The 72,089-nt window shown below is 35.7% G+C and overlaps 1 long non-coding RNA gene across 1 annotated transcript; it reads right to left on the reverse strand.

Annotated features, from left to right (window-relative positions):
* Positions 1-24,784: 24,784 nt before the first annotated feature.
* LOC306659339 lies at positions 24,785-47,476 on the reverse strand. Its single transcript, XR_013763275.1, has 3 exons — positions 47,327-47,476; positions 34,908-35,051; positions 24,785-24,921 (listed from the first exon to the last, which is right to left on the reverse strand). It is a non-coding gene; the product is annotated as an uncharacterized lncRNA (long non-coding RNA).
* Between the last annotated feature and the right edge of the window lie 24,613 nt (positions 47,477-72,089).

Below are 72,089 nucleotides of genomic sequence, written 5' to 3' on the forward strand. Positions count from 1 at the left end.
AAAGCTGTTTGAATAAGTAAATAGTAAAATTCAAAGTTAACACACAAAAATCTGTATTGTTTATAACAATGAACAATTTGAGAAGGAAATTAAATAATTCCATTTGTAATACTATCAAGAAAAAGAATAAAATGCTTAGGAATAAACTTAATCAAGTAGATAAAAGAATTTTATAATAAAATGTTCAAAACATTTCTGAAAGAAACCAAACAAGACCACCAATAAATGAAAAGAAATTCTATGTTCATGGATTGGAAGACTGGTATTAAAATGTTAATGATACCCAAATTGATTGGCAGATTTAATGCAATCCATATCAAAATCTCAATGACATTTTTTTGAAAAATAGAAAAAAAAATCATAAAATTCATACAGAATCTTAAGGGACCTCAAAAACCCAAGCAGTCATCATACGAAGTAACAGTAATAAAACAGTATTGCTCCTGGCATAAAGACAGATAAATAGACTGAAGAAATAGAATAGAGAGTGCAGGAATAAACCACTCCATATATAATCAAATGATTCTCAACAAGAGTGCCGAAATCATCCAAGGAAAGGCAGTCTTTTTAACAAACGGTTCTGGAAAAATGAGATACCCAAAAGAAAGACACTGTATCCTGACCTATCACTGTATACAAAAATTGGCTAAAAATGGATTCATGGCATAAACATAATATGTAGAACTAAAAATGTCTTAGAAGAAAACATGTCTTAGAATCTGGCATTCATGACAATGGATTTGGCATTGATTTCTTGGACATGACACCAAAGGCATGAGTGACAACAACAACAGACAGACAAGTCAGACTTCCTGAAAATTTTAAGAACAAGCATAAAAATATGCTATACTATCAATGAGTAAAGGGGCAATGCATCGAGTGAGAGAAAATATTAACAAATATACACAGAACTGCCAAAACTCAACAACCAAAAAATTTCAAAACTGGATGAAGGGCAGGGTGTGGTGGTATGTTCCTGGAATCCCAGCTGCTGGAAAATTGAGATAGGAGTATTGCAAGCTTGAGGCCAACCTGGGCAACTTGGTAGGAACCTGTTTCAAAATTTTAAAAAAGTTGTAAAGGCTGGAGATGTAGCTCGATGGTAGAATGTCTCTGGATTCAATTCCCAGTACCACAAAAAAGGGGATGGGACCAAAAGAGAAATTCAATGAACATTTTCCAAAGAAAATGTATGAATAATCAACCAATAAATACATGAAAAGATGCTCAACATTACTAATCATTACAGAATTGCAAATCAAAACTATCTCTTGGGCTGGGGTTGTAGCTCAATGGTAGAGCACTTGCCTAGCATGTGCAGGGCACTGGGTTGGATCCTCAGCAACACATAAAAAATAAATAAATAAATAGAAAGGTATTGTGTCCATCTCCAACTTAAAAAAAATAAAAAAAACTATTCCATTAGAATTTCCACTACCAAAATACAGAAACAAACTAACGAGTACTGGTGAGGATGTAGAGAACTTAGAATGCTTGTGTGCTGTTGGTGGGATGTAAAATGGAGCAGCACATTCTGTGGAAAATGATATGGTGAATCCTCAAAAAATTAAAATTAGAATTATTATAGGATTTAGCAATTTCATTTTAGATATTTTAGGGGAATAAAAGTAATATCTTTTCCTTGCCCATTGTAAAATTCATGGCTGAGATGCCTATGATAAGTCAGATTAACAAAAGAAAAGCATACAAACTCATTACTCTTATTACTTATATGACATAGGAACTTTCAAAAATAAAGACCACAACAACAACACCAAAAAAAAACAAACTGTATTTTATACTTTGGTTTAATGATGAGTGGACAGTCATGCAGTGGTTCATTTTGACAAAGGGAATATGATCTAATGGTAATGATGTTGGGGGGCTTTGCAAGGCCTGTTTTTTCAGTTGTTTTTTTTTTGTGTGTGTCTTCATTCCCTCCCTCCAGAAGCAGTAGGAGCCCTTTGGAATGAACCTTAGTGCCTGTTTTAGAGGAAGAGCAGAGAATTTTTTAATGTTCTGCTTCAAGTGATAACTGTAGGAGAAGTCAATGAGACCATTCTGCTTTTGTTTTTTCAAATGCTGAGGTGCTGAATCTCAGGGTAACATGACCTAAATTCCATTATTGTATATTCAAAAGAATTAAAAACAAGGTCTTCAAAAAATGCTTGTTTATCCATGTTAATAGAAGCATTATTCACAACAATGCAAATGTAGAAGCGACCCAAGTGTCCATCAACAGAATGGATAAGTAAGATGGAGTATATAACCACAACAAAATATTGCTTAGTCTTAAAAAGAAAGAAAAGTTTGACATATCTTATTTGGATGAACCTGGAGGATTACACTAAAGTGAAATAAGGCATTCACAAAAAGACTAATTCTGTGTGATTTCACTTGAGTTCCTAGAGTAAACAATAGCCCACAGAGAATAGAAGGGCGGTTGCCGGGGGTTGCGAGGGAGGGGAGCCAGGGAGTTGTTATTTAATGGGTACGTATAGTTTCACTGTTGCAAGATGAAGAGAATTCTGGAGGTAGATGATGACTACCATTGCACAACAAAGTGAATATACTTAAGGTCACTGAACCGTGCACTTAAAAATGGTTAAGATAGTAAATTTAATGGCATGTATAATTTTTTTATAATAATAAAAATGGAGAACTTATTTCAAGACCTTCTAGTGTTAGTTTCTAATATTTGTTCAAATATTTAGTATGAAGACCCAGAAGCAGAATGTTAGAAATAAAGGGAATGAGAGAATTTTGTGTGGGAAGGAGGGGGGATGAATTAGTAATGTCTTTCCACATGGTAGATTTCTGTGCCTTAAGAAAGTGGAATACCAAAGAAAAAATGAGGGAGTAGGTATGGTATACAGAACACATTAAGTTCAATTATCAGAGACAGAACGAAATCCCCTTAGATCATCAAGAAAATAATCAAATGAAGCAAAAGAAAATACTTTTCACCCAAATATGTACTCATCCAGGAAAGCTCATTTTGCCACTGAGTACAGCCTTGTAAATATACCTACTTGATTTCTTTTGCAAATAGTAAATATCAAATGCCACAAAGGCCAAGTGCAGATATTTTGTTTCTTGGATATTCCTTGACTTGGCTAATAAAGAAGTTAAGACAGATAATGAACCTCAATTTTCTGTCTCTTCTTGCGAATGTGATAACATTTGGGCCACTGGAAGTATTGAACAGAATTTGGTGCTTATTATTCCCAAAGCATGCGAAGGTAAAATTCCATTTTAAATATTGATTTTTGCAGCCTGGTTCTGATTGCTGCCTCTGAATTATCACTGCTTCCATAGTCAGAAAAGCAAGTTACCTGAATCAGAACTGTGCAAAGAAGGAAAATCTTCATCTTACAAGGACACAGGCAGTTCTGCTGCCAATGCAGGTCAATCAAGTTATAATGGGCTCTAATTAGCACTCTGCAAGCTGTTAAATTCTTTATCTGCAGCTGAACGGCAGTTAAAAAGGTGTGAAATTTTTCCTTTCCTTTGAAAACATCACAGAGTTAAATTTTTTTCCTAATCTCTTTCTTATATCTTAAAGTCCATAGGAAGAGCCAAGTTATAAAAATAAAAGATGGTTGAGATTCAAAAGGTTGTTATTATTTTTTTTTTAATCTTTTGGGATCCTAGAATATCTACTTGGCTAACATCCCTCAGTTTTCAGGTCTGTCAAATGGGAGGGAAATAAAAATACCTACCTTGCAGAAGCATTGCAGGGAATAATTATTTAATGTTCATTATGCCCTTTGAAGTTGAAGAAAATGATTCATGTGCTAAGTGTTATAATCATCAACCTAAGCCCAGACAGAAATATCAGAAAAATTAAAGTTGGTTTAAGTGAAGAGAACATTTATTCTTGATGCATGTAGTTTTATATTTCTGATACTAATGCAAATTCCACAAAACTGAGATTTAAAGCAACAAGAAAACTTCTCATGCTATTCCATCACTTCTCTTTTGATCAGACAACAAGAAACTATCTGGTCTGAAATGAAAAAGTATTTCTCAGTTGGCATTCACTATTCCTTATTCATCATCATGGAAAAATGAATTTAGTACATGCAGGTGTGAGTGTAATTGTGCATGAAAAATTATTTACAAAAGAAAGAAAAATGATCCACTAATCATATTTGTGTTTGGTGTCTCTTTTCACTTTCTTTTTATGGTATATAATTATAATTATGATCTTAGAAAATTTGAGTCATATTGTTTCTCTTTGGTGTCTGTTTCAATGTGGAAATGCTGTGACATTAAAATTGTCATCAATAAATGTGTGGATGCCCACTGAATACTTTGTACTTTAATGGATCTCTTTTGGAGGTAATATGAAAAGGAGTGCTCCAACTTCTATGAACCTCAAATTTAATTAAGAGACAGTATACATAAATGCAAGAAAAGATGTCTGAACTTGCTATATTGAAGATAATAGAAGATGGTGGACTAGAAGGTGGCTGCATTTCATGTTGCTCCAGGACTCAGGATTCAAGAAGAGGAGATATTGAGAGACTTGGGACCAACTCAAAGATGCCGGGTGAGTCTCTCCCGTTGGGGAGGCTTCCCAGATGGGGCTGTAGTCCTGGAACACAGGGAACTGTGTGAAGTAGAGCTGCCCAGCGAGACACCCCTACCCCCGCTGGAACAGTGAACTTGGACAACTGGGAGCATCGTAGAGGAGGCTGCTCAGCAGAGCGCTTGGACTCAGAGCAACCCACTGGGGCTCCGGGCAGCTGCCCAGAGGAGGAGGCACAAGGCTAGTTGTTTGGACTCAGAGCGACCATACAGGAACACCAGGGGGCTGCCCGGAGGAGGAGGAGGTGTGAGGAGGGTCGATTGGACTCGTAGCGACTGCACTGGGGCTCTGGGTGGCTGCCGGGAGGAGGAGGTACGCAGTGAGTTACTTAGACTCGGAGGGACAGCAGGGAACACTGGGCAGCTGCCTGGAGGAAGATGCACGTGGCAGGTCGCTTGGACTCAGAGCAGCCACACTAGAGCTCGGTAGGCTGCCTGGAGGAGGAGACATGCAGCAGGTTACTTCCACGCGATTAGGTACAGAGCAGGGTCCCAGGACCTAGGCAGCTTCTTGGTGGAAGAGCCACACAGACACACGCTCAGGGGCGGAGCAAAGGTTCCAGGACTGCGAACAGCTTCTCTGAGGAGGGGCAGCCTAAGGAGATTCGTCTGTGAAGGGTGAGGCTCCCAGGCCCAGGAGGTAGGGCCGGGACCCTGGGAATTTTGCAGAGGAAGGCAGCCCAGCCCAGGTGGTAGCAGTAAATTGAGGGGAACCTCTAGGAGGGGAACTGACCAGTGAGACCTCTCCCCACCAGGTGAGTCTTCCCTGCCGGGTGAGGTTTCCCCACAAGGACGGTAAAACCAGAGACACAGGCCCAAACAGGCCTTGTCTCAGCCTGCAGCCTAGTTCTCCTTTGGATGACCATTGGTCAACAAGTAGAGGCACCTCTGCCCACTAGCAGGGAATGTACCCCACCTGAAGGCTACCACTCCTAGAGAGGCACCTTCCTTGTGGAGCACTGCATTATCAACTTCCTCCAAGACTTCAGGCTACTGAAGGCTAAGGGGATATACTAGAAATCTTCAGGGACATTATAAGTCAATAGAGGAAATCTGCAATATCTCAGCGGTCCACTGATACCTGAACAATATGAGAAGGGAAGAAAATGCCCCAAACAAATCTAGATGTTACATCAATAAAATCCAATGACAGCATGGCAGAAGAAATGACAGACAGGGAGTTCAGAATGTACATAATTAAAATAATCAGGGAAGCAAACAATGAGATGAAAGAACAAATGTAGGCATTGAATGATGACATGAAAGAGCAAATGCAGGCATTAAGTGATCGCATCAATCGACAGTTAAAAGAGCAAATACATACAGAAAGCAAAAGATCATTTCAATAAAGAGTTAGAGATCTTGAAAAAAAACAAACAGAAATCCTTGAAATGAAGGAAACAATAAACCAAATTAAGAACTCCATAGAAAGCAAAACCAATAGGATAGAACACCTGGAAGACAGAACCTCAGATACTGAAGACAAATATTTAATATTTTTTCTCTGTTTGTTTGTTTTCTTGGTTTTTTTTTTCTGTGAAATCTATTTATTTATTTATTTATTATTGTAAACAAATGGGATACACGTTTCTCTGTACGTGGAGTAAAGGCGTACCATTTGTGTAATCATAAATTTACATAGGGTAATGGTGTTTGATTCATTCTGTTATTTTTTCCCTTCCCCCCACCCATCCTACCCCTCTTTAAAATATTTAATCTTGAAAACAAAGTTGACCAAACAAAGAAGATGGTAAGAAATCATAAACAGAATCTACAAGAACTATGGGATATCACGAAAAGGCCAAATTTAAGAATTATTGGGATTGAGGAAGGCTTAGAGAAACAAACCAAAGGAATGAACAATCTATTCAATGAAATAATATCAGAAAATTTCCCAAATCTGAAGAATGAAATGGAAAATCAAGTACAAGAGGCTTATAGGACTCCAAATACACAAAATTACAACAGACCCACACCAAGGCACATTATGATGAAAATACCTAACATACAAAATAAAGACAGAATTTTAAAGGCTGTGAGAGAAAAGAACCAAATTACATACAGGGGGAAACCAATATGGATATCAGCAGATTTTTCAATCCAGACCCTAAAAGCTAGAAGAGCATGGAACAACATTTTTCAAGCCCTGAAAGAAAATGGATGCCCACCAAGAATCTTATACCCAGCAATACTTACCTTCAAATTTGACAATGAAATAAAATCCTTCCATGATAAACAAAAGCTAAAAGAATTTACAAAAAGAAAACCAGCATTACAGAACATTCTCAGTAAAATATTCCATGAGGAAGAGATGAAAAACAATGCTGCAAATCAGCAAAGGGAGGAACTATTCTAAAGGAACTGTCAAATAAAGGAGAAACCAAGTCGTGTCAAAAAAAAAAAAAAAAATGAGCCAAATGACCGGGAATACAAATCATATCTCAATAATAACACTGAATATTAATGGACTGAACTCATCAATCAAAAGACATAGACTGGCAGATTGGATTAAAAAGAAAGATCTAACAATATGTTGCCTGCAAGAGACTCATCTCATATAAAAAGATACCTATAGACTAAAGGTGAAAGGATGGGGAAAAACATACCATGCACATGGACTCAGCAAAAAAACTGGGGTATCCATCCTCATTTCAGGTAATGTGGACTTCAAGACAAAGTTAGTCAGAAGGGATAGAGAAGGACATGTCATACTGCTTAAGGGAAGCATAAATCAGCCAGACATAACAATCATAAATATCTATTCCCCAAACAGTGGCTTATACATGTATGTCAAACAAATCCTTCTCAATTTCAGAAACCAAATAGACCATAACACAATAATACTAGGTGATTTTAACATGCCTCTCTCACCACTGGACAGATCTTCCAAACAAAAATTGAACAAAGAAACCATAGATCTCAATAACACAATCAATAATTTAGACTTAACAGACATTTATAGAATATACCATCCAACAAAGAGTAAATACACTTTCTTCTCAGCAGCACATGGATCCTTCTCTAAAATAGACCATATATTATGCCACAAAGCTAACGTTAGCAAATACAAGAAGATAGAGATACCACCTTGCATTCTATCAGATCATAATGGATTGAAATTAGAAATAAATGAAAGAGTAAAAAACAGAAACTATTCCAACACCTGGAGATTAAACAATATGCTATTATATGATGAATGGATAACAGAAGGTATCAGGAAGGAAATTAAGAAGTTCTTAGAGGTAAATGAGAACAAAGAAACATCATATCAAAATCTCTGGGACACTATGAAAGCAGTATTTAGAGGAAAATTTAGTTCATGGAGCGCATTCAATAAAAGAAGAAAACATCAACAAATAAACGACCTAACACTACAGCTCAAAGCCCTAGAAAAAGAAGAACAGACCAGCACCAAAAGTAGTAGAAGACAGGAAATAGTTAAACTCAGAGCTGAAATCAATGAAATTGAAACAAAGGAACAATTCAAAAAATTGACAAAATAAACAGTTGGTTCTTTGAAAAAATAAACAAAAGTGATAAACCCTTAGCCACAGTAACGAAGAGAGGAAGAGAGAAAACCCAAATTACTAAAATTCGGAATGAACAAGGAAATATCACAACAGACACGATTGAAATACAAAACATAATTAGAAGCTATTTTGAAAATCTATACTCCAACAAAATAGAAAATTTCGAAGATATCAACAGGTTTCTAGAGACATATGAACTGCCTAAACTGAACAAGGAGGACACACACAATTTAAATAGACCAATTTCAAGTCATGAAATAGAAGTCATCAAAAGCCTACCAACAAAGAAAAGTCCAGGACTAGATGGGTTCTCAGCCGAGTTCTACAAAACCTTTAAAGAAGAGCTCATTCCATTACTTCTCAAAGTATTTCATGAAATAGAAGAGGAGGGAACCCTCCCAAACTCATTCTATGAAGCCAATATCACCCTGATAACTAAACCAGACAGAGACACATCGAGGAAAGAAAATTTCAGACCAATATTCTTAATGAACATCGAAGCAAAAGTTCTCAACAAAATCTTAGCAAATCTCATACAAAAATATATTAAAAAGATAGTGCACCACGATCAAGTGGGTTTCATCCCAGGGATGCAAGTTTGGTTCAACATCAGGAAATCAATAAATGTAATTCACCATATCAACAGACTTAAAGTCAAGAATCACATGATTACTTCAATAGATGCAGAAAAAGCATTTGATAAAATACAGCATCCCTTCATGCTCAAAACACTAGAAAACATAGGGATAGTGGGAACATTCCTTAACATTGTAAAGGCTATCTACGCTAAGCCCATGGCCAATATCATTCTAAATGGTGTAAAACAGAAAGCTTTCCCCCTATAAACTGGAGCAAGGCAGGGATGCCGCCTTTCACCACTTCTATTCAACATTGTCCTTGAAACTCTAGCCAGAGCAATTAGACAGACCAAAGAAATTAAAGGGATACGAATTGGAAAAGAAGAACTCAAACTATCCCTATTTGCTGATGATATGATTATATACTTAGAGGAACCAAGAAATTCCACCAGAAAACTTTTAGAACTCATAAGTGAATTCAGTAAAGTAGCAGGATATAAGATCAATGCTCATAAATCTAATGCATACATAAGTGATGAATCTTTGGAAAGAAAAATCAGGAAAACTACCCCATTCACAGTAACTTCAAAAAAAATAAAATACTTGGGAATCAATCTAACCAAAGAGGTGAAAGACCTCTACAATGAGAACTACAGAACACTAAAGAAAGAAATTAAAGAAAACCTTAGAAGATGGAAAGATCTCCCATGTTCTTGGATAGGCAGAATTAATATTATCAAAATGGCCATACTACCAAAAGTGCTATACAGATTCAATGCAATTCCAATTAAAATCCCAATGACGTACCTCACAGAAATAGAGCAAGCAATCATGAAATTCATCTGGAAGAATAAGAAACCCAGAATAGCTACAGCAATCCTTCACAGGAAAAATGAAGCTGGGGGTATCGCAATACCAGAACTTCAACTGTACTACAAAGCAATAGTAACAAAATGGCATGGTATTGGTACCAAAATAGACAGGCAGATCAATGGTACAGAATAGAGGACATGGACACAAACCCAAATAAATACAATTTTCCAATACTAGACAAAGGTGCCAAAAATATTCAATGGAGAAAAGATAGACTCTTCAACAAATGGTGCTGGTAAAATTGGAAATCCATATGCAACAGAATGAAACTAAACCCATATCTCTCACCATGCACGAAACTCAACTCAGAATGGATTAAGGACCTCGAAATCAGACCAGAGACCCTGCAGATTATAGAAGAAAAAGTAGGTCCAGATCTTTAACATGTCGGCTTAGGACCAGACTTCCTCAACAGGACTCCCATAGCACAAGAAATAAAAGCAAGAATCAATAACTGGGATAGATTCAAACTAAAAAGCTTTCTCTCAGCAAAGGAAACTATCAGCAATGCCAAGAAAGAGCCTAAAGAGTGGGAGAAAATCTTTGCCAATCATACTTCAGATAGAGCACTAATCTCCAGAATCTATAAAGAACTCAAAAAACTCTACACCAAGAATGCAAATAACCCAATCGACAAATGGGTTAAGGAAATGAACAGACACTTCACAGAAGAAGATCTACAAGCAATCAACAAACATATGAAAAAATGTTCCACATCTCTTGTAATAAGAGAAATGCAAATCAGAAGCACCCTAAGATTCCATCTCACCCCAATTAGAATGGCGATTATCAAGAATACAAGCAACAACAGGTGTTGGCGAGGATGTGGAGAAAAAGGTACACTCATACATTGTTGGTGGGGCTGCAAATTAGTGCAGCCACTCTGAAAAGCAGTATGGAGATTCCTTAGAAAACTTGGAATAGACCCACCATTTGACCCAGCTATCCCACGCCTTGGCCTATACCCAAAGGACTTAAAATCAGCATACTACAGAGATACAGCCACATCAATGTTCATAGCTGCTCAATTCACAATAGTCAGATTGTGGAACCAACTTAGATGCCCTTCAATTGATGAATGGATAAAGAAACTGTAGTATATACATATATGTACATGTATGTAATATATATGTAATATGTATGTAATACATGTATGTAATATATGTATATATGTAATATGTAATATATATATACAATGGAATATTACTCAGCCATAAAGAATGATAAAATTATGGCATTTACAGGCAAATGGATGCAATTGGAGAATATCATGCTAAGTGAGATAAGCCAATCTCAAAAAAACAAAGGTCGAATGATCTCTCTAATAAGCGGATGATGATACATAATGGGGGGTGGGAGGGTTAGTGTTAGGGTTAGGGTTAAGGTTAGGGAGGGGGGCAAGAATGGAAAAAGGAAGGACTATATAGAGGGAAAAGAGGGGTGGGAGGGGTGGGGGGGAAGGGAAAAAATAACAGAATGGATCAAACAACATTACCGTATGTAAATTTATGATTACACAAATGGTATGCCTTTACTCCATATACAAACAGAGAAACAACAAGTATCACATTTGTTTACAATAATAAACAAAAGAAAGAAAATAATAAACATATTAAAGGAAAATTTATATTATCCAGAAGAGGGGGAAAGAAGAGAAGTTATTACAATCGGTGTTTGTATTACTTATCCTTTCTTTATTCTTTTCTTTATTTGAAGTGAGAAGAGGTTATTAAAAAAAAGAAGCATTCATGAAGCAGAGTGAAGACAATAAAGGATTGAAAGCCCAATAGATAGGAGAGAAAGAACCAGGGACTCCTGAAAGTAACAGGTCCTGCAGCAGGTTTTCTCTGCTGTGATTGTGAGGTTAGAGCCTCATTTCAGGCATCATCTTTTATACGTGAATAACCCTCACATGTATATTCTTTTGTCCACACCTGAAGTTCAGACCTATCTTCAAATGCTTCTTGGTCACCTTCCTTTAGAAGTCCTGCCTGCAACTCAAACTCATTAGTCTGAAACTGAATGCATGAAATTCCCTTTCTCCTGCTCTGACCTCAGTTAACGGTTCTGCTTTCACCTAGTGTGTGAGTTAGAAATTTGATCTTCACCCCAACTAGTTCCCTCACTAGCCACATCTAATGCATCACCCAGTCACATCACCATTACTTCCTAAGTACTCAAAGCCACCCACTTTAGTCCCCTACTCTATTTTATGTCACTGTCATCTTTGACTGAATGAGGATGTTTCACTTGACATCAAGAGAAGTAGCTTTAATTTTCTTAAGCAAAGACTATAAAGTCTAAGATCCAAAATAGCTCTCAGTATTAGATGGAAGTTTCAACAATTTGGCTTAAACTAACAAGAACAGGAACTGAGGCTACAGGAATGAATGGTGCCTTTGTGGATTTGAGTGACTCACAATGTTTTGCAGTTTCTTGTCATTTCTCTCAGGGTGAAATTCTATGAGAGGATGTAATTTGCCTCTGTTGAGCCATGGACCCAACTCTTGGCAAGTTTGGGTGCAGGACTTTGAGGGGTGATTGTCTGCTCCCCAGGGAACCACCCTAAGGCATGATACTTTTAAATTCTCAAATTCTCATAGCTTCCAATCTTAGGTCACCTCTCTCCCACTTTGTGCATAGCCAGAGTGAACTTCCTGAAGCATAAATGTAAACAGACATCCACTTAAAACCCTGCAGTTGCTGCCCATTTATCGAAGGGAAAATGTCTTCATGGCTTCGTGAACAGACCCCTCCTTGCCCCTTCTCATCTGTCCAGCTTCACTTTTTGCCATTCTAGTTTTTCCCCGACTTACGCTCTCCTGGGTCCCACTACACTGAAGTTCTCAGGAGGCACACCACATTCTGTGCTTTTGGTCTTTCCAAATATTCTCTGCCTGAAATACTCTTCCTCCTCCTCTTTCTCCTTTTTATGTGTCTCATATCACCTTCCTTAGCATGACTCTTTATCAAGACTGCTGGGTGGCTGGCACGGTGGTACATATCTGTAATCCCAGCAGCTCAGAAAAGCTGAGACAGGAGGATCACCAGTTCAAAGTCAGCCTCAAAAACTTAGCAAGACCCTAAGCAACTTAGTGAGACCCTGTCTCAAAATAAAAAATAAAAAAAAAAATTAAAAGGGCTAGGGATGTTACTCCTCTGCATTCAGTTCCCTGTCAGACTGCTGGTGTCCTCTATTTCTACCTTGATGCAGTGGACTGAATAGCGAACCCCCCCACACTGATCTCCACTCAGAAATTCAGAATCTTACCTCATTTGAAAATAAGGTTCTTGTAGATGTAATCAGTTAAAAATCTAGAAGTAAACTCATCCTAGATTTAGAATGTGTCCTACAGTATGACTGGTATCGTTATAAAAAGAAGTGAGAATATAGAGGTAAAGGAAAGAAGGTCTTGTGAAGACAGAGGTAGAGGTTGGATTTCTGCTACAACAAACCCAGAACATCTGGAGCTAACAGACAGTGGAAGAGAGGAAGAATACTCCCCTAGAAGCTTCAGAGGGAAAATGTCCTGCTGACTCATTGATTTTAGTTTTCTGGCCTACTGAACATAAAATAAATTAAAAAGTTTCAGTTACTTTAAGCCACCGAGCTTAGGGTAATATATTATGGCTGCCTCAGAAAACCAACACATCCAACATATTGCCAGGCATGGTGGGGCACACCTGTAATCCCAGTGGTTGGGGAGGCTGAGGCAGGAGAATTGTAAGTTCAAGGCCAGTCTCAGCAACTTAGTAATGTGCTAAGTAATTCAGTGAGACCCTGTCTCTAAATAAAATATTAAAAAGGGCTGGTGATGTGGTTCTGTGGTTACGTGCCCCTGGGTTCAATTCCTGGTACCAAAAAAAAATAAAAAAGAAAGAAAAGAAAAAGAATACCAACACATCTTGATAAACAAGCTTTCCTTTGTAAAGACATTTTCATACCCCAAAAGCTTAGCGTAACGCTTGCCATATAATAGGCTTTCAATAATTATTTGCAAAGACAGTGAATTAAGGTGGGTCAGCAAAGTCTTCACCTCAGGTTTCCTTAGTGGGAACTCTGTTGGTACTCACCTCACCTCCACACTGGGTGTGTACTCTCCACGCCTGAGGATTCCTCAGACAGCAGATTAATGCCTTTAGAACCTAGAGTTAAGATAGCACCTGAGGCTTACCTCAGGAAGAAAATATACCTCTTAGAAGGGATTTCCCCTTAAGCTAAAAAATAATTTCAGATGACAGTAGAAAATACAGGTAATATTCTCTTAGGCAAAGGAGATAACCTTGGATATCTGAAAGCAAGTTGCCTTTTGCAAATTCTATAGATTGCATAACCCTGTCTGACGCTAATCTTTTGCATGTGGATCTCTTAGTTAATAATTTTAAGATTTTGCCAAGCAGATATGAATATTTCAAATTCCAGAATATCATCCTCTCGGTAACCGAATAGTAATTTGATTAAGTGAAAACTCAGAACAGAAAGCAGTGCCAATTTAGTCTTGTGCGCAAAGGTAAATAACTGATGATAGAGTCTGTTCTGGAACCAAACAGATCTTTTATTTCAAATGCCACTTTGCAGGAATTAGCAATATTAGTTGAGTCAATCTGTCTTCACTATTCATATATTAAATAGATGCTGGCTCGGTTTGAAGCAGCAATCTCATGAGCAGACCAAAATAACAAAGGCAGATGGGTGCAGATTTCCTTACCCTCCGCAGACCACGCTTGCTCTGGCACACATACACACTAAGTGCTAAATGCTATAATAAGGTATTTCACTCGATGCACATCAGTTAAAATTAAGAAAGGAGCTGAACTTCAAGGGTTATTAAAAGCTCCTTTCTCACCAGCTCCATCAGTCATTGTCCAATCTCACAAATGGAATAACAAGACCTGTGATGGCATTAGCACTCACCCTGAAGAGCTATATACTATCCGTCTTAATATTCCAATTTTGAAGATTCCTTAGATGACATATTTTAAGGTTGCCTTCCACGTAGAGTTTGTGTTGAAGCCCTCCAAGCATTCCTAACAAGAACTGTGTTACTTAGCACTTATTATACAGAAGAAAAGACAGAAAACTGCAGGAGTAGCCATTTAAAATGCAGCCTATCATATGCAATGAACTCTTGCTACCAGGGTCAAGGTGCTTTATAAATTCTATAAATTAATACATGTGTGTATAAAAATTATAGGATTTAATTTCCTTTCCTTTGCAAAAAACAAGTTTTCTGGAACCAAAACTATAGTAGGATTAAAAAATAAAATATAATTTTGTATATAAAAAATCAAGTTTTTGAAAAATAAGAAGTATAAGTTAAACCCCAGTCATTGTAAAGAGATGCTTATTTTGAGAGACTCAAAATGATTGCTGATGACTGAAGGAAAAACAGATTGACCTAAAAAGTTGATTGACTGCTTGAGACTAACAAAGGAATAATATTTCATATGTAACCAGCTAATGGAATGAGAAAGTTTTAATGCACAGGACATTGCTATTTGGGGTACACCCCAGAAAATATATACACAGACTTCCCAAGGAAAGTTTGGAATATTAAGATTTTGAAGATAGAGCATTCATACATCCTTGCTCTTAATTATTGTCTAAAAAATGAAAGCTGCTTCCCCTTAAATACCCTCCCCCCAACATATTTGTTATGTGTGCACAATGTCTCTTTGCTCATGAGGAACATGAGCTTATAAAAAAAAAAAATTCATTGAAAGCATTGAAATCATTGCCTAGAATGAAATCAGTAAAATAAAAGAGAATACTTATTTTATTTTACCATTTCCATAATAAACTCATTACCCCATCACTACCAAATCTATTCTTCCCTTTGACACTTCCATCTCAGGCAACTCACTGCTGTTGACCTAGATTTTCCTCACCAGGAACCTGGGAATTGTAATGAATTCTTTCCTCTGTGCCATCCCACATATCTTTCCAATATTTTGAATTTTTACATTCCTAGCTCTAGCATCATCGATGCTGTCCTAAAGACACAAAGGGTAGTAAATGTTTCTGAGAGGCAAACATGAGTGGCAGCACCAATGCCACCAATAGCCACTGGGCAACTGAACATCAGCCTCGCCTGTGGAGAGCGGGAGGTGGGAGTGTTGATAAGCAATGGGCTGTTTTTAAAATAAAGTCCTGACTTTTGTCTCTGAGTTTCATTTTCTTTTATCATTTTCATTGTAGTATCATAAACATCGTAACACTTCATCCCTACAATTACACTGCCTCCCTTTCATGTTGAACCACGTGTGGTGAGAGAAGAAAAGAAACCTCCCTGGGTTCCCTTTTGCACTGCTCAGATGCTCTGCCATTTCATTAGGAATTTACTATATGATAAATAGGAACAAGAGGAAAATGATTAGAGGAAATGCAAACACCATTATCACAATTACTTTTCCAAATTATAGGGTTTTGATCCCACAATTATTAAATTTAGGACCCAAAATACCGGTATAGCTTGCTCTCTCTTCCCAGTGGCAGCCTGTCTCCTCTTCAGAAATGAAATCTTGTCTTTCATCTGCCTAGAATCAGCCGCTCAGAAAAATTGTGACCTTTTTGCTTTCTGGTTTGCTTTTTTTCCTATTTAAGACAAAAATTCAAATTCTAGGGAGACAATTTTGGATCTTTCCATGCCCTTTCAATTCCTGATTTGTAGTGCCTGAATCTTCCAGAGGTAAGTAGCAGGAAGATTCCTCTGACTGATCTCAAAATGATACTGCTCTTCCCAGCCCAAGAGGAATTGAGTTCCCTGTATCCAACTTCTTGTGTAAAGCCTCATCAGTGCACCTATTTCGAAATCAGAATATAAAATAGCCTTCATGTTGCAATATTCTTGGAACTTCATTAAACAACAACAAAACAACAAAAATCACACTGATACTGTTATCTCCACAAACAGCCCAAGAACAGCAGCTGAATCATTTCCATGAAGTCATTCTGCAGTAATGTGTATGTTGCAGTCGAAGGCAAATTTAAAAAAAAACCAGTTGGTCCAATACGCTTAGCCTAAAAAACGAGCTCTCAAATCCAAGAACCTGAGCGAGCTTACTCCACCCCTGGATTTCCTACCCTTTCTAACCTGTGCTTGTGCCATGATTTAAGCATCCAACAGGGAGAGCTGTGAGCAGCACAGATCTGTTATCATATTACATCCCAGACTCTACTAATTTCCTTTCATCTTCTCCATTTGTATAGCTCTACGTCTAAACACTTTCTTACATCTAACTCTGCCTTTTATTCCTGGGCACTCATTTATTTCTTTTCTCTATTTATTTCTCATTTATTTAGGTGTGTGTTTTGCCCTGGCACTGGACACTCTGCCCCAACAGTGCCCTGGTTCAAGTCCAATCCTGTACCATCCTGCATTGTCATTCGAGCTAAGTGTTCCTATGATGCATTCTTTTCTATAATCCCTTACCTCTCTCACATAATCTCAGAATGGGTTCACTAAATTGATTATATTTATTTTTGTTTGTGCAAACTTGAAGGTAAAGGAATACCTTCAGATACACAGAATACAATTTCATGTCTAAGGTTGGAATATGTCATTAATCCCTCACTTAAAGAGAATCATTATTACAGAGAAATTAAGAACATAGCATTTATACCCACAGGGTCAAAGCCAGGGTTTAGGTTCCACCAATTATCATTTTTTGTAGTTTTGGACAAAATTACCTAATCTCAACTATGCCACTTGCACTTAATAGGGATGACAAAAATAGTATCTAGCTCAGGATTGTGAGAATGGCAGAGGAAAATTATATAAAATATTACCTAAGATTACTTATTTTTGATCTTTTTTTTTCTTTTTTTTTTTTTTTGCATGATAGTCAGGATTGAACGCAGGGTCTTATGCACACCAGACAAACACTCAGTTGTGAACTACATCCCCAACCCTATATTTTGAATAATTGAATATTATTGCATATTCAAGAAATATGAATTATAAAGTCATTGTGTATTTACTTAAAAAAAAACTTATTGGACTTGGTTGCTTCTTACATCCTGGAACTTTTATCTGTGATCTTTTTTCCTAAATAAGATTTTTTATAATTTTGTTTAGCACAGACTCAATTGATACATTCATCCTTGTTTTTTACTGCTTGCATGAAAACATCTTTACTTTTGTCTTTATGTTTCAAAGATTTTCATTTGGAATAGATTTTCATTTTGACATTTATTTTCTTTTATCATATTGAAATAATTATTTCAGTCTTCTAATGATACTGTTGAAAAGTTTCTGCTTTGAAAATCCATATTTATTATTATTATTTTCTTTTAAGACGTCTGCTTTTGGTGTTATGCAGTATCATTGGGTTATATTTGGGTGCATATATCTTTTTACCCACTAGGATTTGAATCTTCAAGTGTTATGGAAAGGTCTCATTTCTTATCTCCTCATTGCCTCTTTTCTGTTCTCTCTCCCTCATCCTGCTGGAAATCTGATTCAATAAATGGTAAATTCTTCCATTTGATCATTCATGCCTTTTAACCTATCTTTCATACTTTCTGCTCCTTTTTTCCTCTGTACTACATTCTGAAAAATTTCTTTTGACTTGTTTTTCATTCCACCAAATTTTCTGTCTTCTGTGTTTAATAATTATTACAATTAACCACTGAGTTTTTTTTCAATTATTGTATTTTTAATTTGAGCTCTTTTAATTCTTTTGCAAATTTGCTAATTTGGACTTTTTTTTTTTTTTTTTTTTTTTTTGGTTGTTTACTAATCCCTGTAGATATCTGAACATTTTATTTTTCAAGTATAATAAGCATAAGTATTCTGATATATAGTCTTCTTTTCTCCCTTTGGGTTCTTAATTCCAGTACCATGCTTTCTGACTTAGGTTATCTTTTACAGGGAGCTCCTTTTCTTGGAAAACCAAAGTAAAGATTCTTTGAAATCTTGGATTAAGATTTATTTCTCCATAAATGATGAGTTTTTTGTTTGTCTTACTTGAGGCCCTTTCAGACATTACTAATCAGATTCATTTAAGCAAAATCCATACTTGGAGAGTTTTGCCCACCAGGAAGGGTGATAGCTATAGGCTTTGATACAAACCAGCTCCCACCCTCTCCACCAGCCTTTCTCCGCTCAACTGCATAGTAACGTTCTCCTAGATGTGATTTGGGAGAAGAGGGTGTTAGTTTTCATTTAACTTACCCCCTAACAATAAGTTCAAGTCAGCTCACAGAGTACCACCTTGGGAGGGTTTTGGGTTTGATTTTTAACCCACATTCAAGAGACTCACATTACATGGTTCTGATGAGACAGAAGCCCTAGGAAATGGGAAATGAATTATGATGATGATGATTGATGATGGAGGGAGGTGGAAGTGGTGGTGGTGGTGGTGGTGAGTGAGGGACAAGCCAGGAGAGAGGCTCAACAAATCTAGGTTCTTGCCCTCACAGATTTTTGGCTTGATAATGCCTTGTAGTTTTGTCATCTCTTCAGTGATTAAAAGTAGTTTTAAAAATATATGCTACCCAAGTATTTTATTCTCATTTCATTTTGTCCCAGAAAGGAGAGTTGTTATCAACCAAAAAGGAGAATACTAAATACTACTAACATAGTAGTCCTATCAAGAACTATGTACAAAAGGCAAACGTATTCCAGGTTTCAGATTCTACTTGGAATTTTTCATTTTAAATTTTGCAAGCCATAAGTCATTGTAAACTTTTAATAAATATGTGTTGACTAAAATATATATATATATATATACTCAGTGTAAGTTAAGTTATATATATATATATATATATATATATACACACACACACACACATACTCAGTGTTAGTTAAGTTATGTAGCTTTCTCAGAAGGGCCATACCTTTAGAAATGCACTCAGAGAAGTCACTAAACAGGATGAGATTAAGACATTCAGATACCTACACTGTGGAAAACATAGGTGCCTTCTTCTAGTGGGATTCCAAATAAAAATAATTGTAAACCATCAAAATAACACTGAAGACTATCCCAATGCATTTAAAGAAAATGCCAAAATACATGTGAAACTCTTTTCTAATGATATGTTCTTAAATTTTTTCCCCTAGTGGGCATATGTTTAATTTGTCCACTAGGTCTGAGATTTCCAGAAGAGGCCCTTCTTTTAAGAACCATGTTCCAAAATAATTTATTCAAACAGACACTTACCCCTGTGCTCTCTTCCCTCATCCCTCTCCAGATTGTTCTGGTTTTACTATGGTTGTAGTTGGACTCTTCTGTTTCTCACACGTAGCTGATGTTTCTTATTCTGCTTTCTAGTATGTGTCGACCCTGGTCATGTCCTGGATTTCCAAGTACTAGGTCTTGTCTCTCATATTAAATTGATTTTGTGTTTTCTATTTCCATCACAGAACTAAGATCTTATAGCCAAAATATTCTGTTTGGTTAAATTTGAAACTCTATGACAAATCAAAGAAATGACTTTGTAAAGGTAATATATTGCAGCTGCATACTGATTAAGATGTCTCAAGGCATGAACTTGTCAACATGAAGATTGCTTTCTGGATATTTAAGAAGTTATTGACTTCTGAGCTTCTGTTACCACATTAAGATGGAAATAGAACTTGGCATCTGTTGCTCTTGCTTGCTCAGCTTTCTTCAAATCCTGTGGTAGCTGTGGAACTGTTCAATTCAGTCTTGTCTTCTCCCAATCTCAGGTAAGAGATGAGTCAATCAAACTCTCTCTTTCCCAGGAATCTGAATCTCTAATGAAGTTACAAATGATGAAATTTATTCCATTATCAGTTTGTAAAAGACACTATCCTTGAGTTCCTGCATAGAATTCCCTAAGCAGCTTTTCAAATTTCAGAACTCAGTTTCATATGTTCAGCATTTCTTTTGAGTCTACAAACTACCCAGTATTTTTTCAAGGATTTTTTTTTTTCTTTCTGTTGCATGCAACCCAAGAATTTTACCTAAACAAGACGGTTTTCATTAATTTTTACATTCAACAGATCTCCTTCAAGTGTCGGAGCTTTGCTTAATCTCTAAATGCCAATGAGCATTGAGACTTGTGTCACATTCAGAACAGGTCAATGCGTATATTGACAAGGGAGACTTTGTAGTTATCTCAGGAGTCAAGAAGTTTCAAGATCACTTCTATTCATTGTCTATGTAATTTATACATAGGCACTGATCACAAGTCTCTTTGGGAATCCTTCTCTATAGATAATGTTGCATCCCTAATTATATAATCTGCATGTAATGATGGATTTATCAATATATGGTAGAGTACAATATTTGTTTTATACTTAGGAAATTCTTGCACTATGTATGATATGCTACATTATATTCTTTATAAGAACAGACACAATAGAATTAATAGTGGAAAAATTACAGGTAATTACTTTAAAATTTTAAAATTCTCAATATCAAAAGAAATGTTCAAAACTTTCAATCTAGCAATTCCTCTCTTGGAAACCTAGTGTCAGTTCATAATTCCACATATGAAAGTTTCTTAAATTTTAGGAAGAGCTTGAAAGTCACCTAAATATTCAAAAACAAGGAGGGTGGTGTGGTCATTCAATAGAACACTGCACAGGTTCTCATTGGGTCATATTTCAGCACAGAAGTTTGGATGACAGCTAGAGTTTTCCTCCTAACCCCATCAGCTCTAGAAAAGACCTTAGGGAAGTCACTTGGCCAATTTTTGTGTTGTACCTTAACAGTTGATATTTTCCCACTATGGTTCTTTATTTAACAAAATTAGTAAGATATTTTCTAATGAAAAATAATTCTTCAAAAATAAAACTTTCCTGGGCCATTTCTTATATAAATCAAATTTTATATATGCATGTATATGTATGTGTGCATTTGTATATGTGGGTGTATATATATACATATCCTTAGTGGGTTACAAAAGCATCCATCATTTAGAAAAACTTAGAATTCAAGCCATTCCTAAACTTTTCTTTCCAGAAGAATTCTTCATGAAAAAAAAATTATGCTATTATTTTCAAAGTAAGTCTGTTCTTTTGTCCACATTATACTCAGTTCATAATCAGGCATTGGTTAAAATCAAGATTTTTTTTAACTTTAATTTTAATACAGAAACACTCTGAAGGAGTGTGGCATATGCCAGATTACCTGCAAAATCAAATAAGCATGACATTTTCTTGGGGAGAAACAGATCATCCTTGGTCAAGATGTTAATTTTTAGAAAGGCTTTTAGGAGAAAGATTTTCTGATTTAGAAAACACTTCAAAAGAACTAAAAGTGCTCCCAGGTCTATTCAAAACCTCATTTGCAATGATCAGACTCATATACCAGCTATCCTATGATTTCTGATAGTGGGTTCTTCATTAATTTCTGTTGTTTCAGGAATTTATGGAGATAAAGCTCATCTAAGCTTGTCAGTCTTATCACTCTGAGATGGTAAGAGGGTTAGATGCAGACTAATTGAGATGGCTTAAAATGGGCTGTAGGAGGAGAAAGTCCTACTCAACTTACCCAGTAACAACTGCCATCACTTACTGAGTACTGAGTATTTATCTGGTACCTTACTTAGTATGTTTGGATTTTAGTTGCTCCCACCCTTAATGAAACTTCACTAATTTAATTTGTTTAGTCAGTTTTGTTTTTCCCCCTTATAGAGCAAGAAGAAAGGGAAAGGGTTGCTATTTGTTTGTTTTTGAAAGGTTGTTTGCTCCTTTCTCTCTTCACAAAGAAACATCAATAAAAAGATAGAGATCAGGGGCAGAGACCTTCTGTTGTAATCTTTGGCTCAAGGGCAAAGAGTCCCACAGATTTAACTGGCTGTGAGGGAACTGCCTGGTTGACTGACAGTACCAACCATCAGGCCCCCATGATATTTTCCCAGAAGACACAACAATACAGTGCTCCACTCTGAGAATGCTCACTGAAACCCAGGATCCTTGCTTTTTGTTCCCTTCCCTTTCTCCAGGTGCATCATATCTTCTGTCTAGTAGTCCAGTCCCTTCCAGGGGGTGAGGAATGGCAAGGAAGGCTAAGATTCTAAGGTTTACCATGTTTTTTTTTTTTTTTTGTGTGTGGTGCTGGGGATTGAACCCAGGGTCTTGCGCCTGTGAGGCAAGCACTCTACCAACTGAGCTATATTCCCAGCCCTACCATGTTCTTAAGAGTATGGTATGATTTTTCTTTCTGGTCTTATCCCATCTCTATCCTACAAGAACCCTTCTTTACCATAGAATCTGTTATGGTTTAGATGTGAGGTGCCCTCCAAAAGTTCATGTGTGAGACAATGAAAGAAAGTTCAGAGGTGAAATGATTGGGTTATGAGAGCCTTAAACTAATCAATCCATTAATTCCCACTGATATGGATTAACTGGGCAGTAACGATAGGCAGGTAGGGTATGGCTGTAGGAGTTAGGTCACTGGGGGCTTGTCTTTGGGGTACATTTTAGTCCTTGATGGGCGTAGCTCTATCTGCTTCCAGGTGACATGTTTGAGCTGCTTTCTTCCTCTCCATTCTTCTTCCATGATGTTCTCCCTCATCTCAGGCCCAGAGCAAAGGGACTTGCGATCTATGAAGTGAGACCTTGGAAACTGTGAGCATCAGATAAATTTTCCTCTTCTAAAATTATTCGTGTTTGATCTCTTGGTCACAGCAGTGAAAAAGCTGACTAAAACAGAATCCCATTCCCATTATGTTGATTGACATCGCTAAAATAAAAACCAAACTTCTAAATATTGGCTGCTTTTCAGGTCCCCATAGACTCATTGTCTCACCCACCCCCTTTCTGTATTACCTTCCATCGTTTCAGGTGTTTGTGTGAATTGTGCCTGAACGATGCTATTTTCTTTGAATGTCCAGCTTTACTACCCAATCTTCAGTGTTCAGCCCCTGAGTTTAGGTCATTCATCCCTTGTGCCTTTCTGTCTTAGCAAACTGACTTACAGGAGCATTCTAGAGCTTCCTCAGCCCCTTACAATCAGCTAAACTTCAAATCCTGAAGCTTGAATTTTATACAATGACACACGTAAAACGAAATTTTGCAATAAATTTAAAGAAATGGAACTTAATGTATCTTAATAGCTTCCCTTGAATCTATACCTTCAATTGTTAATAAGCCACATCACTGAGGAAATTATTTCAATGATTGATTATGTATCTTCTAACTCAATTTTAATTTGTTAAGATCCATAAATAAGAATCCTTTAAAAAATATATGCCTAACAGCTTCTGAAGTAGTCATGTATTTCTTTTAAATCAGAAGCAAAGAATTATTATTGAAATTTGTTCATGTAATTTAGATCACATAGATCTTAGCAAATTAAATATATTCATTATAGGAAATACTGAGTTATTTTATATCCTTCAGTAGAAATTTTGTTAATTGATCTCCACTTAACTAATTCCCAAGCAACAGAATTAATGCTGGCTAATTTAAAGGGAAAAGCAATTTATTGGAAGACTATCAAACAGAAACTTGAATAACCAGGCTCTGCAAATATGCTGAGAAAAGGAATCTTGGAAGTCAATCAACCAAATCAAAATAGTATTTCAGGCACTTGGAACTCTGGACATGCTACTCCTGGACATTCATAGAGATATTGACAGTCAACACTACAAGCATCTTCTATGTCCAGACTCCGTACAATGTATTTTCAGTATCAAAATTCTTTAGTTATTCTCAATCATATTATCATTCTCCTAAAAACCAAAGACCTGAGAAAGAAAGAGTAATTATCAGAGACAGGGTCACTTTTGCTGTAGCTCACAGTAACTAAAGAGAGACTGGAGATTCCATTTTGGGTCTCAGAGAAAGCGGTAAAGGTGGAACCTTGCCTTTCATCAGGATTCACATAAAGAGATTTCCCAGCTAAGACAAGCACTTGGATATTAGGCTACAGAAGAAGACAGACCCATCCAAGAAATTACACATATGCAGTCCATTCCTTTTCCCTTCAAAGTCAACTTTTGCACATTGGTCCCAAAGGATTAAATTTTTTAAAAATCACGATTATATTTTCATATTTGCATGTGTTCTATAGAGAAGAAAAAGTGTATCGGAGCATATCAGAAAGGAAATCTAAGGTAGAAAATTACTTTGCAAATCTATTCCAAGGACAATTTAAAGAAGAGAATGGCCAGACTTTTTTCTTCTTTTATTGGCTATTAAGTCACCCAGAATAAAAGGTTTTTTTAAAATTTATTAAAAGCATCAGATAAGTTTTAAAATATTGAAATAAAAAAACAGATGAGAAGAAATGAGGGAGGTGACAGTAGCATTTATGGTCACATTTACTCACAGGGTGTTTGTTAAATCAGAGGGGGCCGATTTGAGGCTTCAGCTGAGCAATAGTTTTGAAGGTTGGTGTAGCTGAGAAGCAGGCATGGATTCCAGAACCTGTCAAGAACAACCCAGATAAACATCCATCATATTGAGTTGAGAATCCTTAAAGATGCCTCTCTAGTCCCCCCAACATAGAATATAGTTCAGCCTCAAATTATTTCCATCCAGGAACTTGGCTTAAAGTGATCCAGACAACTATTTGTCACATGTCGTTTACTGAGTCAAACACAAATGCTCTCTAGGGAACTCTCCCAGACCTCAGAGTATTTCTGTGTAATTTTTGCAAATGAAACATTTGTCACAGAACAAAACACACAGGCAAGATGGTATGACTTAAAACTAGCAGAAACAAGAAGTAAGACAAATAACCCTATATGGTCTCCTAATATTGAAATAATCAGACCTAAAGTTTTTAATCATCATTCTTGTCATTGAGAATATTGAGAGAAGCTGGAAACCAAAAATAGAAAGTATAGGACTAAATATAAAAACTGAAATAGGAATTTGACAGATAGCATTTAAGAGCATATTAATCAAAAATGAAGAGAAAATTAGCAAATTGGAAGATAAGTCAAAGGAAAATAGACAAGAGATAGAAAGGAAAGACAATATGATGGAAAAATATAAAAGACAGAGTAAAAGACAAAAAGGAAAGAGTGAGGAGGTCCATCAGACATGCTTATAAAGCACCAAGACAGAAGGAGAGAGAGGAAAAAAGCAAACTTTTATGAGTTAATTGATAAAAACTTTTCAAATATAAAGGACTGCAAACTGCATATTCAAGTTCTACTGGCACAAATTAGCAAGCAACAAAAGATCTCAAAATTTATTACACATCACACTAAGTCTTACAAAATACATTGCCAAAACAATAACAACAGAAAAAAAGATAATTTGGGCTGGGGATGTGGCTCAATGGTAGAGTGCTTGTCTAGCATCCATCGCCTTAAAACGTTTATCATTTGTTTGTATTGGGAACATTAAATATCCTTTCTACAAGCTATACGACAATTATAGTTGAAATATACAATTAACTGTTGTCAAAATGGTTATCCGACTGGACTAAAGAACATTAGGCTGTATTTTCCCTAACCCACTGCAGCCCCGTAACCACCAACCATTCTGTTTCCCTCTTTCCCATTCATTCCCAAGCTAGTCACCCTTTTCTGCTCTCACACACTATGAGACAAAGTCTTTAGCTTCCACATGTAAGTGAAAATATGTGATATTTATCTTTATTGCTTGACATATTTTATTTATATAATGTCCTCTAGTTCTATCCATGTTACAGCATTTAAAGGGGATATAAGTATATACATTCTATATTTTAAAGAGGATACACTTAAATTATACACATTTTACAGAGAATAAAAGTATAAATACTTTGGTAGATATGTTTTGATAATAAAAATGTTTATAGGTTTTAAAACATATAAAAATATAGTGTATAATGATAACAGTATATAAGTTAGGAGATGGATGAATGTGGTTTGAAGTTCTTGAATCATATAAGAACAGAAGAAAATTACAAATTATTTTAGGACTTACAATCCACAATTTGCATTCTTTAATTAATTTCTAAGGAAGTATAAAAGAATATATAACTTCCAAGCAAATGGATAGAGTAGATGGTTAGTGGAATAATAAGATAAAATTATTCCAAAAGAAGAGAAACACCTTTAGATGGAAAATACAAATTGCTGAGTATGATTATTTAAACTGAATTATATCAGTAATTGCAGTAAATATACAATATCTGAATCTTCCAGTTAAAGTTTAGAGAAACCAAAATGAAACCAATCTATGTGCTACACACAGAAACAAATATGACATAAAAGAACAAAAAGCATTTGGAAAAAGTAGGTGATGCAGAATTCAAATTGAGTAGCTCCATTCATATCAGACAAAGCAGATTTTCAAAAAATTGATGAGAGCAAGGAACTTCATTAATGGCAAAATGTTCATCACTAGGAAGACATATATTTCTGTGTTTTGTGTGTGTGTGAATCTAGTAACATAGATCCAAATTTAAAAAAATTGTTTGCTCATTACAACCATACATAATATTGAGGTTCATTTTGACTTAATCATACAAGCATGGAATATAATTTGTTCTACTACGGTCCCCAGGACTTCCCCTTTTCCTGTTTTCCTCCATCCTCCTGGTCCCCTTCCTCTACTATACTGGTCTTCCTTCTATTTATCTATAATCTTAAATTAGTACTTTATAGATACACATAAAAGTGAAGTTCATTACATCATATTCACATATGCACCCAGCGGATTCCAGAGTTAATTTCATTCTTCTCTTCCTCTCTTCACCAGTTCTCTCCTCACTTCCCCTCAATTCTTCCCTTCTCCACTGATATATTTTCATGGGCTTTCCCCTGCCCATTTTTTCCCCTTATTTTGGTCTAGCTTTCACACATGAGAGAAAACATCTAGCCCTTGACTTTTTGAGTCTGGCTTATTTCACTTAACATGATGTTCTTCAGCTCTGCTCATTTACCAGAAAATGCCACAAAATTTTCTCTTATTGTGTGTATATACCATTTTTTTTTTCTTTTTTTTTTTTTTTTTTTTTTTTTTTTTTTTTTTTTTTTTTTTTTTTTGCGGTGCTGGGAATCGAATTCAGGGCCTTGTGCATGCAAGGCAAGCACTCTACCGACTGAGCTATCTCCCCAGCCCTACCATATTTCTTTATTGAATTCATCTGTTGATGGGTATTTGGGATGGTTCCCTACCTTGGCTATTGTGAATTATACTGCTATAGACATTGATGTGACTGTATCACTCCAATATGCTACTTTTAGTTATTTTGGATAAATACTGAGAAGTGGGATAACTGGGTCATGTGGTAGTTCCATTCCAAGTTTTGTGAGAAATCTCCATACTTCTTTCCAGAGTAGTAGTACCAACCTTCAGTCACACCACAATATACAGAGTGTGCCTTTTCCCACCATGTCTTCATCAGCATTTATAATTTATATTCTCGATGATTGTCATTGACTAGAATGAAAAGAAAGCTCAATGAGTTTTGATTTGCATTGCCTTGTTGCTAGAGATGGTGAATTTTTTTCCATGTATTTGTTGTCCATTTTTATTTTCTCTTTTGATAAGTATCTATTTAGTTCTTTTGACTATTAATTGGGTTATTTGTTTTTTACTGTTAGATTTTTTTGAGTTCTGTATATATTTTGGATATTAATCCCCTATCAGAGGAGCAGCTGGCAAAAATCTTCTTCCATTCTTCAGACCCTTTTTTTGTGTTCTTATTTCCTTTGCTGTGCAGAAGATTTTAAATTTGAGTCCTATTCACATAGTGCTTCTTGGTTTTATTTACTGTATTTTAGGAGTCTTGTTAAGGATATCATGCCTGTGTCAATATATTGGAGCATTGAGCCTAAGTTTCTAGCCTAATTCCTTGTTTTGTTTTTTTTTTTTTAATAAACTTTGAGTTGAAATTGTGCATGGTTAAAGATGGAAATTTGGGGCAACTTTGTCAAGATCAAATGAACCAAATTTAGTCAAATTCAATGAAAAATTAACAAATCAAAAATTATGAGAGATTCTTAAATAAAATTATCTCATTGACTGATTTAATAAGAAGGCACATATCAATAAAAATATAGACAGTTTGACCCAGGAAATTAGCATATCTGACCTAATGGAATATCTGTACAATACATTCTTTAAAGGCACGTGGAACTTTTTCAAAAAGTGACCTTAATGACACAATAAAGCATATTTCAGTAAATATACAATTTGTTCTCTAACAAAATAGATTTGATCTTTATGTATGAAATCATTTTAACAAATAGTAACTAAAATATCTCATATTTATGTAACAAATTCTGTTAACTCAGTAAAGAAGTAACACTACAAATTATAATCATACTACAAATTAGAGAATGAAAACAACAGATCTCATCTTGATGTAGCTAAAGTTTAGAGGAACAGTTTAAATATGTATATTGGGAATACATAAAAGACTATAAAGGTAACAGAAATATAGTAAAATAAAATGAACAACTTTGTATCAAGAAAATTGAAAATTTTGTCAAATATGTACATTCTTAGAAAAAAATTTACTTAGGGTATAGCTCAATGGTAGAGCATATGCCCAGTATACATGAATCTCCAGGTTCAATCTCTAGCACCAAAAACATTAAAAACACAACATAACCAATTCTGCAAAAATGTATCAAAGCTATGATATATGAAATCTGCATATAAACACCTTTCCTCAAGAAAATTCTGGGTACAGATAGGGTATGTTAAATACTAGAGGATATTTGTTTAATAAATGGTGTTAATCATATTAATATTTTCTATAGGTTAGAAAAGAAGATTGTAGAGCAGGTATTCCTCAGCTTTAAGTGAGAATAGTATAATCTTGATCACAAACCTGAAACAGTAGCAATAAGGGAAAATCTCAATAGCATACAAATAAACAATAAAAAAATTCAGAAATATACAGAAAGGACAACATATCATGATCAACTTGTGTTTATTCCTGGAATGAAATTTAACATTTGAAAATAGATCAATTAATTTTATTACATTGACAAAGTAGAGGAGGTAATTATTACAGCATCTCCATAAATGAAGAAATACATTAGAAAAAATTAAACAATTAATTCATGTTAAAAATTTCTAAGAGAGTAAGTGTTAAAGAAAATTTCCTTAATCTGATAGAAGTTACCATTATGGCTTGTATATGAGGTGTCCCCCAGAGCTCATGTGTGAGATAATGTAGGAATGTTCAGAGATGAAACGGTTAGATTATGAAAGTTATCACCTAATTAGTGGATTAATCCTTTTGATAAATTAATAATTGGAATGGATTAATGGGTGGTTCCTGGGGGAAGCAGGTCACTGGGAGCATGCCCTTGGCGATTATATTATATTTTGAGTTCCTTGCATTTAAACACTCTCTGTTCCCTGGTAGTTGTGAAGTGAGTAGCTTTTCTCCACCTCACATTTCCATCATGATGTTCCACCTCACCTCAGACCCAGACCTATGAAGTCAGCTAACCACGGAATGAACGAACTTCTGGAACCATGAGTCAAAATAAACTTTTCCTTTAAGTTGTTCTTTTCAGGTCTTTGGTGCCAGCAATAAAAACCTAACACTTACCTATAAAAATCCTAGAACAGGGCTGAAATTGTAGCCCACAGCCAAACCTAGTGATGACTTTGTAATGTGTCAAGTTGGCTAAGTTAGACCGCTTCCCAGGACTCCTTTTCCTGAGAATTTCAGGTGAAGGTTACCCTCACTACACGTTTTGGTTAATAAATGAATGATAGAAATGAAGCAGCAGCCATATCATTTCTTATGCTTAGAAGGTCAAGGCAGGATCACCAGGCACCTTTGTGGTTTGACTCATGTTGATGTGGGACATTACCCAGGAATGCAATTGTTACAACTTCCTCTGGATCTTCTTCAGTCTCTTCAGTGAGAGCATTTATCTGATAAGCATGAGATCTTGGGTTCGATCCCCAGCAGCATAAATCAAACAAACCAAAACAAACAAATAAACCCTAGAGCTACCACATTTAATAATCAAATATAGTAGGATTTCCACTCAAAATTGTTATATTGGAGAAAATGTCTGCTCTCACTGTCCCTATTCAACATCATCCTAGAGATTTTTTATTAGAGAAGTCAAGTTAGAAAAAGAAATAAAATGTAGATGATATAGAAAGAGCTAAAATTGTCATTATTTTTATATGATGATTGTATTGTAGGAAATCCAAAAGAATATAGAGATAAATTATTGGAATTAATAATTGAGTTTAGGAAGAAAAAGTCATATTAAAATCAATTGAATTGCTATAAATCAACAACAAATGGAATATAAAATTTAAAATACAGACATAATTTATAAACTTGCAAATACCTAAGAACCAAAAATGTTTAAGACCTTTATACAGGAAACTATAAATACTAGAGAAATTAAATGGAGAGACAGTCCCTGGCTAGATCCTTGCTACCCAAAGCATGGTCTATGCACAGCAGCCTCAACATAACTGGACCTATTACAAATTCTGAATCTTGGGATTTTTCCCACGTACTGAAACAAAAACTGTGTTTTAATAAGATCTCCTTGTGAATTGTATGCAGATCTTATTGTTTGAGAAACAATCATCTAGAAAACTCAATATAGAAAGATCTCAATTCTCTCTACATTGATACATAGATTTGTGTAATCTTAATCAAAATTCTAACAGATGTGTGTGCAAGAGTGAGTGTGTATATGTGTGAAAATTGATATTCTGCTTATAAAATTTTGAAGGACCAAGAAGACCTGAAACATTTTTAAAGTACAAGTTGGAGAACAAGTTTTACTGAATAAATACTATGTAAGAATTTAGTCAAAGAATCAGAAGCATAAGTTATTAAAATATATGGAATATGTGTGTGTGTGAGTGTTTGGTCACACACTTCACCTTATGTGATTGTGGGACTTCATTTAGGAGCAATCAGGGCAAGTCCATTGTGTTTGCATCTGATGCTGGAGCCTGAGATCTGCAAGTGTCAGACCTCTTCTGGACAGTTGGAGGAAGAGAAGAGGGATGTAAAGTGAGGTAGAGGTAGGCAAAGCTGAAACCACAAGCACAACCTGGAAACCCCAAACCAGCAGAATCCTGTGTCCATTCACACTACTTCAAGCTAAAAAAAAAAAAAAAAAAAAAAAAAAAAAAAAAAAAAAAAGAAGCAAGTCCTGCAGAAGAAGCTTGTATCTTTTTTTATGGTCTAAATTCACCCATGACCTAGAAAAGGCTGAAATGGATACAGGGGAAGTTGGATCAATCGCATCCCTGGTTGCTGCCCCACACCAAGGTGAACCAGAACTACCAGGGTACTTTGTGATACTGTCCCCAACCTTCCAAGCCTAAGAAATAATATGGCTGGTTCTTTGGTTCCCTCATTAATTCCTAACCCAAAATGTCTAATGAGGCCCAAAGAAGAAGTCCTTGGAAACAATTTAGTTTAACCACATTGACACGCTACAAAGCCATGAATAGGTGTAGCATTGTGGCCAGGACATGAAAAAATAAACCAAATGGAACAGAATTGGAAGCCTGGAAAGAGACCCCCGCATGTGTGTTACTATTTGGTTCACAATAAAGGTGACCAAATAAAAATTACTAATTTAGAGTTGCCTAGGTTCAGTTTCTCTTTATCTTGACTTCTATCTGAATTTGCTTACTTTTGAAAAGAAAGGCCTATTCTTGGGGCTTGATGCTTGTGTTAGCTTTCCATGGCTATCGTAAAATACATCAATTACACAACTTAAAAGGGGAAAAGATTTATTTTGACTCAGTTTCAGATCATGGTCAATGAACTCCATTGCTTTTGGGCCTGTGGCAAGGAAACATAACGTGGCAACAAGCACTGGACAAAGGACTTTGTTCACCTCATGGTGGCTAGGAAGCAAAGAGAGAGAGTAAGGAGTCAGAGTCCCTATATCCCTTTGAAGGGCATGTCCACAGTCACCTAACTTCCATTCAATAGGCCCCACCTCTTAAACCTTCTACCACCTACCTATAGCGCTGCAGTCTAGTGATCAAGCCTTTAAAATGTAGCTGTTGGAGACATTTAAAATTCAAACAATGACAGCACTATTAAAAGTGGAGAAATGTAAATGCTTAAATAAAAGTAAGCTTGCCCTAAGTGTCAGCTCAAGACTGGGCAATAGCAGCAGAGTATGTAATACCTTGCAGGGCAATTGCTGGATGAAACTAGAGAGGGAAATGGTACAGAAGATTTTAAACACCATTTGCTTGCTGAGCAAGTTTATCTTTTGAGAAAGGAAACAGCTTCAATTCAGTACAATGAATCACACTTATATTAAGTTTCAGAACTGTATTCTAAGATATGCATGTCACCTGACTGCAAAATTAAGAGTTTAAAAAAACTAATAAAAGAGTACATGTTAGTATTTTGATGAACATTCTTTACTTGGCATTATGAAAATCTCAGGAAACTGTTTTAAGCCTCAAATAAAACCTTTCAAATCAGTTTGAAGATTTATTTTCTAATGCATTTTATCAGAAAGATTAGAATATCGAAATCATCTTTGAACAAAATACAGCTATTTCATATGTACCAAGTTCTTAAGTCATTTTTAAATCAGCATTTCTAATTGAGTAATATTCTCTGATTTATATGGAAATTTGATTGACTTTCTCCAGAACATTTATGAGCATAACCCCTTCTATTGTGATTTTAATATAGTTTATTGAAAGCACTCCATGAAGTGCAATGTGAAGGTCCTACGTCAGAACTTCTCAAACCTGTGTGCACACTGCACAGTTTCACACAGTACGTGCCCCAGAGATTTCACTGATCTGGGTATCGGAATTTTTTAGAGATCTTCAGGTGATTCTAATGCACAAACAGGTTTGGGAACCATTGCCCTACAATTTTTAACACAGGTAGTCTAAATTTCTTGGTTCCATTGATATTTAGAAAGTAAGTATCTTAAAATGAACACTTACACTAAGGATTTATATTTAATACTTAATATATTCTTCTCAATTTACCAAAACAGTTCTTCCTAAGGTAACTGTGATATGGTACCCAAATATATAGTCACACACCATTCTAGATATATTTGTGAAATTTTTTATATAAGATTAACATTTAAATCAGCAGACTTAGAATAAAGCAAATTACATTCCATCATTCAATCAAAGTCCTTAAGAGAAAAAGGACTAACCTCCACCAGGAAAAAGGAATTCTCCCTCTAGAGTGTATTCATTGGGTCCTCATGGGGTCTTCAGCCTACCTGCCTACCCTGAAGATTTTTGACTTGTCTGTCTCCACAATCATGTGAGCCTTAAAGAAAGCTTCTATCTATCTATCTATCTATCTATCTATCTATCTATCTATCTATCTATCTATCTATCTATCTATCTAATCTATCTCTGTCCTTTTCTGTCCAGATGTTTAGAGACAAGACTCAGAATCATTCATACATAACTTCGGGAGACTTAACTATGACCTAGGTTCATCTACCTCCCCTGATTGATGGGGAATCTGCATGACTTCCTTTTCTTTCGAGGTCACATCTTTCCCTGGAGTTTGAAAAAAATCTCTATTTTCAGTTTTCATTACTAAAACTTATTCTCAAACTAAAGATCATTTTTAACCTCTCAAATATGCAGTGAAACTCTGTTCTCTTTGTTGAAGAAGGGAAATATTGGGAAGAGATCTTGTTGTTCTTTAACTGTTTTTGTTAGGCTCTGAGAAGGAAAAGTAAAATCCCTTTGTCTTCTCTTGGATGCAAGATGGCTACCACTTCCACCCCCAATGGAACTCAGCTCAGCCATATATCCTGAAGACCTGCTTTCAATTTTCCTAATGCAGAAGGAGGTCAGAGCTCAAAATCTTTATTCTTAACTAAACAGGGTCAAAAAGGCAATAGATATTACTTTTATATCATTGTCTTTGAAAAGAGGATGATATAATGAATTATAATGCTGCTCTTTAATACGTGAATTTACGTGTGTTGAAGGTCAAATGATATGTTCTGAAGCTAATAAAAGCCTGGAAAGACCGACTGCTAATACTTCAGTTACTTCAGTCCTCTAAGCACGAATTATTCTGGGTGTTTTTGCTTTATCTGTGTGGGGTGCAGTTTGCATTATTGTCATCCTTGGGTTCTTACTGCTGTATTTTAATCAATTCAATTTGCAAAATGCAGTAAAGTAAAAAACTTAGTGCTCAAACTAATACTTTTTCTGAACCCACACACTAGCCAGATGTAGTCTGTCACACCATGCTAGTATATGCTGTTTGATGTTGTGCATCATAGTATTTTTTAAATTATTCACATATTGAATTTAAATTTATGCAATAAAATGAAGTAGAGAATATGCACTTTTAGTTTGCTTTCTTTGGCAGCTATTTATCCATATCACTTTTTTATTTAAATGGCAAATCTCCAATTTTGAAGTTTTATGCTAGTGCCTGAAATCCAAGGAGGGCGAGTGTTGTTATTTTCATTGTTTGGGAAACAAAAATGTACCTCTGATAATTTTTGTCTTTGATTACTGCTTCTTCAAAGGATTTAAACCAGAATGAAAGCCTTTGAAATCTTCAGAGATGAGGAGACATGAGAGTTATTCTGTATGCACTGGATAAACAGATGTCTTAGCTTTTCAAACCAAACCTGAAAAATATAATCACAAGCTTTATCAGAAACAGAGAACAATTTTTGCAGGTGTATAATGTTTTATATTTTACTAATGTGAAATGGAAGAAATAATGTCATTTTATTCCTTTTTCTTGTCTAAGAATTTAGTCCCAATTAACATTTCAGAAAACTTTTTTTTTTTTAATATCTCAGGAAGCAAGATACTTTACATAGGAGGAGAAAAAAAAATCTCTTCTTGTCATTTTGGGTACAGATAAGCACCATTAGAAACATATCTATAAATTGCTTGGGAAGTTGAGATCCTAATTGAGAAATTCCAAATTAATAAAAGCCAAATTTCATTCATTTACTCAATGGACCAAATCTTGTAATCAGATTTATTCTAAGACACCCATTGACTTCACTGTGAGTTTCTTATATGGAATAATTATAGAATTAAGCTCAATGCTACTAACTGAGGAAAAAATTTAAAAAAAAAACACTAATAGGCTTTGCTTTGTGGCAACTGACGGCCTACACTGGATGAACTATTCTTTGGAAGTGGATGGCATAGTTGTTCACTGATTCACAGCAGTACAGAAATGGACCTAATGATGCAAATAAGCAAATAATCTCTATTCATTATGTTTTCAGGCTTTCTAAGATAAAAGTACTCCTTACTTACATACTTATGAGGATAAAAGAGAAACAAGAGAATCATGCTATCCATTGACTAGATTGAATGCTTGTGCCCAAGAAACATAAGTAATTTTGAAGTTTAAATCTTAAATGAAGCCTCTCAATAATATCCATATCTGGCAATTCAGCACCTTATTAAGTATCCATGTTATACAAGCCTTTTGTTGAAAACACTGAAAAGAGCTGCACCATTGGATAAACTCTAATTTTTTCAGTGAAAGTAAAGGAAAAATGGAAGCAACCTGCTTAAAACTATTCTTCAGGGAGCAGGGTTCTGTTCAATGCTGTATCCTCTGGGTCTTTTACTTGCTTGATTGGAACCTTAAAATGAATCTGAAGACATTAATTTTGAAATTTGAAAATGGTGAGATCAATCCTACCTTGACAAAAATGTGCTGCAGATAACCAAATTAACCTTTAAAATTGCATGGTAGATTGCTAAACCTGAGGACTTTGGACATAATAACATATTCCCTTTATTTTAACTGATGTTAAAACAAGGGGTTAAGTGACGTGTAGACGATCTCGCATGCCTTAGGTGTGAATTCTGGCTTTTTTACAGCTCCCCTAAGATCTCTTTCTTATTTTCTGGCTCCCCAGTAGCACAGTTACTTGTGGGCTAGCTTGCTATGGGGTCACAATCCACACCAAATCCTGAAATGCCACTTCCTCTGCTGCTTCTCAAATCCAATGACTGGACCAAGTGTGATTTCAGGGACAGAGTTAAACCACTGCTACCTCTTCTCTCCAAGATATATATCTCCCTATTGGCAAGTGCTGAGTCAAGCAGCAACACTGTTCAAGTTCATTGACATGATTTACTTGGGAACAAAAATGTGTTTATGAACAAGTTGTACTGAACAGTATGAATTATTATACATTTTGAGCTATATTTAAAAGTCGATATTTAAATTTACTCATTGCAAGTTCAACTTTTTTTCTATCATAAGTGAGATAATCATGAAAAGTCTCTATAAGCAGATTGATGCCTGTTTTTCTTTCCTCATATACTGAAGTGAAAGAACCAAAAATAAAAATGTAAGATAATTCATGTATAACCAACAGAATAGAGTATTAAAGTTTACTTTTATATGATATTATTTATATTTTGTTTACCTATTATAATTAATAATATTAGTCTACCATTATGTTCTGGCTATGTGTTACCCTAAGCCCTTTACATTCATACTTTCTAGTCCTCATACCAACCCTGCAAGATGACTATTATTATTCCCATATGAAACATGAAGTAGTTAAGTCTAAAAACTAGTATAACATGAAGAGAACCCTTTGCATTAACTGCGAGAGAGAAATCTTTTCATTTTTTTTTATGAATACAATTCAATGTCTGTTTCAAGCCCCATACTGCTTTGTGATGGAAATATCAATTCAATCAAATTAAACTCAAAAGTCTAGGGTTTATTCTTCTGTTATTTCTTGTCATTTGTGACTTTGCAACCTACTTGATCCTCACTATCCTTCACGTTTGCATCACGGTGCCAAGGACATATGCAGATCCAGTCATCATCCTTCTACACCAGCGAATACAAAGCTTTCTGTATTCATTTTCTATTTCTGTTAGAAATTATTGTAAACTTGATTGTTTTAAACAACACTTATTGTTGGGGGCTATGCCATACAGACTACGCCAAGATGGTGCCTGGCAGCCAGCCAGAAGTTGTTTTGATCACACCGGTGGTGAGGAAGTCGGTTAACATAAGCACACCCAGGTGTTTTATCATTGGCCGTATTCAATTAAGTCCACGCACACAATGAGTGCACATGTGTTCCCGAGTGCTCCTGCTCGTGCCTGCTCGGTTTGACCTTTACCATGATTGGACAGCTAGCTCCTCGCCTGATCTTTAACCTGTGTTGGCCCTACCCTTTGCCTCCTGGAGGGAATATAAGCCGGCTCTCCTCCAGCGCCGGTGTTCCCGGGTTTCTGAATCATCAATAAACCATTTCGAATTCAAGAGTCTCGCTACTCGTTTGTCTCCCACGCCAAATTGACTCCGCTGGATGGCGTCAACTTATTTATTATCTCATAATTGTATAGATCAGAGGTCTGCAACTGGTTTCTGTTTTTAGGGTCTTAGAAGCCAAAATCAAGATACCAGTTAGACTGTCCTCACACCTAGGATTCCCAGAAAAGATTCTACTTCCAAATTATTTGGGTTATTGGCACAATCTATAACCAGACAATCAGGAGAATGGAGTTACTGTGTCCTTGCTGATTGTAGATTGAGTACACTCTCAATGCCCAAGGTCACTCCCCAGGCCTTGCATGTGGGAGCCCCACCATCTTCAGGCCAGCCAAGGCCCATTGTGTGTGTTTTGGATCTCTCTGATGCACTCTGCTACTAGTCAAAGAAAATTTTTTCATTTTTAAAGGCTTCATGATTAGATTAGACTCACTTGGATAATGCTCTTTTTCATTAACTCAAAGAAAATTGACTATTAACTTTATATATATATATATATGAAATATAATATGGTCATGATGTCTCATCATATTTAAAGTCCTGAGGATTTAGGGTTAGAAATCTTGGGGGTTCATTTTAGAATTTTATGTACCACATTATCTGTCACACTGGCTTCTAGGCACACAGTCCAGACCCTGTGTGCTTTGGCATCTTTTATCAACAGAAGTACATTTAGTTGTGCCTTGGAAAAAACTCTTCTGCTCCCCATGTTTTCTGAGGCCTTGCTGTGAATATTTGTCATATTTTGTCCCATATGCTTAGCCATCCCAAGTATTTGCAGCTGGAGTAACAGAGTTATGATATCAGCAAATCATGAAAGTTCCTTTAATGTCAACTCATTTATTATTGGCACAACACAGAAGAACCTATTTGCTTGAAGATGTCTACTCAGAACAAGTACTCCTAGTTGAAGGGACAGTTACACTAGCCTTGACAAGGAACATTTCCATGTTCCTTTAAGAATCTTCTTTAGCCATTTTGGGGGAGTTTAATTTCTAGTAGGTAGTAGGTATCTCCCAACTTTTTGAGAGATATTGCCTATGATGTTGGCTACCTGCTCTCCAGATGTTAGTAGTAACAACGCCAGGACTTTCCTGAATGCATCCCAAGAGTCTGGCTGAATCAGTGCTCAAAGTCCCAAGTCTGCTCCTGCACCCATGACTTGGACTTCATTCTCAACAGAAGTCTCTTTTGAATAGTTGAAGTCAGTCATCTTTACTTTAATCCAGCAGGCTATGATATGTGGAACTGGGAGATTTATCCACATCTTGGTTGTCTGTAGGAAAAATGGGGCAGGAACTTCAGTGAGAGTGGTATAAGAAAAGTGTGGCAGGGGAAACCGGGGCCCAGGGTTACGCCACGTGCATCTAAAGATGGCGACTGGCAGAGAGCAAACGGCATCCTGATTATGCCTGGAGAACGGCAGGATGCGTTTACAATTGGCTGTACAATAATCAGTTCAGCTGCCTAGTGCATGGACAGATATACTTTACATGTATGCTCTGTGAGTGATCGCTTGACCTTTAACAGGATTGGATGGACATATCTGGTTACAATTGCTTATGCATGAGACTGCTTATATATTGAGGGTGTTATTTGAATAAACGGGAAGCTGCTTCATGAACCTCTGAAGTGTACGTGTCTTCTGTCCCGCTGGTCGGGCCGTAAGTGCGCGCGAGAAGCGGCGCCGAGCTGCTTGGAGCAGCCCTGGGCAAGCAACGGTCTTCCGTAGAAAAGTGGTGTAAGAAAGAATCTTCATCATGGCTGCTTTTTTCTGACACTCTCTTTACCACTCCCCACCTTCAACCATCCCAAAGCAATTTTATCCTAAAAGGAATTCATTTTACATAATTCTGCATTCTCTCAAATTTGGTATTTGGGACATGATCTTTATTTCCTGAGACCTTTGAGAATTTGTTTTTTTGAAACACCCAAGGCTTAGCTGTTATAATTTGAAAAACTTATAATTTGAAAAACTGATGTTCATGCTTATTAACTTTCCCAGGAGCACTGATACCCACTTCACAATTAAAACTATAAACATAAACTTAAAACAAAAAGAAAAACAAAAATTCAGAATTGTCATCTTTTTGTAAACATAAAACAAAACCAGAATTGTCATCTTGTTTTCTGGTGCAATATTGAATACCCTACTTCAATTTGAAGTAGAGTCAGGGTGTATAGGAAGCATAAAAATGTGATCGAGACAAAAATCATAGACTTTAAGACTCCCAAATATCAGCACATCATGCTATAAGTTTGACTGTAAAGTTAGTGCTCTTTTTAATCAGAGTGTAATAATTCACAGTAAATACTGTTTGTTTTTACCATTTGCAATAGTTTGTTTGTTTGTTTGGTGATAGTGGGGGTGGCAAGTGTCAGAGGATGAAGGGGTTTCTAGAAATGGGATCTAAATTCTAAACAATGTGTTACTGAATTTTAAACAGTGCATAACTTATTAGGAGCAGCATCTAAAATAAATTTGCAGTTTATACTATATTCATAGTGTTAAAGAATATTAAAATTCTAACTATGGTTCTGCAATTTGAAAGACTCTTCTCAGTTTATTGAAAGGAAACCTTTTTAAGAACTATCACCAATTTAGCCAGCAAATTGGAGTGGCCACAGAAGGCTGTCACCCTCCACATGGATGTCCTGCTCATAAAACTTCTGTCCAAACTCCTATGCCAGGTAGTCCTCCCCAGCAGAAGCCCTTGCCCATATCATGTTCTATCACCTGTGCAAAACTGCCCTCATAGGTGGATATTCTCCACGCTAGCCTAATACATTAATAGTTACAAATCCACAGATCAGAATTAGATTCTCTTAACTGACTTGGTTCTATGACCACTTTGTGTGCAGACGTTTATCAACAAGTCAAGCAATTCTAGAGGCATTGAAGAGGGTTTTCAATCTTTTATTCTCTTCATATCCGGGCTCTTTACTTTATATTGCTACTTTAAAGAGCAGAAGTGATTGAAATTGGACCATGTTTTATGCTAAAGTTAAATTTTTTAAAAAATCTCCCACCTGACATAAATTACTTATTTTTAAGGAAAGACTATGCAAATTTTCACTTTCTAACCCAATCCAGATAATGTTCATTTTTCCTTATACCTATGCCTGTTTGATTCTCTGAAAAAAGCATAAAACTATTTTCCAAATAATTATAGCATTTTGCATCCCTACCAGCATTGTATAAGAATCCCTGTTATTTTGCATCCTGGCCAGTACTTACTATTGCTAGCCTATAATCTTAGCCATTGTAGTTGGTGTTATTATATCACTGCATTCTAAAAATTATTTGTTTGACTCAGAAGGCTAGAATCCTTTATCCCTCCCACAACAGAAGGTCAAAATATCCAGAAAATTTCTCCTTGAAATATAGAATTTTAAAATTTAGAACAGCTAATGTTAGAAAAAAAACTTTAGTGCATGTCCTGTAGGGAAAAGTTTATCCAATAGTTGTAAATTTGGTTTATACAATCCCAAAGTACATAATGGGAAGATGAAAAAACAAAGGTTAAAAAGAAAAAAATAGAGAAAAAATACCATGCAAAATGGCAAACTCATAGGGGAAGATTGTTAGTATGACCGTTATTAAGACAATTAAATATATTTAGGTAAATCAGAAAAAAGTTAACATATTGTCCATTTTTCCTAGACCCTTCATGTCAAAATTAATCTTTTACATTGTATTTACTTCACCATGGCAGTGTTGGCAAGATTGATAAAATGGATATCTGTGCTCTCTTTCTGATGCTTTTAATTCTTTCCTCTGAATCTTTAGTCAGCTCAAAGGATCTTCTAACTTTTCTTACAGCTCAGGATTATTATCAACAATTTTCTTTAACTTCTGTTTTTCTGAAAATGGTTTTACGTTTCCCAAGTTTTTGAAGAAGATACAGTATTTACTTTTAAATAATTTTGGATTAATAAGATTATGTTAGTTTATTTTTAGCTCTTAGAAGATGCAGTTTTATTATTTTCTGTCTTCACTTTTGTCTCAGAAAAACAAGTAGATGCTCTGTTTTTCTATCGTAACTGCTTCCCATAGTTTATCTTTGTTTTTTGATTTTTAACAATCTGACTATGGGGTGCCTAGTTGTGGATCTTTTCATATTTATAAGAGCTTACTGAACTTGAGATCTATACATCAGATATTTTTACCATATTTGTGAAGTTATCAGTCATTATTTCTTGAAATATTTCTCTGGTGCAATCTTACATTCTTTTTGGAATTTAAGTACTCAAATGTTAATATTGCCCTACAGGTCACTAATGCTGTATTTGTTTTTGTTTGTTTGTTCATTTTGCCTTTAGCTTTAGTTTTTTTCATCAATTTTCTTCAGATTGGACTATTTCTATTGATCTGATTTAAGTTCAGATATTCCTTTTTCTGCTATCTGCACTGTATTATTTTGTCCAGAGAATTTTGTGTTATTTCATTTTTCAGCCTGCATTTCCCATTTTTAAAGACTAATTTCTATTTCTCTCCTGAGATTTCATGACAATTTATTCATGGAGATTATTTTCCCTTTAATATTTTAAACATATTGATAATCACGCATTAAAGTCATTCCCTCTGCTAAGTTCTGTCTCTGGATCATCTCGAGTCTCCGCATTGCTCTACCTACCCTTGGTCTCTTCATTCCATTCTAACCTTTATGGAAGGAGTTATCTAGTAAACCTCTGGAAGTTTTCCCTGCTTCCCAATAGCATAGCCTTCAGATATGTACTTGCAGGACACTCAGACTCCCAAATGGAATTTTCTGCTTCTCTGCACAGCTCCCTTTTCACAAATGCTCTTCCCAGAAGATCCCTGCTACTTCCTCTGCCCATTCTCTGATCTCTACCACCTGAGTGCAGCAAGCCTACCATCTTTGCCCAGAGAGAAGTTCTCTTCCTAGAGTTGAAAAAATTGTCCCTCGTCAGAACTAGAGGGCAATGGGATGCACCTTGTCATTTTTCTTCTGTCAAGAACCAAAGTCCTTTAATGTTTGTGAGCCAAACTTGGATACTCATATCTTTTTCAATTTTTCTATTTGTTCACTGATAGAGGGCTGGTGTGATAGCAGTTACTCAGAGGGCTGGTGTAATAGCAGTTACTCAGTCATAGCTGGAATCAGAACTCAAATGAATGCATTATCATATACACAATTTAATTCTCTGAATTAAGTCATTGCTTAGGAATAAAATGAAAGAGGTTGTCTCTAAGTGACCTTCTTATTTTAAATATTTCATTGAAATGTAACAGTTACTTCAGAGTCTATTCCAATATGAAGATATTAACTTCCCAAATGCCATGATTTTGAAATTACTGTACTGTATTTTTCCCCCCACAGGAATAACACTCTGTTCGTCATTTTTCTTCAGCTACATATAAAAAATCATTTTTGTTTTTGTTTTTATTGGGTACCAGGAACCCTCAAGCAAAAGTTACTGAGTTATGGAGCTATGTTTGCTTCAATATTAAAGAATATGTTTTGTATACTAATTCAGCAAATATTTATTGACTGCAACTATGTTTCAAGACCTATGATGGTTAGTATAATATATAGTTTTTTCCTCGTAGTTTTTAATATTCTCTAATTTCATTTTGTATACTGTAAATAAATCTGCATCTTAATTCTTCAGTGTTCACTTTTATATATCTTTCAGTAATTCTTTACGTAAAATGCCATTTATTGTCCACTAAATATGTACCAGACACTGTTGCCTGCTGAGAATATAATGAATGACTGAGAACTAATACCTACCTTTCAGGAGCTGGGTCTATTAAAAAGACTTAGGCATATGAATAGTAAAAGTTAACCAATAAAACTGTGTCCAAAATATTTGGGGGATACAGATGAGATTGATTAACTCGGCCAGAGGCTTCTGATAAAAGTTGTTAGAAAAGGTCAACCTTAATCTTTCAGACTCAGTGAGAAAAGGCAATCAAGATTTAATCCTGATTCCAGTACTTACTATTCCCAAGATTATTGACAAATAATGTACACTTTTCTCAGTTTGTAACTTTTCTCACTTTCTGCTTTTCCTTTCTAAAATGGGGATAATAATACTGACCTTGTGGTTTTGTGGTGGGAATTAGAAATTGAGACTGTACATGCATAAAAATGGCATTTATCATTGTTTTGTTACACACCATGACTATTTTACTGTTGGCATATGCAATTTTTTGCTTATTTCATAATTGTGTGAGGGATTTCCCCTGAATACTGTGATTGGCAAAATGTTTCAATGTGAACCACGCATGAATTATCAACTCAGAAAATGAAAAGATCAGCAAAAATGACATTCAATTGTAATTTTCTTTGATAATTCAGGAGTTACACTGACATTTTTTCAGAGTCCCAAGATACAATTGTGTTTTTTCTATTTCCTTTGAACATTGCATAGGTAGAGATGTTTGTGCTAAAATTTTCCAAAACACAGAAGGAACTTTACTTTATTTGAAAAGTGACAGGGTACTATGTACATTTTACACCTTTTCAGAGAAAATATGTGAATTTGCCGTGCTATTTTTGGTACTGGTTTCTTTTAGTAAGCATAATGTATTTTAGATTTACCCATGTGGTTGCCTATATCAGAATTTTTTTTATTGGTAGGCAGTATTCCAGTATATGGATAAACCACAAAGGGCTTGTCCATTTACCTGTTGCTGTTTTACATTGGCTTATTTGTCTGTTTTTTTCTAGTTTGGGTCTAATATGATAAAGCTTATATTTATAGACGAGTCTTTATAAAAACTTATGACCCTGATTCTCTGGGTAAATATTGTCTTTGAAGTTCTATTAATGCATTTTGTGTTTAATTTCTTTACATCTTACCTCTTTTTTTCTTCCTCTTATTAACTTTATCTGCCTCTTTTTGAGTTAATTTTTAATACTACATTTTATCTTCATTTGGCTTATTCTTAACTCATTCCGTTGTTGGGGTTTGTGTGTGTGTGTATGTGTGTGTGTGTGTGTGTGTGTGTGTGTGTGTGTATGTGCGCTTGCTCTAGGGGCTTAGGGGTTACACCATGCTTCTTCAACTTATTATAGTCTATCTTATTCTTGCATTTTCTCTCATTCTCTGTGTTATTGTTTCTAGATATTTTATGTACTTACACACAAGCATTACACGTGATAATTTCCCAAACTCAATCTTATTTTCCTTTTAGAAATATTATTATAAAGAAATTTAAATTTTTATTTTATATTTATTCACATATTTACCACCAGGTGCTCTTCATTCCTATGCACTAACAAGTTTGTTTCTAGTATTATCTTCTTCAAGAACTTTTTTAACTGCAGGGGTGGGGGTAGCAATGGGATGCAGTATGATTTGCTGGCAATAAATATTCTCAGTTTTTATTTGCACAGAACAAAAAATCTTCATTTTACCATAATTTATTTCAAAACATGTTTATTTTGGAAGAGTTTGAGATTCACCAAAAGGAAGATAGTCCACAGAGAGTTCCTGGGTAGTTTTTATCCAGTTTCCTCCACTACTAACATTATATGTTTCCACAGTACACTTGTCAAAAATAAGAAGCTTCTACTGGCATATTAACAATAACCAAACTCTTTTATTGGATTTCACTGATTTTTCAACTCTCTTTTTGTTTCAGAATCCAGTCTAGGTTACCACATTGGATTTAGTGGCCATGTCTCCTTAGTCTTCGCTGGTCTAAGATAGTTTCTTGGTCTGTCCTTGTTTTTCATGATCTTGAGGGTCTTAAAGACTAACAACCATGTGTCCTGTGGAGTGTACCTCAGTCTGGGTTGGCATAATGTCCTCCCATGATTGGATGGATCATTCACCTTGGTTTTTAAAGGAATTTTTTTCTAGTGGTAGCATTCTATTTTTCCAGGGAGTTTTCCATTCCTGATCCTACTTTCAAGCACTTTAAAGATGGGGCTCCATCATTTTCTGTGTCACATACTTTCAAGATTCTGAGATAATTCTTGTGTGTATGTGCTTCTTTACATGATGTGCTTTTTTACCTTCATATCATGTGTTATGGTATGACCTGGTATTGGGTTATTTTTGTTTGTTTTTGTTGTTTGATTTTTAACTTCCTTGGGATTAAAAATCTGAAAAAAATTATATATTAATTTTTCAAATATACCTTGTCTATACTTCTTGGCTCCAGTTACCTATGTCAGCATTCTTGATATTTTATCCAAGATCACTGATGAGCTGCTGATTCTCTGTCATTCTTATTTTTATTTATTTTCTTCTTCTTGTATACCTCAGTTTGAATAATTTATATTAGGTTTTTAAGTTCACTGATTTTTCTTGAAGCATCTAATTGGCTGTTAATTTTGTTTCATTTTAGGTTTATAGTCTTATCTCCAGAAATTTCATTTAGTTTATTTTTAACATTTTTTAATTTCTTTATACATTATTGTCACATTCTACTCTAAATCTTCAGTATATTTATGATGGCACTTTTCAAGTCCTTGTCCAACTATTCTAACACTGCTATTTATGGGTATTTTTATTGAATGATTTTTCTCCTGATTATGCTCTACTTTTTCTACCTCTTCTCTTTTTAAGTTGTTTTTTATTGTATGCTATATGCTGTGAATTTTGTTAGATTATGTTGTCTTCTTTAAAAAAAAAATTGTCCTTTTGTGCCAGTTACATTAACATCAGCTTGAAATATTTGAAGGTGGTTACAATGCTTTATTTTTAGCAGCAGTCTTTATTCTGGTCTAGTTTTGTCCTACTGCTAAGGCATGATCCTTCTGGGTCTCTGAACTGGCCTGGTTGTACCACAGGGACTCTGGACTCTGCACTCTGCTGGGTTAGCTCTGTGAGGTCTAGATATTATTGAGTCTGAGCAACAGTCATTTTCTCTCTCACTCTGTTCTCTGGTCCTTTACATTGCAAACGTCAGTAGTTTTTATCTGTCTCCTCAGCTTAGTATGAAATCCACTATTTTACGTCATAATAAAAAAAATTGTTAAGTCAGAAATCCAGGTTAATTATCGATTTACCGCCTTTATTTCATATGCCTTAAATGTCATAGTCTTATATTACCTGTTGTCTATCATATAAAAACATGAGTTTTTAAATTATTTTCTATCTATTGATTTTCATGTTATTAGAGGTTTTTTGTTTTTGTTTTTTGTTTTTTGGTGGGGTTTGGTTTTGTTTTTTAAAGATTTTCTATTGTGAGAAGCCTAGTCTTTTTTAATACCAAGCCTGGAAGCAGAACTCCATTTTTTCTTGTTTGTTTTCTATATTAGCAAAAAAATAAATCACTGTTATTTACAATATGGATTTCTGCAGTGTCTTTTAAAATGATCAGCTTGACCATCCAGTCTTCACATCATTTCTCAAACCATCTTTTAGTTTATTGCTTGATTAATCTCCTATTGATACTCCTTTCTTCACATCACTCCACTTTAAAAATGAAAAAAAAAACACCAAAATTTTACTGATACCTCTTACCCATCATATTTAATAAAATATGAAAACTTTTGTACCTGCATTTTATAATCATTCCTCCCAAGTAAAATTCCTCTCCTCCCCATGTAGCCTATCTACCCTAAAACAATTGATCACTTTACTACCTCTAATATCACATACATTCTGCTTCACTTAGACTGTCTTAATTTTTTTTTAACTTACCCACATTCATTCATATTTCAAGGTGCAGCTCAGTCGTCCATTGTCTGTTCCCTGGGACCCTGTATAATGCTGTTAGAAAATTTCTCCCTCACATTTCATAGGAGAAAATACATTGGTTCCTGAATCTCATGCATAGCCGCTCACCTGGATTCTCTCGAATCTGAGTATTATCTAGAGGTTTCTAGGGTGGAATGTAGGCAGAATGAGGAAGTATCTTTTCTGTGGCATGTCCTACTTTGTTATCTGGCCCCACTGACTCTGCTCAGTGTTTGCTGCTGTTATGGTTACTAGATTTTTGTTAACAGAACTCCTCCCAAACTGGTATCTCCTCTGGATAATTCTGGTTTCAAAAATAGCAATAAAATCTAAAACAGAATTCCAAATAGCATTTTTCCTGGCAACAATAACACTAAATTTTGTATTATGTTTGTATACTCTAGATGTTAATTTATCTCTGCTGTGTATGCGTATGTGTCTGTGCATGTGGGTATGTGTGTGTTAACCAATCACGAGCTTTCATGTAGAAAGGAATGCTGCCAAATAAGTATGCATAAAAATTCCTATTTATTGAAAATGTAACTATTATAGCAACATAAAAATCAATGTTTGTCCAATTATTTTCTGCAGGCAGTATCATGCATTGCAACATAGTTTCTCATTAGATTAAATCAAACTGTTCTTAAATACCATTTTACCAGCTGTTACTGGATAAAGGGTGAACAGAACAGTTTGTAGTAGTAAATGCGTGGTTCTCTGGCACGTGTCTGTGCCAACATTGCTACAGCTGTGTATATTGTTTATGAAAAACAAATGCCCTTAGTGGTTTTTCTTAAATTTTATTAAAGTATGTGTTTCTTTTTTTTCCAGAATACTTTCATGTTTCTTAGGGAGAAAAAATACTGTGGAGGCCTATAAATTAAGTCAAATTCACTAGACAATTGAAAATGTTTTAGGCTTTAAGTTAGAATAAATGGCAAGAATTAGATCACTAAGAGATAGATACATCAAATTAGAGTTAGATTTCCCAATTTTGTTGATATATATCAATATATATATATTTAGCTTTTTAAAAATATTCCTCATTTCTATTCCTGAGGTCCAATCAGTTTAATGGTTAATAGTCAGAACTTCTTAAACACTGTCCTACCCCACTATGACATTAAAAAGACACACTGCCCAAAATTTTGCCTTACTTCCAAGTTTTAAGTAATTTTTCTTAGCAGAGCCAAACTTTTTTGTACAGATAAAAAACTGAGAGACTCAGATGCTCATGAGTCTTGACTGAAGATCATACAACTTATTAGTAGATAAGTTTTCCCTGTCCCATGAAGTCCAAGTGTATGATTTTTATTATGCAAATGGGCGTTCATTACTAGAACTAGTGTATAGACTAGAACAGCTGCCTTCTATTAAAGTTCACCTGACCACATCTTATGGAACAACATGGTTTCTATAAGTCAGAAAGAACAAGAGAAATTCAAATTCCATTTAAAATTATAATAAAATCATATTTATTGTTGGTTTCTTTAAAGGTATTATAGAGAGTGTTTAGATTTCAAGCAACTAATAAATCATTTTAAATAGATTATTATATACAGTGGCTCAGGTGGCTTAAAAAGGAGGATTGCCTCAGCAACTTAGCAAGGTCCTAAGCAACTCAGTAAGACCCTGTCTCTAAGTAAAATATTAAATGGGTTGGTATATGTCTCAGTGGTTAAGTGCCTCTGTGTTCAATTCCCAGTACCAAAAAAAAAAAAAAAAAAAAAAAATGTTTTATATATATTCAATGATAAAAGAGTAATTATTTCCTCATTTTACTATCGGTCTTCTCAACATTTATCTTACCATCTTCCTTTTACATTTTAGTTTTCTCATGAGTAAGCATATATATGTATATACATATACATCTATATAATTGCTATTTTTATATCAGGAAGTATATTAGGAAGTATAAGAAAATGTTTGCCTAGCTAATTAGAAAGTTTGATTTGCTCTATCCCACATTCCACCTTCTCAGATTAAAACTTAGACTTCTTTTCAATATACTGAAATCACTGTTTCAGCTGTGTTTTACCATTAATCTTACTGTACACATGATCCCTGAATTAAACCATCCTGATTGCTAGGTTGAAGTTTTTTGAAAAAAATAAAATAAAACAAGGAGAATGTGACCAATCGTCTTCTTGGAATAAGTGATAGAAGTACTGTTTTCTTTGGCAACAAATGAGTGTTTCACAGATTTTTTCCTAACTGTAACAGAGGTCATAAATGAGGGGTTTGAGAACAAGTCCTCACTCACAGATTTTAGTTTTTTGCACTCACAAATGAGGAGTCTATACAGAACAATTAATTAAAAGTTTTGACCAGTGCTGCAGCATTTTAATATTCAGTTGGAACTGAGTAATGGCTGCTCTGAATATGGGCATGGGTGCCCTCCTTTGCCAGAATCACTGTCATTTCTTAATGCCTTATATCACCCACTTCATGCACTTACTTACCTGCCAGACCATATCGGCAACTGCATTTGAAATCCCTGGTAAATACTGAGAGTGGCGAAAAACATTATTTCAAGAGGCAGAATAGGAATATAAAACAACAGCTTCTATCTGGCCTTTGAGAAGGTCATGTTTAAAAACAGCTATGTTTTTAAAAAAAATTTTTTTTTAAATGGCCACTTTATTGCTCTAGTTTAAATACTTGCGTGGCTCTGAAATGACTCCTTAAGATCCTCTTCAATTCTCCAGTGTAACGTCTTGCTACTGACACGTATCCACAGCTATTGTACGAAAGCTGGCCTGATGACATTCACGTTCTATAAGCTGTGAGTATCTCTCTTGTACCAGGTAGGTCTTTGCTTATTCTGTGTCCTCTACCTGACGCAATACCCCCGACCCCAGTCTGCTCACTCACATCTCATCCAAAACATCACTTCCTCCAGGAAGGGGGATGCATGCCAGTGGCAAGGGATCTGATGTGGAAGGAGGTTCCGTATGCAGTTATACTCCACTGTGGGTGGCAGTTACATATTTGTTCATCTATATCTTGCTTTGATTGTAGGATATAGGAATTCCGTGCCTATGTGTTATTCATTATTATATTTCCAGTGCCCATAAGTTCCCTGGAAAAATAAAAGGCATTTGAAAATTTAGTAAATAGTGGATGAGATGACTGGGTTTTGTGTGGGTGAGTGGTTAGAGTTCCCACTACTCTGCAATGAGGGACAGAGAATCAGAAAGGAAGAAAAAAAAAGTTTGTTATACTTCCTGTGGTCACTTTGACCCCTGTTCATCAGTGGCCTCCTCGGTTGCCGTGTATACATTCCCTTTATTTATCAGTTCCAGTAAGGGTTAGGCTTTAGTAAACACTGAAGACAGTTGTTTGTCTCCTAAAGTCACAGTTCCAATTTTCCATCCTGTCCCCACTCTGGAGATGTACTCACGGAATATAGTCAGTGACAAGGACAGTACTTTGAGCTGGGATCCTGCCCTAGCCTTTACTCTGATTGCTCCTCCTGGACCCACTTCCCCATTTGAACCTCTTCGATCCCAGCCCTTTTGCTCACCCTCTGGTTGTCTCTTCTCTGCCAGGTCCTTAGAAGAGTGGTTTGCTTAATAGTGTTGGAGAGAATGTGGGGAAAAAGGGACACTCATACATTGCTGGTGGGGATGCAAATTAGTGCAGTCACTCTGGAAAGCAGTGTGGAGATTCCTTAGAATACTTGGAATAGACCCACCATTTGACCCAGCTGTCCCACTCCTTGGCCTATACCCAAAGGACTTAAAATCAGCATACTACAGAGATACAGCCACATCAATGTTCATAGCTGCTCAATTCACAATAGCCAGATTGTGGAACCAACCTAGATGTCCTTCAATTGATGAATGGATAAAGAAACTGTGGTATATATATATATATATATATATATATATATATATATATACAATGGAATATTACTCAGCTATAAAGAATAATAAAATTATGGCATTTGCAGGCAAATGGATGAAATTGGAGAATATGATGCTAAGTGAGATAAGCCAATCTTAAAAAAACAAAGGACGAATGATCTCGCTGATAAGTGGATGAAGACACATAATGGGGGGTGGGAGGGGTTCGTGTTAGGGTTAGAGTTAGGGTTAAGGAGGGGGGCAAGAATGGAGGAAGGAAGGACTGTATAGAGGGAAAAGAGGGGTGGGAGGGGTGGGGGGAAGGAAAAAATAACAATGAATCAAACATCATTACCCTATGTAAATGTATGATTATGAAAATGGTATGCTGTTACTCCATGTACAGAGAAACAACATGTATCCCATTTGTTTACAATAAAAATAAATTTTAAAAACTCTCACTTGAGACAATGCAAGAAAGTTTGGAGGAGAAATTATTGGGTTATAGCCTTAATGGAATCAGCTATTTAATTCCTGATGGGATTAACTGAGTGGCAACTAGAGACAGGTAGGGTGTGGCTGGAGGATGTGGTTCATTGGGGGAATAGCTATGGGGTATATATTTAAAAAAAAAAAAAAGAATAGTGATTTGCTTCCTTATAAACATCAATTTTGTCTTTTATCTTTCTTTTGTCCTTGAACAAGATCTTTCACCATGTTCCGTAGTCCCAGGCCTCCCCATACCTCTGACACTTAGTGTCATCCCCCATTCTCTGCCCAGCATCTTCTTGAATGAACTATTCAACCAGGAGCTTCCTGCCCTCATTTGCCCTTAATTCTTTTCCTTCCCTCAACTTTCCTCCACACCCCACACCCAAACAATATCTTTCTTTCTTTTGTTATTTTAATCAGTGTTCTCCAATGATTTGGAGATAGGTCTGTGAGTTTATCATTAGAAAATTTAAATTTAAGTATTTCATTTAGAAATTTTCATAAGTATACTTAGGATTATTTAAATGACTATTGCCAAACAGTTTTGGGGTTCATATTTCAGTTTGCATTTACCATGGTATTGATGCCAAAGAGCACTGATCTAATGATCTCAAGCTAATAAATAATAAAAAAGCCAGATTAAATATGTAAATTATGCCCTCAGGTCAGGTGAAGTCCAAATAATATCACAGATGAATATCATGCAAATAAATATTTTATAGTAATTCATATAAAGATAAATGCTGGAAAAACTGAGTCATCACAAAATGAACAAATACAAGCCTGATGAACCCAAAACAATTTTGTGGTAGTAATTGACATTGTGCGAGCTAACATTTTGTTTCCAGTAAACATCATCATCATATAAATTTGTTAATTTGAATTGTATTATTTGGAAGAAGCTGTATTTAATTTATAAATTTAATTTGTTTTTATAGTTGTAAATAGATAGAATTTATAGATAGATTTATGTTTGAAGACATTTAAGAAAATAATAACAAACACAGCAACATTGAAGGCCCACAATAAGAAAAACAAAAATTTTGGGCAACACTGACCTATATCCTCACATACATTTCAATCAATCTTCCTTCTTTTTAGAAGACTTTCCTTGGAAGATTTACCTCAGTTATGGAATGCAGTTTAATTTATGAATTTGTTGGTGACAAATTCTTAAACCACAGTTATTTTCAATCTGCTGCTTCCTCTTGCCTACCAAAGAAAATTCTACCTCACTCCCACCCTCAATATCAGTGTCCCAAGAACTGTCTCCAAGTAAGAATGAGCATCTACGAGCTAACATGCAAACCCATAGCAGAGAAGAACAGGACAGCTTTAATGAGTGTTTTAATTTAAAAGGAAGAAGAATAACTGAAGTAAAAAGGGATACAGAAACTATAAGAAAACTAGAAATCAATATGCCTTATAAATATTGATCCAAAAATCTTCAATGAAATACAAGAAAACCAAATTTGGCAGCCTATTAAGAGGATCATGCATCATGACCACATGAGACTTATTCATGGAATACGAAGATTGTTTAACATATGAAAATAAATCAATGTAATGTAACATATTAATAGAATGAAGGAGAGGTTTTCATCTCAGTTGACACAGAAAAATAAATTGGCAAAATTCAGTGTTGTTTCAAAATTAAAACTATGAATTCAAGAAAAGCTCCTCAATATAATAAAATTTATATATGGAAAAAGTCACAGTCAACATTATACTAAATGATGAAATAAGTAAAAAATTTCCTCTAAATTAGGAGGAGAAAAAAGAAGACTTTCATCACTTATAATGTGCAGAGAAGTAGACATCCTTGACAGACTGTTGGACAATAAAAGAAATGAATGATCCAAGTAGAAATTTAACACCAATATTAACTAATATTTGGAAATGAAGAAGTAGAAGTATTTCTTCTGGCAGATGATGGGCTGTTACATGTTGATAACCCAGACAGATTCCACAAAAACCTGTAAAAATAATAAGCAAATTCACCAGAATATCTACAATATTATCACACCTAATTCAGTTACATTTCCATACACTAACAATGAAAAATTGAAATGGAATAAAGAAAATAATTCCATTTTCAATAGCATAAAAATAAAGACAAGACGCCAAAAGTATAGGAAACAAAAGCAAAAACAGACAATTGGGATAAATCAAACTAAAAAACTTACGTATGGCAAAGGAAACAATGAAGAGTGAAGAGACAACCAACAGCATAGGAAGAAATATTTGCAAGCTCTGTATCTGACAAGGAGTTGATAATGACAATACATAAGGAACTCTAAATACCAGTAGCGAAACAAAGAACAGCCCAAAATAATAATAATAACCTGGTTAAAAATGGACAATAGTTCTAAATAGACATTTCTTAAAAGAAGAAGATGACCAAGAGATAGATGAAGAAATGTTGAACATCACTAATCATCAGGAAAATGTAAATCATATTATGCTAAGTGAAATAAGCTAGTCTCAAAAAAACAAAGATGGAATGTTCTCTCAACGTGTGGAAACTAACCCACAATAAGGGAGCAGTGTGGGAAGAGAATAGAAATTCAGTGAATTAGACAAAGGGGAATGAAGGGAGGAGATGGGCATTAGGAAAAGGAAAGACAGTAGAATGAATCTGACATAACTTTCTACGTACATATATGAATACACTACAGTGAATCTTTTTAGAAGACTTTCCTTGGAAGATTTACCTCAGTTATATAAATCCACATGAACGGAGTTCTCATTCAAATATGATATATTCCTTGCATGTATAATCACATCAAAATGGATTCTACTGTTGCATATAAATAAAAAGAATCAATATGGAAAAAGAATAAAATGGAAAGAGACAATATCATTACCCTATGTACATGTATGATTACATAAACGGTGTGACTCTACTTCATGTACAACAAGAGAAATGAAAAGTTGTACCCCATATGTGTACTATGAACAAAAAATTTTAAAAAAAATTTTAATAATTTTTTTAAAATTACGAGATCTCACCTCAGTAAAAATAGCTGTTATCAACAAAAGACAACAAGTGCTACTGAGGATGTGGAGAGAAGGGAACCTTATAAATTAGTGCAGCCATAACAGAAGACAATATAGTGTTTTCTCAAAAAAAAATTAAAAATGTGACTGCTATGTGATTCAGAATTCCCACTACTAGATATATGTCCAAAGGAAATTAAATCAGTATGTGGCACAGACATCTGTATTTCCAAGTTTATTGCAGCACTGTTCACATCAACCAAGAAATGGAAACCACCAATGTGTCCATCAACTGATAAATGGGTATAGAAAATGTGATACCTAGACACAGTAGAATACTATTCAGCCACAAAGAAGAATTAAATCCTATCATTTATAGCAACATGGATGGAATTTTAGATCACTATACAAAATAAAATAGGTCAGGTGCTAAAAGACAAGTCCTGCATGATCTTACTCTTATGTGAAAATTAAAACTCGAATCAATTACATTTCTATACACCACTGATAAATCAACTGAAAAAGAAATTAAGAAAATTATCCCATTCACAATAGATGCAAAGAATAAAAATATTTGGGAATTAATCTAACAAAAGAGGTGAAAGACCCCCTACAATGAAAAACTCAGAACACTAAAGAAAGAAATTGAAGAAGACCTTAGAAGATGGAAGGATCACCCAAGTTCTTTGATAAGCAGAATTAATATTGTCAAAATGGCCATACTACCAAAAGTGTTATATAGCTTTAATGCAATTTCCATTAAAATTCCAATGACGTTCTTCATAGAAATAAAAAAAGCAGTCATGAAATTCACTTGGAAAAATAAGAGACCCAGAATAGCCAAAACAATCTGTAGCAAGAAAAACTAAGCAGGAGGCATCACAATAACAGACCTTAAATTATACTAAAGAGCTATTGTAACAAAACAGCATAGTATTGGCACAAAAATAGACATGAAGGTCAATGGAACAGAATAGAAGAAATAGAGTCATAGACACATAAATATAGTTATCTCATACTAGACAAATGTACCATAAACATACACTGGAGGAAAGACAACCTTTTCAACAAATGGTATTGGAACAACTGGAAATCTGTATGTAGCAAAATGAAATTGAACCCCTCCTCTCACCCTGCACAAAACTCAACTCAAAGTGAATCAAGGACCTAGGTATTAAACCAGAGGCCCTGCCTCTCCTAGAAGAAAATGTGGGCCCAACTTTCCATGATGTTTGCTTAGGAACAAACTTCTTCAACAAGCTGAGTTAAAACAGTTAGATCAAGTATCAATAAATGGAATGGTATCAAATTTTAAAACTTCTTCGCCACAAAGGAAACAATCAAGAATGCAGCAGTCTATAGAATGGGAGAGAATCTTTGCCACCTGCACCTCAGGAGAGCATTCATCTCCAGGATATATAAAGAACTCAAAAAACTTAACACCGAAAAACCCAAATAACCCAATCAATAAATGGGCAAAGGAAATGAGCAGGTACTTCACAGAAGAAGAAATACAAATGGTCAACAAATATGTGAAAAAATGTTCAACTTATCTAGCAATTAGGGAAATGCAAATTAAAACTACACTGAGATTTCATCTTGCTCCAGTCAGAATGGCAATTATCAAGAATAAAAATAAAGATAAATGTTAACAAGGATGTAGGGAAAAGTGTATACTCATACATTGCTGTTGGGAGTGCAAAGTGGTGCAACCATTGTGGAAAACAGTATGGAGCTTCCTCAGAAAACTTGGAAGGGAACCACTATTTGAACCAGTTATCCCACTACTTGGTGTATACACAAAATATTTAAAATCAGCATCCTACAGTGACACAGCCACTTCAATGTTCGCAGCATCTCAATTCACAATAGTTAAACTATGGAACCAACCTAGATACCCTATGACACATGAATGGATAAATAAAATATGGTCTATATACACAATGGAATATTCCTCAGCCATAAAAAAGAATTACTTTATGAATTTTGCCAGTAGATGGATGGATCTAGAGCCTATAATGCTAAGTGAAATAAGCCAATCCCAAAAAACCAAAGGCCAAATGCTCTCTCTGATAGGTGATTGCTAACACACAAGAAGGGGATGGAGAATAGAAGTTCGGTGAACTTGATAAAGGGGAATCAAGGGAAGGTAGGAGGGATGGGAATAGAAAAGACAGTGGAATGAATCTGACATAACTTTTCTGTGTTCATATATGAATACATGACCAGGGTAATTGCACATCATGTACAACCCCAAGAATGAGATCCTAATTAGAGTAAGTTATACTCCATGTATGTATTATATGTCATGTATATCTAAAAAGAACAAATTGAAAATTGATCTCATAGAAATTGTAGATAGAATCATGGTTATTAGGGACTGGGGAGAGTAGGAGGAGAAGTGAAGGGGACATACTGATCAATAAACACTAAGTTATAGTTACATAGGAGTAATAAGTTCTGGTGGGCTATTGCATAGAAAGGTGACTATAATGATAATGTACTTTATGTTTCAAAGAGCCTGAAGAAATCATTTTGAATGTTTTTATCATACAGAAATAATAAATGTTTAAAGAGATAGGTATGTTTAACCTGATTTTAAAATGACACCATGTTTCAAAATATCACATGGCATCCCATAAATATGTATAATTTTTTTCTTTTATGTATCAGTTAAAGTGCATTTAATTTAAATTTTTAAAACTATAATGTGGTGCCCCTTCACATGCATTAAGGCAACTATTATTAAAGACAAACAAAACAGAATATAACAAATGTCTGTGAGAATGTGGGGAATTTGGAACCCTTGTTCATTGCTGCCGGGGCTGCACTATCTGCAATAAAGCAGTTCCTTAAAAAAAAAAAAAAAAAAAAAAAAACATAGAATTAGTATGACAAGCAGGGACTCAAAGAGCTATCTGTGCTTTTGTGTTCAGAACAGCATTATTCACAGTAGCCCAAAGGTAGAAGTAGTCAATTGCCCACTGAAGCATAAATGGATGCATGAAATGAGATGTCTAAGTACAATGAAATATTACTGTGTCTTTAAAAAAGAAGCAAATTCTGACATAAAGGACAAATATGGATGACACTTGAAGACATTAGGCCAAGTGAAATAAGCCAGTTTCCAAAGGACAAATGCTACACGATTTCACTTGTATGAGGTACCTAGTCTAGTCAAATTCACAGACAGGAGAAACAGAATGTTGGTGGAAGGGGCTGTGATGAGGAGGAATGAGAAGTGATTGATGAGTACAGTTTCCATTTGGGGAAGATGAAAACATTCTGGAGGTGGATGTTGGGGATATTTGCATAATAATGTGAATACACTTAATGTGAAAGGACTTGTTATGGTTTGGATGTGAGGTGTCCCCCAAAAGCTCACGTGTGAGTCAGTGCAAGAAGGTTTGGAGGATAAATGATTGGGTTATAGCCTTAGCCTAATCAGTGAATTGATCCCTAATGGGATTAACTGGTAACTGGGGGCAGGTGGGGTGTGGTTGGAGGAAGTGGTTCACTGGGGGCATGGCTTTGGGTGTATATTTTGTATCTGGAGAGTGGATTCTCACTCTCTGCTTCCTGATCATCCTGTGAGCTGCTTCCCTCTGCCACACTCTTCCACCATGATGTTCTGCCTCACCTTGAGCCCTGAGGAATGGAGCCTGCTGTCAGTGGATTGAGACCTCTGAAACCATGAGCCTCCAAATAAACTTTTCCTCCTTTAAAATTGTTCCAGTCAGGTCTTTTGGTCCAGGAGAGAAAAAAAAAAAAAAAAAAAGCTGACTAAAACAGAAATGTATGCTCAAAAGTGATTAAAAATGGTAAATTTTATATTGTGCATATTTTACCACAATAAACAAAAGAAAAAAATACTACCTGTTTGCAAGGAAGAAGAGAAAAATAAGAGGAATGGGGAGGCAAGAAAACCGAGACAGGCTGTTTGCACTTGAAGGTAAAATTTGAATACAGAGATAAAAATGGAGCGGAGAGATTTGTAGGGGCTCAATGGCCATTCATGTAGAAAATAGTGAGAGCAGGAAAGAACTGAGCAGAGATCATTTTAAGAAATTTTTGCTGTTTTACAAATTCACTTTTCTCTGTTACCAGTCTTTGATATATGTTGATAACAAACTGCATTGCTTATAATGTACTTTGGCTGATGGACTCTTTATTTAATGAGAATCCATACAAAATCCTAGGCACATCAAGGTTCTTCACTTGTTCATTCAACCTTTTTGAAACACTCCTAAATTCAGACAATTTCAGATGTTAGGGATGAATAACTTGGGGCATAAACAATCAGCATTTATTCTTATTTTCTTAAATAACACTAAGTAGATTTCTGTGTATATTCTCCTTCAAGTTGACCTTTTTCTAGCCATCCCCAAAATGCTTAAAAGATTTTTTTTTGGAACATTATATCTTTCCATATTTTATTTTCTTACTTTGCAAAATAGTTGGAACATTAAAAACCAGAATGACCTCTTCTGCTGGGGAAAAGCTTAATGTTCTATTTTTAGGATAACAAATAGACAGAGAAAATGAAAAAGGGTAGAATAAACATTTTATCTGACAATCTGCCACATACAGAATAGAGCAGCAACACTGTCGTGAGCAGACCTCTGCCGCAGAAGAACCCACTACATCCGGAGGAAACGACCATTTATCTTCAAATGCTCTTGCTTTTATTGTGATTCCACAATTCCTTGTAAATCTGCAAACACAGAGTACACTGTCATAAGTAGGAGGGAAGATGAAGACGTGACAATTTTCAGATCAAATGTGAAATTCAATCGACCACTGAAGAATATGAGAAATTTGTCTAGATAGCTTAAAATTATGTTTTCCTCCCTTTAAGATAGCAAGTGTTCACAGCCTTCTTTTGAAATACAGTCAAAAGGAGATGCTTTCTTTCAAAACATTTTAAGGTTAAAATTCAGTTGAAATACAAAATTAGTTTTCTTCTCAAAGAAACACCCAAATTGATCTATTCTTCTTTCAATATATTTTTCAATTAAAAAATAAAAGCTCTTCTGATGAAAATCCCACAGAAGTTTGAATTTATGCCCTCAAAAAATGCAGGCTTTGGTTCACCCAAACTCCTTATTGAGCAAACTCATCTATGTCTCTGGACAGAGCTTGTTCCCATTTTCTTTTAGGACTCTATCAACTCTCTCATGACCACTGCTTAGTAATCATTGACTCTCCTTGTTCTCCCACAAAGGAAGTCATCAGCTTATGACCAGAACTGAGTTTATCAGGACCTCACTTCTCACTTTGCCTTATTACATTCATCTAAAAACATTCTTTTATTTTCTTCTATTTGAGGGGGTTGGTGTTTGGGGTGGATGGGAACTGGCCATTGAACCCAGGTGAGCTTAACCACTGAGCCACATCCCCAGCCATTTTAATTCTTTTCGTCAAGTTGCTTAGGGCCTTGCTAAATTACTGAAGCTAGACTTAAACTTGGGATCCTCCTGCCTCAGCCTCCCAAGTCCCTGGGATTACAGGCAAGCTCCACCATGCCCAGACCGCATACTTCACTTTTTTTGAAAAGCACTTAAACTCCCTAGGCATGGTGGCGCATGCCTGTAAACCTGTAATCCCAGTGGTGTAGGAGGCCAAGGAGGAGGATCGCAAGTTCAAAACCAGCCTCAGCAATTTAGCCAGGTACTAAGCAACTCAGCAAGACCCTGTCTCTAAATAAAATATTTTACAAGGCTGGGAATGTAGTTCAGTAGTTAAATGCCCGTGGGTTCAATTCCCCATACCAAAACAAAACAAAACAAAAAAAAATTGCTTCAACTCATGGGACACCAGCTTCTTCACCAGTCAAATGGGGCTAATGCAAGGCAACATGGTTCGAACAGTATTAGTGAGAGTTTACATTTATCGGGTGCATTATGCACCAAGTACAGTGCTTGCTCTTTCACAGTTGAAGAAGCACCATGGCAAGGTGGTTATTCTTGAGCTCTGGATTCTGTTGCAACTCAGAAAATGATATCCCAAAATGAAGAACTGCATTGTTTGATTTTCATCACAAGACTCCCATCCCAGAAAGAGAACTGTCCCATAGCCAAAGGGAAGGAGTATTCCACAGAGGGCAAGAAGAATCTGAACAATTGCCCTGCCAGCCCGCCCCACCTCAGTCTATTACTATTGATCATCCCTTTTGCTCGTAGCATTTCCACGTGACTGCCCGTGCTTCATCTAACCTAAAAAGGGACAGTTCATCCTGGGTCTTGGGTCTTCAATCCAGACTCCTATGTCATTGGAAAACTATCATCAAATAAATTTGTTATGCTTTTCTCTTGCTAACCTGACTTTTGATACAGGGGTGTCAGTCATGACCCTTTATGACAGGCCTGAAAGTGATCTTGCCCTTTTCTGCCTCTGTAATTCAAAACTTATGGTTTGAAGTCCTGACGATTATTTTCTCCCTATTATTACCTTATAACTGTGGGGAATTTTACTTCACCTCTCTGTGCCTCCATTTCTTCACCCGTAAATAATAGTTACCTACCTATTGAGCTGTTAGGAGAATAAAATGAATTGTTAATAGAGCCTGCTGTTTGTTAAATTAAAATATTCTTAAATGGATTAAATATCTGACACCTTAAATGTTTATCAAGTGCTTCAATATAAGTATTTAGCAAACTTCAGATACTATTAATCTGAGTTTTGGCACCCTATTTTTACAGTATGGATGAGGATGATAACTGGAAAATGGGGCAAAAAGCAAGAATGAAGCTCAACACCTAGAGGTCTGGCCTAACCATGAGGGATTTGGCTGTCTGAGAATGTGGGAGTGGGTGTTGTCTTTCTAGGAATTTCTTGTCTCCTTTTCTTCTGTTAATTATACTCACCCTTGTCAGTGTATTCTCTCCACATTGGGGCTTCCTCTGGCTCAGGCACTATGGAGAAATTCAGTCGCAAATTCTGCTTTGGTACCTTTTCACGATAACCTTGGAGGTTGCAATGCATAGTTTGAGAAATATTGGTTTAAGCTCTATTTTCTCAGCTTGTTGATGAGTGTGTCATATGGGACAGAATCAAAGGCCATCCTGAGGTTGAGATGTATTGCTTTTATTGCTTTTCTGCTATCTACAATGTCCCCTGCTCTGTCAGCAAAGGCTATTAGATTGGTCTTTGATAATTTTCTCTTCTAACTCACATTAGTTATTATACTGTGATCTTAGTGCTTAAAAATTGATTTTCCGATGATGTACTCCTGTAGTTTTACATATACTAAAGTTACATGTGTTGGCCTATAACTTCTAACTTTTAAAAAATTAAAATACATATTTTTATGGAGGTACTCTCATATTCTTTTCATCATCTGTGAGTTCTCAGGTCAACACAGTCAATTCAGTGAAATAACACACTGCAGGGTGATTGTTGTCTGTGCGATTAGATATGTACATACAAGGACTGTTGGTGATTACATTTTACTGCTTGTCTTGTATCTTGCTATTCTTTCTCTTTCTTATTCACTCTGTTTCTTCCCACCGTTCCACCTGCTCTCCTTTTTCCTTCACCTTAGAAATACAAATAAAGGCTATGTGAAAAATTACTTGCTATGGACTTTTTAAAACTTTCTATCCCTTACCATAATGGAATACTGTTCCACTGCTTCCATTCCCATGTTATTTCTCTCAGCCCTGCTTAAAAAATAAAAGTCCCAAGATCTGGGGCCATGCTAGGCCTGAAGTTGACTTTTTTACTTTAGACAAAAAACATTTGCAATACAACCCAGAAAGCACACACTTTCTTACACACATATACTGAAACACAAATTACACAAAGTATAAATTTATTGTATGTGGTGTATGTTATTTTAAATTCTATTCTATTTCATTATAAAAATATTGATCAGAAACTACCAAGTTAACTTAGTGATCAATCAGTGAGGGATGATGTGCAGTTGAGGAATTCTCTTATAGAGTTGCCTGAACAAAAAGTTTGAGAATGAACAGCTCAGAGAGATGCAAGACATTTAAAAAGAACTTTATCTTTTTAATTTAGAGTTGTGTGTGTGTGAGTGTGCATGCATATTGGTAGTACACTATCAATTTTAAAGGTGTTTTCTTTTTCAAATGTGCAACAGTCAATATATCAAAATAATGTACTGGGACAATAAATACAATCTCCATAAGAAAGTCCTTTTTCTGTAGCTACAGCCACTTCTAATATTGTCCTCTTACTTAGAGAACAAAGATATAAAAAGATTCATCCTCTATATTTATTTCTGTGGTAAAAGTCTTAAAGGCATTAGGGGAAATGAGAGCTGGGGAAAGGGGTTTTCCTCTTCATAAAGTTTTATTTTAATGTCTAGAATTTGAATTTTGCTATTGACTGGTTAATAAAAAGTTCCTTTTTGGCAACTAATACTAGCTATTTATCTCTTTTAAAAATATGTTGAACTTGACTTAAATAAGTGATATTTACATTTTTATCACTTACAAATTATATATTTGTGCACACATAAATGTGTATTTGTCCCTTTTGTTTTACTCTCACTATGAAGACCTCAGAGTAACAAAAGTGAAATTTGCCATAATTGAAATGAAAAGAAGGAATCAGAATTGATCAACACAGTATAGAGTTAGCTCAGGGTGGAATGAGAGAGCAGAGGGATTATGGTCAGAAAGTCAAATAAGAAGCTAGGTAGGATTCAGTCAGGTGGCAAATACTGGCAAGTAAAGAAGTGGTAACTATGTACAAGAATTATTTGAGTAGGAGTAGCAAAACCTGAGGATGGAGTTGGAAAGGATGTAGTCACCATGTTTGGAATGCAAGAGTGGTTTTATGTGAAGTGAAAAGGTCCAGACTGGCACCAAGAGATTTAGAAAAGATAAAGCCTTAGATATCAAGTTTGGTAAGAGTTGATTTATTGTCAGGATGAAAGAAAAACACAGATGGAGATGGATATTTTAATTTATTTGATGATAGGAATCATAAATATATGATTTATATGTACCTTAAATTTATTCCTTACACATGCACCAAAAAGAGAGAGAGAGAAATGAAATGCCAAATTAGAAGTCACAATATTTTACAGCACAAAGGTTGAATAAATGAAGAAATTAATTTTGGGGTTCCTTTCATTTAAGGGCTGTGTCAAATCAGCCTCTGCAATCAGCAAAATACAGAACATGGGGAACTCCAAGGTCTCTGGATTTTTCATCAAATAATTATCAAGGATAGCATATACAATGAAAAAGACATGGGTGTGTCAACCAAAAACAATGCAGGGACATTGTATATATCCTAATTTGAGCAAATTAACTCAATACGAATTTCACTGAAGTAGTACGGAAGAGGCTGAGGAATTTTCAGGAAGCAGGTTTATTGACTGCTGCCAACCAGTCCAGTGAAATTCTCTGAATAACGATTTTGGAAATTCTTTTAATTTTGTAGCCAGTGATGGGGGAGAGCTTGGAGGTTCACATGGCAAGTGCTGTGTATTCCACCCCTAGACCAGACACAGGTTTTCATGAGTTTATTTTCTTTTACCAAGAAAACAAAGATAATATCTTTTTTGGGTGGTACCGGGGATTGAACTCAGGGGCATTCAACCATTGAGCCACATCCCCAGTACTATTTTGAATTTTATTTAGAGACAAGGTCTCACTGAGTTGCTTAGCGCCTCGCTTTTATTGAGACTGGCTTTGAACTTTCAATCCTCCTGCCTCAGCCTCCCGAGCCTCTGGGATTACAGTGGCCCAGCCAATGATATCTGTTTGTACAACAAGCTTGTAGACTCTACTCTGTCACACCTTTTGTGTGCAAACCTGGCATTTACAAGAAAGAGGAGGCTTCAAATCACAATGCCTTATGCAGACATCCTGCCTGCTGATCTGACAAGTAGAGAAGCTTAATTATGGCAGGGATCTTTTGGTTGGGGGTACCTGGTCTGCTTCAGCATGGGACTATTGGAAAAGTTTGATATTCCCAGTATTTGATGACATTGTGGAATTATTCTTAGTATTTGGTGACACTTTTTAAAAAGAGTCTTATCTCTCAGTGGTATGTGCTCAAATATGCTAGAAATTATATGATATCAGAGATTTTCTTGAAAATAAATCTGTTATAGACACATTTAGGTATATGATAAATACTCCATGACCCAGGAAAACACAAGTGTTTGCTGAACATTTAGTCTTAAGCAGGTGGTCCACAAAAATCCTGTTTCCATAATTATAAAGAGAAGCAAAAGTGTTCAGGTATGAGGTGATGGTAATATTCCAGAAGTCTTTATTAATATCCATTGTAAGTGTATTAATTATTATTTCTCTAGGCAAGTTTAGAAAGAAAATACTCCCTGGTGAGATTTGGCTAGTAATAGATTTGGCTATTCTTCCTCTGCACCCTCCATGTCACCACTACCACTACCCCTTTCATCATCATCTCTATATGTTCATGTAAGATTTTTCTTCCAGCTCAAATGCAACCTCTACAAGAGACCTCGTAAAACTCCTTTATGTAGATAAGATTCTAACTTGACCTCTTTCATGGCACTTTCAAGCTCGACCACATTTATAGCTACGTATGTATCCTTGGTACGTCCACATTCATATTCTCTACTTAACCCGTGGACCAAGCCCAATCCAGTCCAGAATGTCTTTGTATCCACCAGCACAGGAAGCCCTCAGTACATAAAGGTCTGTCATGTGAAAAATAAATAAATAAATGGATGGGGAGTGTGGAAGTTTCCAGACAAAGAAAGGCAAAAAAGCAAATCAACAGTTATCACTTTGGATTTCTGTAAAGTAGTCTTCATAGATGAAAAGATTCTTCTAGACTTAATTAACAATAAAAACTTCATCAGCTCATAACAGCAACTAGTTTTAGTTGAAGCCTTTTTACAGAGCATCCTCTCTTTTCTCAGTAACAGATCAATGGCCACATTTTGTAGAATGGTTGCTCATAAGCTGTCAAAATCCCAACGGCTCTTTTGTACATAAAGCAAGATAAACTGAAGTTGGAATTGGCTATCCTGAAAGTTAAACTACTTCTCTAAATACGGAATGCATGTTTACTGCTGCATGAGCTTGTTGGCTGTATCCCTACAATGACCAACATTAGAGCCATGTAAACATTTTGAAGATTACACCACAGCCATTCTTGTCTTTTCTTTTCTGTAACGATTACTATAATGGGTTCATTATGGGAAAGCACGCCCTAAGAATGCCTCGCTGAATTTTAAGGGAGCAGTGGTTGAAGGAAACACTGTGCATCTAACAACCATTAGGAAATCAAGATGTACAAACCCAAACTTATTTTCAAAGAAGTGAAGCTGCAGAATGTCTCTTGGGTATGTACACTGCTTTGACTAGTTTATAGCCTGCTGCTGAATGTGTTAGTGCCTGGAATAAAAGCTGCCAAGAATTTTTAAAATTATTTAATTTTAAGATTTTATTTAAAGATAATTCATGGTAATAAAAGTGCCACAGTGAAAGTTAAACAATATTTGCTAAGGATTTTTTAATTGTGGAAATGTAATTATCACAGCTTTGGAGGAGAGAAAAAGGAATTTTTAATTTGTGTTCCTATGTGTGAAAATATAGGTAGGCATCAGCACTGAACATTCTATTTATTTTCACAGTATTCCTGTTAGTAGAGAGATGTAGCAAAGATAGCCAGAACGACAATGAAGCAAGCAAGGCAAATATAAGGGGCTCTCAGTTTCCTCTAAATACCAACCCAGCACTTGCATGACCCTGTACTGGCATGACCTTGAGAATGAGTGGTGCCTTACTTTTCGCATCCGAAATATTTGGATTGCCTATCCCTGATTCCAGCAATTGTCCTGCTGGGTAGTTACAACACATGTATCAGCCTCCCCAGTTGGGAGTTACTTTGTGACTGAGTTCTGTCCAATTGAATAGAAGTTCTGTTTTCCCTTTCGAGTTATGATATACAAAATCCTCTTAAGTACTGTAATGGTTAATTTTATGTGTCGACTGGACTGAGGGATGCTCAGATAGCTGGTAAAATATTATTTCTGGATGTGTCTATGAGGGTGTTTCTGAAAGAGATTAGCATATAAATCAGTGAACAAAGGAAAGGCAATCAACCTTCACCAACGTGGAATCAGTTGAGGACCAGAATAAACCAAAAAGGTGGAGGAAAAGTAAGTTTTCTCTCTCTCTCTCTCTCTCTCTCTCTCTCTCTCTCTCTCTCTCTCTCTCTCTCTCTCTCTCTCTCTCTCTCTCTCTCTCTCTTTTGAGTTTGGATGTTCTTCTATCTTCAGGCATCAGAGCTCCTGATTCTTGATTCTTGGACCTTTAGACTTCAGACTCCAGGACTTAGGCCATCTCCTGACCAGATCTCAGACCTTCAAGCTTGAACTGAATCATGACACTGATTTTCCTGGTTCTCCAGCTGATCAAACCACACCACAGGATCTCTGGACCCCCACTCACATGAGCCAGTTCTCAGAATCTCATATACATCTTATCAATTCTCTTTCTTTTGAGGACCTTGACTAAGTGCCATCTTACATGCCCCCATCCTCCATGCAGAAGGCTCTAATGGTGTGGGGGAGAGTGTGACTGAATTGTCACAATTCAGAAGGAGCTTGATTCCCTGAGTTATCAAGGGAAAATGTTCAGGATTTCTGTCCACCAGGAATTCTCATGCCAGATCCTTAAGTGAATGAAAAATTGACTTTTATTATTTTAAGAAACAAATTTGAGGGTTGTTCATCATGTAATTCAGATTTATAGCAGGCATATCCCCCCCCCCCCCTTTTTTTTTTTGAGGAAAATAGGACTTAGAGAATTTAAGTTATCTCTCCAAGGTCACATAGCCTGTGATGATAGATCTAGGCTATGAATTCTAGTCTCTCCGACTCCAAAGTTCAATCCACTCAACCTGATCATGCTGCATTTTAAATCACTGAATTGACTACTGAGACAATATTCTTAATGAAGTTGGTAATTCTTTCCAGATTTGTATCCAATATGGTACATGATAGTTTCTCAAATACATTAAATCTTTGAAGTTTTATATTAGGTATTAGAATACATTGTCCTCTGTAGTCATTTTAAGTAGGTAAAATCATGACAAAAATGCAGTCTTGTTTGGATTTGAGCAGTTCCCACCTATCCCCTAAATACTCACCCTCATACACACATACATGTGTTCCATGTGCACACACACACACATGTGCACTACACCATCACAGTCTTTGTTTCCCATTTTGGCTCACTAGACCTTCTCACTTCCAGAAACTGGCAGGCTATTATGATCTGAATATGAGGTGTCCCCACAAAGCTCCTGTGTTAATGCAACATTGTGATTAGCTTATGAGAGCTGCGGCCTAATCAGTCCGTCTCAGTTTGAATGAACTAACTAGGTGGTAACTATAGACAGGTGGGGCATGGCTGAAGGACATGTTCACTGGAAGATGACCTGAAAGGGTCCATATTTCCTGAAGCCCCTTCCCCTTCCCTCTCTCTGCTTCCTGGTTGCCACCAGTGAGGCAGTACTCCTCTACCATGCCCTTTTCTCCATGATTCTCTGCCTCACCTTGGGCCCAGAGCAATGGAGTCAGCCGACTATGGACTGAATCTCTGAAACCATGATTCCCAAATAAACTTTTCTTCTGCTCAATTGTTCTATCAGGTATTTGGTCACAGCAACATAAAGCTGACTAGTACACAGGTTCTGATTTCCATTAGGTTCAGTAACAAATTGTGGCAAACAAAAATTGATATAATAATAAAAATTGATGTCATAGAGAAAAAAATATTCCTTCTTCTTGTTTATTGATCTCCAAATTTTATTGACAGAAACTCATATTCAAATAGTAAAGCCATCATTATTTATTTGTTATTCTTGCAAAATAGAACATATTTGGAGATCTATATTTTGCATTATAAGCAGATACACAAGGTCTTTAAGGTCTGTTTGTTTTTGTGTAGGGAGGCAAGTCATTTACAAAGAACAACACAAAGACAAAGGCAGGGACTGTAGAAGAGTCAATATATAGCACATTAACACTCCAAACAATGAGTTCACTGATTCTTCTCTCTTCCAAGTAAATGAGCAGGCTTGAAAATAAAACAACTAGAACTAACATTAAATACTCCATGATCTTATTACATAGCTTTATGACAGCTTCCCTTACTATTTCCTACCTGGAAATAGTACATCTACATTTCTTTCCTATTTTTAATTGACAAATAAAAATTATACATATATTTCTATGTTGCTCTTTAAAACTTTAGCAAATAAAAATAAACACAAATATCTATGGTGGTGTCTCCTTTAAATTAAGCAGGGAATTGATATAGCCTAAAGAAAAGATTAGCATGTATGATTTTAGAAGAGCATGGTAATTTTTCTTATTCCTTCAAAGGCTAAATAAATAACAGTGGGAAAGTCACTGAATGTCTCCAAGATTCAATGTCATACTCATAAATTGAACACATTAGGAATATCTAAACCACAGGTATACATAATGATATAGATATCTCTATGGTAATATTGGTCATGGAGGATAAGATTTGATCATGTATGTGAGTGCTTAACACAGATACTTTTCATTTTTTATTTTTTATTCTGATATCTGTTTTCTAGGTTTTGTGGTGTCACACTAAATTGAAGTATATGTTCACAAAAAGCTAAATGTAATAAGGCATCCTAGTCAAAGAGCTCTGCTTGCTATGTTTGATGAGCAAAGGTGTCATAGTTTGGATTTCAGTTTTCAGGTAAAGTGACCTTTCTAAATATCCCTTCATCCATTCCTTCTCTACCTATGCTGCAAATACCAGGAGAGCAAAAACCAGACCTATATTATTTTCCTCTGTATCTTCAGCATTTAGAATAGAGCCTCGTGAAGGTACAAGTGTTCCCAGAGTTCTTTTGTAGATTGATTCCTTATTATGCTCAGTAATTTTATTTAGTATTTGAAAACAATCTTCACCCAGAAGAATCTACAGTATGTGTTTCTCAACTTAGATACACAAGCCTCTCTGCACCCAACTACTTTCTATGTACAGACTATATTGAATTTTCTGCAGATGTTTTCATCAAAGCAAATAACAGGGAACGCCTCACCTTTTTTATTCCATTTTGTGCTGCTATAACAGAGTACACCAAACTGGGTAATGTCTAAAGAATAGAGGGTTTTTTTTTTTTTTTTTTTTTTTTTTTTTTTTAATTCTGAAAATTAAGAAAGTCTAAGATTGAGGGGCCTGCATCTGCAAGAGACTTCTTAGTGCATCATCCCATGATGGAAGACAGATGGGCAAGATAGCATGGGGGAAGGGAGTTTGGACTCCAACCTCAAGTTCTATTATAATCAACATTAATCCATTTATGCAGGTAGCTCCCTTGTGATGTAAACACCTCCCATTAGACCCCACCTCCCAACATCATTGCATTGGGAATTAAGTTTCCCAATGCTTAAAAAGCACATGCTTTTTAAATTTGCCAGTTCCCAAACTAAGACAATCAAAATACAAACATAGGACAGATCGTTTATGTCCCACCAACTCCTGTCCCTCATTCCCTCATCCCATTAACTTCCATATTCAGTAAAACTGAGCTCCTAGATAGTTCCCCACTTCTGCCTCTACCTCCATTTGACTATCATTGTTGATCTAGTTTAAGCCCTTATCAGTTTTATCCAGACTCTTACAATGTGATAACTGCCTTAATGCCATTCTCCACAATATAGTAAGAACTATCTTAAAAATCAAGTTAGAGCTTATGTTCCATTTTGAACATTTCTTATGGCTCTCTAATATCCACAGAATGAATTGTTACTGCCATGACAGTGCCTTGGTAATCTAGAACTTTTAAAATATCTCCAGGTTCATCACACCCACTCATTGCTCTAATTTTGTTCTTGAACATCATGAAATTGCTTACTGTTCCCATGAACACAGTTTACTATTCCTCGTTTGAGTTTATGTCTTTTTCCATGTTGCCTTCTTTTTCTGGAAGTTTCTCCCATTCCAAACCTTAAGTCATCAAATATATACCTGTCTTTTAATTTTCACCTCGATATGACTTCACGAGCAAAATCAAGTTAATCAAGGTTCATTCTTTGCCTTACTACAGCACCTGCGTTCATATTTACCACAATACTGAATAAATTATATTTTCAGATTCTCTTTGTAATCTTTGGAGTAAACTTGTTTTACTAACTAGGCTCTTAATTTCCCTGTCAAAAGTTTAGAGTAAGATTTACCTTACCCTCAGGTCTAGGGAATGGGCTCTGATCAGCTTGAGACCATCAGTTTATCCCATCTTCCTCATAAAATGATAACTTTTTCCCAACTTCTCATCAGGAATGACAAGAAAATCCAAGCCTAAGGCATGTGCCTATGATCTTCCTGAAAACATTGATGGGCCAATTGAAGAGACTCTCAAGTTTTGGCTAGGAAATACAGAATATCACCCACTTCTGCTGGGCTTGGTGGTAAGGGAATATGATGTTTAGGACAGCTACAGTTTCTGTGAGGTAGTCTGGATCTGCTGGAGGATTCACAGATGGAGCCCAAGCATGGATGCAACCTCAGGAAAGAGTACCAACTTCTCAGTCTTGGTGAACATGATTTACTTCAGAATCAGATTGCACCAAATATATATTGTGTACTGAAGAAATAGCCACATCCCAAAACCCCTTTTAATTAAGCCAGTTTAGTCTGAGATTTTTTTTTTTTACTTCAAATTCAAAAGCCATAGAAACGAAAGGATGTATTCCATTTGCATACAATGAATCAAAATGCAGTCTGTAAAAATTAAAAAAAAATTTTTTAAAAGCACAATAAACTTTTCCTTTTCTATCATTAAAAAATTCAAAAGAATTAAAATATTAAATATCTTCAATAGCCTATGAGTACTTTGAAGACAGACACTGTATATTAGTCAGGGTCCTCTAGAGGAACAGAATCAAAAGGAAGTATGATTACAAAAAGGGAATTTATTAGATTGGATTACACGACTAGAAACTGGATAGTTCACGATGGCCATCTGCAGGTTGGAGAACTGGAGGAACCAGTAGCTGCACAGTCCATGAGGCAGAAGCCCCAGCAAAAGAGGGATCAACAGTGCTACCCTAGTCTAAGACCAAGGCTCCTGGAAACTCCCTGGAAAATCACTGGCAGAGTTCCCTTTGGAAGAGTGAAGAAGTGGGCCTCTGATATCCTCAGATGATCAAAGCAACAATCAAGAACCCCTTCAAGAAGAGTTGAGCTTTCATCTGCATCTGCTTCCTTGTTTTTCCAACTTTTAGTCCATCCAAACCATTATCCTAGGGTCTCCACTTCAGTTCACTATCCCACATTCCAAGCATTCCTAGACGTGCCCTCATTGACACACCCAGAAGCCTCTTAATCATCTCTTAATTCAATCAAGTTGACAATTAA

This window comes from Sciurus vulgaris (assembly GCF_902686455.1).
Source record: "Sciurus vulgaris genome assembly, chromosome: 4".
In the NCBI taxonomy this organism is placed as follows: Eukaryota; Metazoa; Chordata; class Mammalia; order Rodentia; family Sciuridae; genus Sciurus; species Sciurus vulgaris.